General features: G+C 35.3%; 3 protein-coding genes across 6 annotated transcripts; 1 reads left to right on the forward strand and 2 right to left on the reverse strand.

The window, feature by feature from the left end:
• The first annotated feature begins 15421 nt into the window (after window positions 1–15421).
• Window positions 15422–20253, forward strand: LOC114295195 (selenoprotein family protein). The gene is made up of 4 exons (XM_028239390.2): window positions 15422–15800; window positions 16455–16513; window positions 17696–17877; window positions 20016–20253. The coding sequence occupies exons 1-4, from the start codon at window positions 15641–15643 to the stop codon at window positions 20089–20091; spliced, it is 477 nt and encodes a 158-aa protein (XP_028095191.2). The 5' UTR covers window positions 15422–15640; the 3' UTR covers window positions 20092–20253.
• An 18462-nt stretch (window positions 20254–38715) lies between these two features.
• Window positions 38716–45855, reverse strand: LOC114258314 (transcription factor bHLH153-like). The gene is made up of 6 exons (XM_082874940.1): window positions 45264–45855; window positions 41657–41782; window positions 41013–41078; window positions 40618–40683; window positions 39448–39495; window positions 38716–39211 (listed from the first exon to the last, which is right to left on the reverse strand). Exons 2-6 carry the CDS (start codon window positions 41753–41755, stop codon window positions 38969–38971), a joined length of 522 nt encoding a protein of 173 aa, XP_082731066.1. The 5' UTR covers window positions 41756–41782; window positions 45264–45855; the 3' UTR covers window positions 38716–38968.
• Window positions 45856–51935: 6080 nt separating this feature from the next.
• LOC114258311 (uncharacterized) lies at window positions 51936–57448 on the reverse strand. 4 transcript variants are annotated; one of them, XR_014333179.1, is made up of 7 exons: window positions 56941–57310; window positions 54806–54877; window positions 54641–54705; window positions 53496–53640; window positions 53238–53364; window positions 52541–52630; window positions 51936–52212 (listed from the first exon to the last, which is right to left on the reverse strand). XR_014333179.1 is itself a non-coding variant. In XM_082874931.1 (7 exons), exons 1-7 carry the CDS (start codon window positions 57232–57234, stop codon window positions 52198–52200), a joined length of 771 nt encoding a protein of 256 aa, XP_082731057.1. In that variant the 5' UTR covers window positions 57235–57448; the 3' UTR covers window positions 51936–52197. The 4 variants fall into 4 exon arrangements, 2 of the variants coding, with proteins under 2 accessions (XP_082731057.1, XP_082731058.1); XR_014333178.1 differs by having other exon boundaries at window positions 52541–52636; XM_082874931.1 differs by having other exon boundaries at window positions 52541–52636; window positions 53238–53321; window positions 56941–57448.
• Between the last annotated feature and the right edge of the window lie 14641 nt (window positions 57449–72089).

Consider the following 72089-nt stretch of genomic DNA (forward strand, 5'->3'; position numbering starts at 1 on the left):
CGCTTCCAACACCGTTGTCCGATCACTAAGCCCACTGAAGTACCTGCACAAAAGCCCAATAGGGAATGAGAGTCCCTCAGCGGATCCTCCGATGATTAAGTTAGAAGAGAGAAGGGTTAATGGTGTGTAGAGAGAGAATAATGATAGGGAACTTAACCTTTTGTCTATCTTAGAAGCCTCCTTATATCATGTATCCATCATTTTCTTGTTCACTCCGACCTGTCACGTTGTCCGAAAGTCTATGCTCTAGCTTGCCTTGTTCACAGTGAGGTTGTCCGTTCCGTCGTGAAGGGGTTATTGCATTTAATGCTGCAAGAGCCTCATTAATGGCTGATGTGTGGTTTAATAACTCTGCAGGATCTTTGTCTGCTTACGTGGCTGGCTCTCCTCTTAACAAGTGTTTAAACGCCATTGGTTCTTGGTGCAGCGTTGGGTTTTCAATGGTGTTGGGTTTGGTGCTTAAATCGTGAATTGGGCTCTAAGTGGTGGGCTAAAAGCCTCTATGGGCCCACCGATGTTAGTAGTCCCCCATTCCCAAGTCCAACTTCAGTCCAACGAAGGGAATAAGAAGGAAGACGGGGATTGTGTGTGGTTGAGTGAGAGAAGGGCCGACCGCATAAATAAATGGGGGAACCGGGCGAGAAGACCGACTGAGAAGAGGGCCGACCGCGAAAGGGGGACTGAGCAAGAAGACCGACCACGAGGAGGGCTAACAGCGAAAGGGGGACCGAGCAAGAAGACCAACCAAGATGAGGGCCAACCGCGAAAAGGGGACCCAGCGAGAAGCGGTAGCAGCGCGCGGGGCTTGAGGAGCGGCGGGGCACGTGGTGATGTGAAGTGGAATAGACAATGAAGGAGAAAAGGGTAGTGAATCGTAGTTGTACACGTAACATGATCCAGTGATAAAGTAGGTGATGCGTTAGCAGGAAGTGAAGGGTTAGGACTAATATAGGACGTGGAAAAGGCGGGGGCAGAAACTTTCGAAATTTTCAAACTGGCGAAATTTAATCTCGATCCTTGGAATATAGGCAAACTGTGGGCATTTGGAGTAATTCGTTTTGCATACCTCTTTGAGAAAAACCAACACATCCCAGAGTTGTACTCATTTGTTTCGTATGACACGCTTCTCCAACACTTTGAGAACTTCATTATGCCAGCGTCCAAAGCAATACGCGGAAACGTGGAAGAGATAGCTCAAGATGAAGTGCTAGCCAAGAGGCTAGAGGCATTGGATAAAGACAATGCAGTGGAGTTGGCGGAGCAATATAGAGGAGAGAGGTGAGAGGAAAGAGAGTTAGAGCAAACAACGAGAGCTCATCCATCTACCATGATCGTGGCCACAAGGTTGATTAGCCAAGTGGAACCTGACCACTGGCACACCAAGGCCGATAAGTCGACGTTTACAGCCGAGGAGTTGGAGGAGGTACGTAGAAAGTACCAGATTTCGGCGGAGATAGAGTTGAAGTTGCCCACGTCTAAGGAGAGGGCATCGGATGCATGTCCGATGGAGTTTACGCTGTATGAAGAGGCATTGTGGGAAGGTATGAGGCTGCCGCTCCCATAAATAGTGGTGGAAGTACTGAATCGATTGGAGGTGGTGCCAGGGCTGCCGATGCCCAACGCATGGAAAATACTACTGGCCTGCGCGATCGTATGGCCATAGGCGACCAGGGGAGCGACGATGACAGTGGAGGAGTTCTTTTCATGCTACAAGGCCTCCGGTCAGCAAGAAATGTGGATGACTTTACAGGCAGTGGCGGGCAAAGGGTTAGTGGCAGGTTTGCCATCGTCAGTGAAAGGGTGGAGACCGAGGTGGTTCTACGTATCAACGAATGACGGAAGGGGTGTGCACACCTCGTGGAAAGTTCCCACTAAGTTGGTGGAGCTAAGGCTAGAGGCAGAGGTTGAAAATAGGGTGAAGCGGGTGAAGGAGTAGAAGAAGAAGGAGGGTGTGAAGTGGGATGATCTGATCCGACCCTCGGCCTTGTTCTCCTTGAGTCTAGGGCCGCAGCCGACCGAAGAAGACCTTGCATTGGAAGAGTTGGAGGGAAGGAGAAAGGCGTAAGAGGCAGAGGAGTGGAAGACATTTGACAGGGCTGACAAGTATAAGGAATCACAGTTAGGTCCTGCACCTAAGTTGGTGATGATGGAGCGAGTCAGACCACGTCCCAAGCCTTTATGAGATAAAGACCTGACTGACTTTGCGCTGCTGCCGCCCCTAGTGGATCCGCTGAAGGAGAGGAGCAAACAAGAGGTGGATACGGTGTTAAAGAAGAAGAAGAAAAAGAGGGCCGCGACGGAAGAGAGTAAGGGGGGTCCAATTTTGAAGAAGAAGAAGGAGGAGAGGGCGGAGGAAGCCCCAGAAATGGAGATGGGGGAGACAAGGGTGGTAGGGGAAGAAGCTATGGGCCCAAATGCCCAAGTGGTGATGAACGCGACGAAGCCCAAGCAGCTGGTAGTTGGCGAGAGATTAGGACCTCAATCACCCAAGATGGTGCCTATGCCAGAAGCGTCCCCAAGTCCTGGCAAAGGGAAAGGCGGGGTGAGCAAATCAAAGATGAGTGCCACGTTGAAGACCGCTATGTACCATGTACGCGCGGTGGCCGGTCGATCGGCAGAAGAAGGGGGCGATGCCAAAGTCGCCACCGACCGTCTCGTTAGGGTAGTGGAGGACGCAGTCGTGCGGCCGATGGCACGATTCACAGAGGCTGACCTCCTGAGGGGGTTTTGCTCAGCGTAGATGGAGGTGATGACCTTGGCGGTTGCCCTGCTGAATAAGGCAGCGCAAACAAAGGTAGAGGCGGAGCCGCTAAAGGCCCAGCTGGGAGGGGTGAAAGCGCAGTTGCAAAGCCTAAGGGTTGAGGTAGCGGGCTGGAGGAAAGCCGCACGGAGTGCCTGCACGAAGAGGCTGGAATACGTGCAGAGGGCAAAAAAGATGGAAGTCCTGGCGGTAGTATAGAGTTACTTGGCAGAGCGTGCTGCTGTTAAGCTCGCTGTGACCAAGTCAGAGCTGGAAGCGGTGTGCCACAAGGCGGTGTCGTTAGAGTTCAAGTTGGCAGACGAGCAGAGGAAGTTAGACATAGTCCAAGAAGCTTGCACCACCGCCAAGGAAAGGTTGGAAGAGGCCCTTGCCAATAACGAAGATCTGCGTGACCAGGGGATTAAAAACAAAGAAAAAGTAGATGGGCGGATCGCAGAGTTGGAGAACGCACTGGCAAAAGAGAGGGCCAAATTGGCATCTGAGAGGGCGGCGTACCCCGATTTATGCATGGTGGCTGTGGAGCAATTTAAAGGCTCCGTCGAATTCCAAATGGCCATTGACGCCGCGGTCGCTAGGAGCTTGGCAAAGGAGGGGGAAGTGGGTGTTGAGTCGTCGGGAGTGGCTGTTGAAGGTAGGAGCGAAGAAGAAGTGATCCAAAGCTTTCAACAGTCAGACTTCTACAAGCACGAGATGAGCCAGTACTGGGACAACGGCTGGATGAGCTTCAAGTATAAGGCGCAAGAGCTGTTCCCAGACGTGAACTTCAATCTCGTGAAAGTAGGAGAAGACGATGTTGCCCAGACCCCCTTGGATGAGGGGGTTGAAGAGGAAGATCTCGCGTCCAGCGAGGGAGATTAATGGCTGGGCGTTCTTCCTGCTGAAATGTAATCTCTATAAAGAAATGTAGAAAATAAATTTTTGTTGTTGGTTGTTATTTTTTTGTTTTTGTTTTTGAAATAGAGGTAATTTCTGTAATGAATTGTATAAAAGTGCAAGTTTGTTAATAAAACGACGAGTGCTGTTACTATTTGTTGTTATTGTTATTATATATAGTTTTTTGAATGGTAAAGTTCAAGTGATAAAAATGGATAAGTAAAATGGACAAGTAAAGTTTGCGAATGCGAAATGGTAGAGTTCAAAATATAAAAATGGACAAGCAAGTTGACTTGCATAAATGGTAAAAACTGGGCAAGCATGAATTGAGATTAAAACTAGTTGTAGACACCTTATTTTTGACCGACCTTAAGACTCAGACGTCATCGATTGAGCGCTCGGTGATTGCGCATGTTGTGTTCGTTTTGAGGTTACGGAGTCCCAGCTGAGAGTCTTGCCTCCGGACTTCGGGACTCTTTTGTGCTTTGCCTCGGTTTATGAACCAGGTTCTTTTTTCTCTTCCTGAAGGAAGGGAGAGGTCTCGTAGACCATCTCTCAGTGGCCGTAGGCTACTTTTCGTGGTCGTTGGCCACTTTTCCCGTTTGGAGACCAGTTTCCGATTTTCGGAGTCGTCGACTGCGCGCCTCGGTTCGGGACCGCTTAACTTTCTCCGTTTGGCACGGTTTTTGGCACACACCTTGTTTCCTCTCTCTAAAGGGATTGTGGCCCGGTAGACCACCTTTGTGGTCGCACGCCACTTTCGGTGCTTAACAGTCAGTTTTCAGGGCACCCAGCTGCGTGTTTTGGCTCCCGAACCCTCGTTTTGCATCCGTCTTGGTTCATTTTTGGCATGGACCCTATTTTCATTGTTTGGAAGGTGGTACTAGGGTGGGAGATCACCTTTTCTCCTTGGAGACCACTTTTCTACCGCCGACCGATTTTCTTGACAGGTAACTGGTCTCCTTCATTTTTGGGCCACAATTGCTGGTCTCCCACCACACCACTAGCTTGCATTCAATGTGGAGACCACCAAATGGGATGGCCAACCACTTTTTGGTGACTTGAACCTTTTGAACTGGTCGGCTGACCACCTGAACTGGTCGGTCTGCCTCCCTCAGTTCTGTCTCTGTGAGTTGTTGCCAGCTGTGCCAGCTGGAAGGCACAGAATGGATCCTCCATACACGTGTATGGAGGATCTTCAAACTTGTTTTTTAGCTTCTTTGGGAAGCTTTGGACCCCTTTGGCTATAAGAGAGACCCTCTCCCTCATTGGTAAAGGTTCAGAATTTCCCTAAGGCATACACATATACCTCCTTCTCTATATCTCTATTTTGGCTCCAAAAGTGCATAGTTCTTGGCCCTTTTACACTACACCTCCTAGCCTAACACTTCCACCATCAACCTAAGCTCCTTGGAGGTCATTCTCAGAGGTTAAAGGTTGAGTTTTGGTCCAGAGGTGTGCTGTTTTGGTGAAGCTACAAGGGTAACACACTATTCCCTCTTTTAAGCTTTATTTTGCTTCATCTTTTAGTTATACTTGCAAGCATATTTGAGCTTTGGTGTAAACTAAAAAAAGTCTTATTTTGAGGCCCTTAACATGTTTGTTTAAGGTCACTTTGTTGTTGGGGGTCATCTACCCCCTTGCATGCTTCATTTTACCTTGTTTTGAGCCATGCCTTAGAGCATTTGTGTTGGCTTTTGTTTGGCCTTTTAGCCACTGAAATCCAGTGGATTTTCAGTGGCTAGCATGCGATTTTGAGTGCCAAAATCAGAGAGGGGTGACCCATTCTCTCATTGTCTTGTTTTCTAGCATATTTGGCCTAACAAAGGAGCTTATACTTGCATGCCTCCAAGCCTTGTTTCAGGCCTTTTTTGGTGGTTTTTAGGACCTGCATAAGCTCTTTCCAGAGCTGATTTTGTCATATTGGATATCCATCTTGCATGTGTAGAATAACTCTTTTCATAGCATATCAAAGGAGCACCTCATTCTTGCATGCATTAACCATGTTTCAGTAGGTTTTTGGGCTTTATTTGGCATGTCATACCTCTGAATTTTGCTGGTTTAGTGGCCTCTTGATTGCCTCACATGCTTGTAGTGCAAATCCTCTTTACTAGCTTACATTGCATGCTATTTTGGCCTTTGATTCTAGCACTTTCTGGCCATGCCTTAAACTGATTTTGTGCATGTTTTGGACTGCCTTAACTCTGTTTTTGGGCCTTATGGTCGAATGATGTTTGCTATGCATGGTTGTAGTTCAATACCCTTGCCTAGCTTTGAGTTTTGAAGCCTATTGCATGCGTATTTTGAGGTGTTTCCATGTTTTGGCATCATTGTGAATCATGTTTCAGAGCTTATATGTATGCCATATTCCCATGTATTCCCCTCTTTAAATGTGTTTGAGAGTTATGCATGAATACCTCATTTTTAGACCATTGCATGAGCTTCATTTCCATGCTTTGCGAGCCATCATTTTAGTCCATATTTGCTACTATTTTGGCCTGCATAGAGACTGTTTGGGGCTGGTTTGGCCATTTGAGTATTGTTTTGCATGCCTATAGTGTAATCCACTTCACTAGTTTCGGTATTTGGGTCATCTAGCATGCATTGTGTGAGGTGTTTGCGTGATTCGGGACCATCTTGCATGTCATTTCAGAGCTGGAAAATATGTGATTATATGCCATATTTCATGCTTACCATGCTTTGGTGGAGTTGCACTTTGTGCCTTAGGTTTGGTTCCTTGCATTTGTACATGTTTGCATGTGTGTTGTTGCTTCATTTTCATCATGTATGGCCACTGATTTGGGTGTGGCCGAGGCCCATCCATCTTGGTTTAAGTCCATCTTGCATTGTGTATGCCATATAATCCATGTTATTGCATGTTCGATCATTGCATTGAGTATGCCTCATTCATAACATCGCGTATGTTAGTGCATTGTGTATGCATGCCATATAATCCATGTGCATTGAGTATGCCATTGATTAGTTCATAGCATTGTGTATGCCATTTGCATGCTTGCATGTCATCCTTTGCATGTTTACATCACTTAGTCGCATTACATGTAGGATTACATACTAGAGTTGCATTTTGTACATGCCATGCCATTCTATTTGTTGCATTGTGTTTAGAGTAGGGTTTAGTCCAAACACGGGAAACGAGGAATGTTTCATACTTCAAGTGATCAAACGTGCCTCGATTTCTGCTCACCGATACTCTTGACCATCCATGATAGAGTTGTTGGTTTTAGTTGTTTATATGTGCATTCATGTCTCATTGAGTCGTGCAATCCGACTCCTCGGCCATCATGCATCGAGATGCGTGATTGGTGGCATGGGGATCGAGGACTATACTCTTTGGAGCTTGTGCAATGATCGTGAGAGTGGTCATGCACACATATGTTGAAAATACTTTGTCATGCCCCTTTCTCGCTCTCTGTTGCAGCAAACCGGAAACCAGCAGCAAAAACTGGTCAGCAGCCTTTTGGAGCTTTGTACAGTGTTCTGGGACCAGTTGCAAACAGAGGCAAATCGGGGCATCGTGATGGATTTCCCGACAAGGCGACTTGAGCATGCATGCATCCCTATCATTCGGAATAGAGCTAAGACAGTCCATTTTGTTTAAATTTGCATGCTAGTTTCCTTACTTAGTTAATTCGTTAATTAATTAATGTTGTGTAATAATTAGTTTAATTAGCTTAGATTAGCTAGTTTATTCTGTACTATTCATTCGGACCCTCTGAGGAGGGCAATGTTGTAATAAGTGTGCATGCGTGTGTGATGCATGTCTTCCAACCCCACATCTTTCTTCCTTTTATTTACAAGCTTATGATGGTTAGTCTTAGGACATGTTTCAATTAGCATCCTTATGCTCGTATGTTTGCATCCATTCATCTGTTTCGCATGCACTGGGCTTGGCGCATCATATTAACTGCATCGTATTTCAATTCCAAGTTGAATACATGTTACATGTAGCATCTCATACGCCATCTTAGAATAGCCAAGCCTATATTAGTTGCATTCTTGCATGTGTTACATTAGGCATCTCAGCATAGTTAAGATTCATACATGTTTTCTATTTAGCTTCTTTCTTTGGCTCGGAGTACTCGGTAAGTGTTTATGCTTTAGCATCCTTTCATGCGTGTGAGTGACTACCATAATAGCATACTTACCATGAGGCTATGTGCTTATGTGATATACCTGCCTGAATGCCTGTGGGTGAAGGTTGGATTACTTGAATTGGAACAATACATCGATTGCGAGTTTTAAGCCCACTTGAGAGTGGCAAAACACCATGTTTTCTAAGCCCACTTAAGGGTGGCAAAATCTGCATTTTAGCCTACTTGCGAGTAGCAAACCGCTTTAAAAAACAAACATGAAATGTTTTGTTCCAACTCAGGCGATCTAGTCTATACTTGTATACTGTGTGCATCGCATAGTAATCCTAGGCTAATAAACCGGAATAAGAACGCATGTGTTTTCAAAAACTAGATATCATGTTTAGTAGTGGCCGATCTTTGATCGGGCGAGCGAGGGTGCTCATGAAATGACCTTCCCCAATCGTACCCAAGTTCTCGAGCCGAGGTAACTTTGGTGATGACGGACACGTGGCCTTAGGCACGAGTCAGGGTTTCCTAAATTTTCCCAAAACACAATATTTATGTGGCGACTCTGTATCGGCAAAGCAGTCCATGTTTGGCACTTCTTTCTAAAAATCTATTTTTCAAAACGATTTGCCAGATTTGGACTCTTTGGTGATTTATCGGTCTCGCATTGCACTTTGTGGGATTAGATTCAGAACCGTGACATTTTAGTCCGAACTGTAGTAAGCCCAATGAACAAAACGGGATTTTTCCCGGGACGTTTGGGGACATCTATACTAGTCTGGCTAAGACTAATTATGGCTAATTGTAACTGCACGCTTTGTCTGGATGAAACTAGTGTTGACTCAGTTTGGCCGAATCCTTCGATCTCAATCTGACTGAGCTCTTCATACTCAGTCTGGCTGAGGTTGGGAGGGCTCAGTTACGCTGAGGCTTTAGTTAACTCAGTTTAGCTAAGCTCTTCATGTTCAGTCTGGCTGAGGCTTGGAGGGCTCAGTCGGGCTGAGGCTTTAGTTAACTCAGTCTAGCTGAGCTCTTCGTGCTCAGTCTGGCTGAGGCTTGGAGGACTCAGTCGGGTAGAGGCTTTAGTTAACTCAGTCTGGCTGAGCTCTTCATGCTCAGTCTAGCTAAGGCTTGGAGGGCTCAGTTGGGCTGAGGCTATTGTTAACTCCAACTGGATGAGTTCTTCATGCTTAGTCTGGCTGAGACTTGGAGGGCTCAGTCGGGCTGAGGCTTTAGTTAACTCAGTCTGGCTGAGGCTTTGGTCGAAAAGTTGTCATTGAAACGCAACACAGATAATGGAGATATCAGATTGTTGTCATTTGAGGCACAGCTTGTTGATCACAAGTTTACATCATATATGGAAAGGACAAAAATGAACAAGTACGTAGATCGGCAAAAGAGAACATTCAACAATTGATCAATACAAAAACAGGAGATGTCATTTTACTGGAAATAACGCTTCAACTGCTTGGCATTCCATGGATGGGGGAGGTCTCTACCTTTCATATCTTGGAAACGGTAAGTCCCAGGCAAGGTCTGTCCTTGACAATATAAGGTCCTTCTCATTTGGCTACCAGCTTGCCCTCGGTCGAATTTTTAGTGGCAAGGGTTGCTTCGCGCAAGACTAGGTCCCCCACTGCGAACTCTCAACGTTGAACTTTGCAGTTATAATGTGTTCTCATTTTCTGCTGATATGACGCCCGTCTGATAACAATTGTCTCTCGGAGCTCTTCAATCAGGTCCAAGTCAGCCCGACACAACTCTTCGTTTAGTTCTGGATTCGGGTGTAAAACCCAAGGGGTCGGTAGGCTAATTTCCACTGGGATGACTGTCTCAGCACCGTATATTAGGCAAAAAGGAGTCTCCCTAGTAGGGGTTCGAGTGGTCGTCCGATAATCCCAGAGTACGTTCGGTAATTCCTCAGCCCAGAGGCCTTTAGCGGTTTCCAACTTAGTCTTGATGATCTTCAGGAGGGAGCGATTGGTGACTTCGACTTGCCCATTAGCTTGGGAATGACCTGGGAAGGAGAAACATGGTCTAATGTGGAGTTCTGCACATAATTTCCTAAACTTGGCATTGTCGAATTGTTTGCCGTTGTCCGAAATGATGGCTTGAGGGATTTCAAATCGGTACACGATTGACTGCCAGATGAACCTGGTGGTGTTTCGCTCAGTGATTATAGCAATGGGTTCTGCTTCCACCCATTTGGTGAAGTAGTCAATGACAACCACGACGAATTTGGTTTGGCCTGTACTAGTGGGCAAGGGACCGACTAAGTCGATGCCCCACTTGGCGAAGGGGTAAGGACTACTGAGCGTAATCAATTCCGTTGGTGGGGTATGGGGGATGTTGGCAAAGCGCTGGCATTTATCATATTTAAGCACAAATTCAGTGGCATCTTGGTTGAGAGTAGGCCAAAAGTAGCTGGTGCGGGGGATTTTATAGGCCAGAGACCTTGCACCCGAATGATTTCCATAGATGCCCTCGTGGACTTCTCTCATCACACAGGTCGCTTGAGCAAGACTGAGACACCTGAGGTATGGGCGTGAGAATCCTCGCTTGTACAATAGGCCGCTGATGAGGATGTAATTGGATGACCGGGCTTTGACTTTGGCGGCCCGCTGTTTATCGTCTGGCAACTCCCCTCATGTCAAAAATAGAAGGATGTCTGCAGCCCATGGGATAAGTTCGTTTTGGAGGAAGTAAACCTCCTGCTGGTTTGGCGAAGTAGCCGGATAGGTCAGGTATTCAATGCAGATGCCATGGCTGAGGTTTGACTGGTCAACCGAGGCTAATTGGGCCATTTCGTCTGCCTTGGAGTTTTCTGACCTAGGGATGTGTCTGATCTAGAAAGTATTGAAAAGGCGAACAAGAGGGAGTGCAATGTCCTTGTAGGCTTGCATCGTGTTTTCTTTTGCGTCGAATTCTCTAGTAATTTGTCTGACGATCAATTGGGAATCACTGAACACTTGGATATGGCTTACACCAATGTCTCTGCCCAATCGAAGATTTGTTATTAAGGGCTCATATTTGGCTTCATTATTGCTCGCGTCGAATAAGAAACGGAGGGCACACTTGAAATACCCACCCTCGAGGGTGGTGAAGATGAGATCGACCCCACTGCCTTCCTTGCAGGATGATCCATCAACACTAAAGTTCCAAGAATGGAGGTCTTCTACCTTAATGTTGAATTGCGTTGGCGGAGGAGGCACGTTCAGAGTGAGATTGGTGAATTCCAAGATAAAATCAGTGGCGGCCTGTCCTTTGATCGCTGTTTGAGGTCGGTAAGAGATTTCAAATTGACTGAGCTTGACGGACCATTACATGAGTCTGCTCGACAATTCTAGCTGTTGCATGACCTTCTTCAAAGACTGGTCAGTGAGAACCATTATGGAGTGAGCTTGGAAATAAGGTCGGAGTCGCCTTGAGGCTATGACCAAGGCGAGGGCCATTTTTTCCAACAGAGGATAGTTTTGTTCTGCCCCCCTAAGAGCGCGGCTAATGTAGTAGACTGGACGCTGTACTAAGCTGTCTTCCCTGATGAGAGCAGCACTGGCTGCAGTGTTTGATACAGCTAAGTAGAGGAAGAGCGTTTCGTCTGAGAGCGCTTGAGAGAGGAGGGGGGGTTGGCCATGCACTGCTTCAGTTGTTGAAAGGCCTCCTCAGATTTAGTGTTCCACTCAAAAGCCTGTCGGTGGACTTTAAAAAATGAAAGACATTTGTCTGTTGCCTGGGAAATAAAACAGTTGAGGGCAACAACTCTGTTGGTGAGCCGTTGAACCTCATTGACCGTTCTGGGAGACTGCATTTCTATCAAGGCCTTAATCTTTTCGGGGTTAGCCTCGATGCCCCGTTGGCTGACCATGAAGCCCAAGAACTTCTCAGATCCTATGCCGAAGGAGCACTTCTCCAGATTCAGCTTTATCTGATATTTGCGTAAGGTTTCGAAGGTTTGTCGTAGGTCTGCCAAATGATCAGATGAGAGTTTACTCTTGACTAGCATGTCATCGACGTAGACTTCCATGTTTCGGCCTATCTGGTGGTGAAAGATGGCATTGACCAGACGTTGGTAAGTTGCTCCGGCATTTTCAAGGCGAACGACATAAGACGATGGTGATAAGTTCCTCTATCTGTGATGAAGGAGGTGTGTTCCTGGTCAGCCGGGTGCATAAGAATTTGATTGTAACTGGAGAAGACATCCATGAAACTAAGCATCTGATGTCCGACAGTGGCAACGACCAGCAAATCTATCCGGGGAAGGGGATAACTATCTTTGGGGCAAGCTCGATTAAGGTCGGAATAGTCGACGTAGAGTCGCCATTTTCTATTATTTTTGCGGACCAAGACTACATTGGATAGCCACTTGGGGTAGTCCACGTTTTTTATAAACTGCCCCTTCAGTAGTTTGTCTACCTCAAAGGCGATAAGGGCATTGCGTTCTGGGTGAAAGATACGCTGCCTCTAGTAGAAAGGTCGGAAGTGAGGCTCGATACTGAGATAATGAGTGATGTAAGAGGGATCGATGCCCGACATGTCGGAATGGGTCCAGGCAAACACATCATTGTACTAAGTTAAGAGAGCTGTGAGGTCGGCCTTAGCTTGGGAGGATAGTTGGCTGCCGATCCTGGCTATTTTGGTTGAGTTGGTAGGATCGATGGGGACTTCGACAAGTTCTTCCACTGGTTCCCCTCTGACTAACTCTTCTTCGTCTCTGACATCGAGTCCTTCGATGATCATAGTCTCCTTCAGCTTGATCTCTTTTAGTGAGACGACGTAGCATTCTCTGGCCATCATTTGCTCGCCCCTCACGGTGCCTACCCCAAGATTAGTGGGAAATTTCATGGCTAGATGGTATGTGGAGGTGACAGCTTGGAAAGCGTTAAGAGCTGTACGTCCGAGGATTATGTTATAAGCGGAAGAACAGTCGACGACAATGAAAGTGAGTAGCTTGGTGGTCTGCTATGGATACTCTTCGATGGTGATGAGAAGATTGATGAAGCCTATGAAGGTCTTCCGATCAGCCATGAAGCCGACTAGCGGGGTCTGGAGAGGGGACAAATTTTCTTCTCCGACCTTGAACTGGCGATAGGCGTTCAGGAAGATGATGTCTGAAGAACTGTCGTTGTCAACAAGCACCTGTCTGACTTTGTAATTGGATAGGAGAGCAGAGATAACAAGAGGGTCGTCGTGGAGGTAACGAATGCTTGTGCAGTTGACCTCCGTAAAGGTGATGGATTTAGTCCATTGCTTGGGGTGTTTGAAAGGGCGATCCAATGTCGCGACTTCCTTATCGGAGCCTTGTCTGATTTTTCTGAGTTCGGCTTGTTGGGCCGAATGGGATGGACCTCCGCATGCGAGCCCGCCAGTGATGACTCTGATCTCTCCGACCGGGGAGGTAGGGTTGCCTTGTGCTCGGGGTTATGGTGGGGGCCGATCATTGTCCTGCTTGGGTTTTGCGGGCTGTCGGGGAAGGGTATGTCAGCGGTGCCCCTTAGAGGGGTCGGTCCTTGGTCGCTGCTGGGAACGAGCTGTCGTGAACCGACTGAGGCGACCCTGTCGTTTCAAATCCTCTACGTAGTTTTTAAGGTTAACACATTCCTCGGTGTTGTGGTCGTGGTCCTGATGGAAACGACAGTACTTGGATTAATCTTGCCGGTTAGAAGGAGACCGCCTTGGTTGGGGCCATTTCAGGTTATAATCTCATTAGATCTGGTTCAAGACTTGTTCTATGGGGGAATTGAGGGGAGTGTACTGCTCAAACCGATCGGGAGGTCGGATAAGTGCCGGTCGGTCGGCTTGAGCGAGTAGGTCAATATACTGAGGGGTTTGCTGTGTATATTGGGAGGGTTTGGTTTCAAATTCCTTTCTTTTCTCCCTGGGGGTTGGATTTTTAGTTATAGTATCTTGGTAAGCTGCCAAAAAATCTTCGGTGTTCATATATTTTTGGGCTTTGGAAAGAAGGGTGGCCATGGAGGTTGGAGGGTTTTTGGAAAGGGAGAAAAAGAAATCGAATGGTCGTAAACCGGCCATAAAAGCTGTGAGGATGACCTTGCCGTCATTTTTCGCCACCTGTAGGGCTTCGGTGTTGAAACGGGTGACAAAGCTATGTAGAGACTCCTCTTCCGTTTGACGGATATTAAGGAGCTGAGTTACCGGGCGCTGCTGGCGCTGAGCGCCAATGAAATGGCTCAGAAAGGAATCACTTAAGTGCTGGAAAGTAAAGACAGAGTCCGGCGGCAGCTGACTAAACCATAGTCGAGCCGACCTTTTAAGCGTCACGGGAAAAGCTCCATGCATTATCTCATCAGAAAAAGCATGGGGGATCATGAGGGTCCTGTAAGTCTCCAAATGGTCAACCGTGTCCGTTGTGCTGTCGAAAGAGTCGATCGAGGGCATTTTGAACTTAGGGGGTAGGGGTTTGTCCCTGATAGAGGCAACAAACGAAGAGTTGGCTGTTGTGGAGGGTTCATTCTGTATGTTCTGCATGACTCCTTGAAGCTGGAGTTTCATGGCTGGAAGTTCTGCAACCCAAATAGGAACATTGTCACCTCCAAAGTGCAGTGAAGGTTGAACATTACTAGCCTCACCTTCAGAGGCAGATGTTTGAACGGACGGATATAAACCTCGAGGTGGCGGGTTCATGTCTTGGGGTGGGGCTTGCCGACCTTTTAAGTTGGAGAGGTTAGCTTGTTGGAAAGGATGACTCAGGGTTTGTTCTCGATTGAAAGAGATATCTTGTGGTGATAGAGGAGGTATAGAGAGGTTTCGCTAGAGCAAAACGTTGATCAAGGTCTGGTTTTACTCGGCCAAGCGGTTGATACTGTTGGTGAGTTTTATGAAGTACTGAGGTGGGTTGTTAGGGTCGGCTTAGGGGTCGACGGCATTGTGTTGAGAAACCATGGATCTCGTTATGACCATCCACCTTGAGGGCTGGCGAGGAAGAATTATCGGGAATGGGTTTCCGGCAACAATGAGCACAACTGTTACCCGGAGTGGTATTTCCCACAGACGGCGCCAACTGATGATACTGTTGATCCCTAAAGGACGAGTCGGACTGACCCACGTTTCCAACACCATTGTCCGATCACGAAGCCTACTGAAGTACCTGCATAAAAGCCCAACGGGGAACGGGAGTCCCCCAACGGACCCTCTGACGATCAAGTTAGAAGAGAGAGTGGTTAATGGTGTGTAGAGAGAGAATAATGATAGAGAACTTAACCTTCTGTCTGTCTTAGAAGCCTCCTTATATCCTTTGTCCATCATTTTCTTATCCACTCCGACCTGTCACGTTGGCTGAAAGTCTATGCTCTAGCTTGCCTTGTTCACGGTGAGGCTGCCCGTTTCGTCGTAAAAGGGTTATCACATTAAATGCTGCAGAAGCTTCATTAATGGCTGATGTGTAGTGTAATAACTCTGCAGCATCTTTGTCTGCTTACGTGGCTGGCTCTCATCTTGATAAGTGTTTAGACGCCATTGGTTCCTGGTGCAACGTTGGGTTTTTAATGATATTGGACTTTAGTGCTTAAACCGTGAATTGGGCTCTAATAGTGGGCCAAAAGCCTCTATGGGGCCACTGATGTCAACAATCATAGTTGATGAGGATGACAACAGCGATTGATAAGGGTTGCACCATTGTTCGGTTGGTCATTCAGCTTACAAAATACAGACGAATTCAAAATTGGTGAATGGATCATTTTTTATTTTATGAGAGCATGGTATAATTATGTTAAAAATTTGATGCTGTGTAATGTATCTAATTTATTAAAACTTGAGGGTGGTTAGTGTAATTTACGAAAAAAAATTACAATCTTTAGTTATCATCACCGTGTTTGTTCTTCCGTTGATTCCTCTATCCTGATCACATTGTCGCTAGTCAGAGGGAGAGAGAGGAGAGAGAGAGAGAGAGATGGGTATGATGTTGTTGATCTACGCGGCGCTAGTGCTTGCGATACCTTTTGGTTCAAGATCAGAGCGCCTGAGCACCAAAGAGTGTGAGGATTTAGGGTTTACAGGCCTCGCTCTCTGCTCCGACTGCAACACCTTCGCCGAGTATGTCAAAAATCAAGGTATTACTATTCTTCTCTCTCTCCACTCTCTCCCTAGGTGTTAATTTTATTTTATTTTTTTGTGGTAAAATTGATGTGAGAATTTGGGATTTGGCTTGTGTTTGTTGACTCGATCGGGCTTGAAATTGGTCAGACCCAAAATAATTTTGACTTAACACATGAATGTTGAAAAAGAAAGATTGAATTTTGAATGTTAAAACTTGCATTGATTTAAATGTAGGTTCATTTGCTTGACTCTCATTGTGAATTCAAAAACTCATAGTATTGCAGATTGATTAACCTCTTTTCCCTGTACCAACTCCTTTCTATGAGGATATCATGTCAGAATCTGTATTTAGGGTTTGCATTCATAGAACACAGCCGGTATTTATAAGATGGTAGTTGGTGTTTAACCTTTTGATGTTTATTATGCTAGAGTTAACTTTAAACGACAAGGGTATTCATCTATGTATATATATTTGTATATTTTTCTGAAAGCTTCGAAATACACCCACCAAAATTCTATTTACACTTACATGTACAATTGTTCTCCACAGGGTACAAGGTTTACAATGTATGTGGTGGGTGTGGAGAAAAATTAAATAGGTGTATTTAGAACTTCCCTATTTTTCCTGGTTATATTATACTAAATATAATCCATTCAATTGGTTGCAGACTTGGTATCTGATTGTTTGAAGTGTTGCACAGAGGATTCTGATGATTCCATGAGCAAGGTATGAGTAGTATTGGATGCTTTCTTGTATCTAAAAGCCGACAATTATTCTTTAAATTCATTACTTTATCTTGGTTTTTGAGACTGATATGTTCACAAATAGCCTATCATGCTGCTTTCTTTCCACTGATAATCTGTATCTGGTCTCCAATGTCCTTGATTTATTGTATAGGCATGGGTAAGGGTAAATATTATCACAGTTATTGATTAACAAGCATCACTATTTATGCTTCTGCCTCTTAATTCTCATGCTCCACCTTTAGAAATATATGTACATAAAAGGATAATACCAAATATTGGTCCCCATTAATTGAGGGTGCTGGGATGGGTAAAATATATAATTGAAAAGGGAAATAACGCAAAAAATTATATAGAGATAGAATTAAAATATGAGTATAAGATTCACCTCCCAAAGTGTAAAAAGGGATATGGTACGCAATGTTGACCCCTGACCCCATGTTTCCTATAAATAAAAAAAGTCAAAACATCACTAATTTTTTTGGTCCTGCAAGACAATTCTCCCAGCTTCATCGCTACATACTAGAGCCAGGGTGTCTCTTCTGGGACTGCACCTTTAAGTACACTGCTAGTGTTGCTATTCAAATGAAAGTATAATCGAGTAGAAGTTCCATCTTTGTTGGCGTCTTCAGCATCTATCAACAAAAAATAGGGCACATTGTACAAGTATTTGATCTGGATTTGGAGTAGGATACAAGCCTCTATTGCTATATCTATGTTTAGGTTGAGAATTGTACACCTAAGACTAAGTGATATAATCCACCTAAGCAAAATCGGTGACTTTTTGATTTTTTTTGGGCTTCATTTTGGATAGTTTTCATGGGAAGACCAATTTGACCTGTAGACTGTAGTCAAGAATTTGAACCAATTTTAGAATCCAAATTGGGATGAATTGAGATTTTCACATCACACATCAGTAACTGCAAGGGCTGGTATATTTACTTCACTTTACTGTGTGGTATTACCAGCATATATCCTTGCTGATGGTCTGGTACAATTTTTGTAAATGATGAAACAGAATATTTAAGGGCACTGTTAACATACTAAAAAATATGACCATTCACAATTTCCTCTGAAACTTTCTTTTTTATTATTTCTCGTAGTTGTGACTCTTTTCTATTGTAAATAAAAATCTCCTGCATCTAACTCCCCCGTGCAATTGCAGATTACCTATTCTGGCGCAGTTCTGGAGGTCTGCATGAGGAAACTAGTATTCTATCCAGAAATTGTTGGTTTCATCGAAGAAGAGAAGGAAAAGTTCCCTTCTGTCAAAGTTCAATATGTATTCAATTCCCCGCCAAAGTTGATCATGTTAGATGATGATGGGCAACATAAGGAAACCATAAGGTAAGGTCTATTTAATTTAAGGTTTTGTGATGCTTTTGGAAACATTGATCCACTTGATTAATGGAGTTTGGAGGCAAAGATTGCAGCCCGGCTAGTAATAGGTGTGTGATCATGCTGAAAACTTAGCTACCAGGGTAGCAAATCCTGCAGCTTAATACATTGCCCCAATAACCCTTACAGGACCAAGCTTTGGGCTTGATCTGGACCTGGATTTGAACCCATCTTTCTTCTGTGCTTTTACCGCTGCACATCTTGAACCATAATAATCTCCTTTTTACCCAATAATTTGGACGGAAAAAAAAAAAAAAAAAGACGCCAGACTGCAATGGATGTTGATAATAATATTAGTCAAGTAATATGTCCATTCATTTATGTCAAGCACAAAATTATAATGTGTAAATTACAAATTCACCCCTTGATGTTTGCGTAAAATACAAATGGAAAATTTAACCAAAATCTCTCTATTGGACCCTTGTTTGGTGAAAAGGATAGCCCATTTATTTTGCTTGATAAACCTCCTAAGGAGGATGTGCATAATTGAGTAGGATAAAGTAAAATATCTTTCAGTGTGTTTGGTTTGAGTTTTTTGAAAACTAAATTTTTTAGTTTTCGTGTTTTTTTGTTTTTAGTGAATATTTTTAAAATTTTAAATATATTTTTTTTATTTTTTTAGATGCACTTTACTTAGATGTATCTAAAAAGTAAAAAAATAGTGAAAACATATTTTTAAAAATTAATAAATACATAAAAATACAAAAAATATATTGAATTCTCGTTTTTTTTTTTTTTTTTTTTTTTTTTGTAGTTTTGGTATTTAGTGAATTTTTAAAATATATTTTTTCACAATTTTTTTACTTTTTAGGTATATTTATGTTAGGTATGTCTAAAAAGTAAAAAAAATTGCTTAAAATATTAAAAAAAATCAGTAAAAATAAGAAAATACGGAAAACAAGAAAGTAAAATTTTTTGATAAGTGTTTTTGGAAAAGTGTAACTAAGCAAAGTTTTTTTTATTTTGTCTTGGACAATAGAGTAATATGTTACTATCAAACAGAGTAACATGTTACTATCTACATCAATTTCGATGATAATAAATTATTATTATTTTTTAAATTTCATAGTCAACTTATTTGATAGATCTTGAAGAGATGATTCTAAAAATACTAATTTTATTAAAAATAAGAAAATAAGAAAATACGGAAAACAAGAAAGTAAAATTTTTTGAAAAGTGTTTTTGGAAAAGTGTAACTAAGCAAAGTTTTTTTTATTTTGTCTTGGATAATAGAGTAATATGTTACTATCAAACAGAGTAACATGTTACTATCTACATCAATTTCGATGATAATAAATTATTATTATTTTTTAAATTTCATAGTCAACTTATTTGATAGATCTTGAAGAGATGATTCTAAAAATACTAATTTTATTAAAAATCGATATTTAGATCTAAAGTTATTTTATTTTAAAGTTTAATATTTTAGTAATAGTAGTATGTGTTGAAGTTTTCAAGGAAAACTTTTTGTGCTTGTCCTTAATGCATTAAAATTTTATTATGAGAGGACTTTGACCAAATCTCCCGATACAAATTTTCCAATGCCTCATATGATTTGGAAAATTACAAATATTCTCTTATCAAAATTTTTAATTTAACAGAATTAACTGAAAAAATAAAATTTTGATTGCTCTCATACACAATGATAAAATTACTTGAGTTATTAATTTGAATAAATTTTTGACATCATTAAAGATTATTAATGAACTTGATGATTTATTAATAAAAGGAGGTTATTTGTTATGAAATTAGAAACTTCAAAGGATGGGATGTATTTTTAAAATCACAGTAGGCAAAACGTATTTTAAGCAAATCTTAAGGGATGTATTTGTAATTCACCCAAAGATATATTTATATATTTAATTAATCTTTGTGAATCTAATCTCTAAGCAGAGATGGGATTGTGCTCATAGTGTGCATGGGAGGGTTTGGTAGCATTTCATGAAATAGAGTATGAAAATGATGTTTCGAGCTCTCTTACCGATTGGAAGGGGAAAAACCTATATATTAGTTTGAATTGGATCTTTGATATGTGCCACTCATGGTATTTCAGATTTATTTATTTATTTATATTATTTCTATTGCAGAGTTGACAACTGGAAACGCGAACACATACTGCAGTTCATGAGAGAGAAGCTTAAGCCTTCTTCAGCAGCAATCTAACAGAGTAGTTAATTTGGGTTTTCTGTGTCACGGCTAAACCTGTATACTATGTTTGTGTTGTTTATTTTGCCTTAAAATTTGAAAATTTAATTTGCAGACTTATCAAATTACACTGATATGGAAAGAAGAATTTTGGAGCATAGGTGCTTTTTAATTGTCTAACATCATTGTGTCTATACCTGAGCTGCAGTTTTGCATTTGGTGTATGGTGTTAGGTTGCATTTGGATTTATGAATGTGAAATGAAGGGATTTTTAGGCACTGATTACTCATGGAGACTAATTTAAATTTATATATGATAGTTTAGATATGAATTTTAATATTGAATTTGAGAATCTTGTCATGATAGATTATGATGGATTTGAAATGAAAAAAACTTTTAATCCTTCTGTCATTGTAGTTTTTATAATTTCAATTGACTCGATTTCTACTTTGAATTTGTGATTGTATCTGAATTTAGTCTAATTGATTATAATTGTTAGTAATTTTTATAAAATAATTGACTAAAATGTCTTAAAAAATCACTAAAAAAAATATATGAATTCAAAAAACTGCTTTTCAAAAGCCAAACCAAAAGAATATTTTTGAATCGTTATTATAGTTTTTTGTTTACTTGTTATATATGATATATCACGTGTATTACATGGTTTGATCATATAACTTGTGTATCAGGTGTAAGCATCTGATATAAATACTGGATTTCGAGTCAAACAAAAACCTAAATAAACCTTACTAGTTTAGTGGAGAAAAAATAGCACAATGGAAGTTGCAGTGATAACAAGGCAGACATTCAAACCGTCTAGCCTGACTCCTCCCCGCCCCTGCCATGTCGGTCTCTCTTTTCTCGATCAATTAAACGCTCCAGTTTTGAGTTCATTAATCACTTTCTACTCATCGTGGTCATCAAATTCAGAAACCAACAAAAACAACAGCAAAAATAATAAGAACCCATTAGCAGAAAGACTTGATCTGCTAAAAAATTCACTTGCAGAGACACTGGTCGAGTTCTACCCATTAGCCGGACGGTTTGAAGACGATCTTCTCTCCATTATGCAACAATGAGGGTGTTCACTACTTTGAAGCCCAAGCCAGTTGCCAACTCTCCCAACTCCTTCAACAAGAAGTTGACTACGCTGAGCTCAACAAGTTGCTTCTGTATGTTTTAGCATTCTTATTATTCTCTATCATTTCATAACAAATATTATACAAATAGTTGTAACTTTTATCACAAAATATTGTATTTTTCTTACGCTGTGTGTTTTAGGAGTGCACGCCATAAATTTCTCCTTTTGTAAGTATTCTAATATTGTACTATCCTTCTTATATGATTGAAGAGTTTTTTTTATATTTTGTTTTTTGTTTTCTTTTTTTTTTTTTACCAATAATTTCATATCTGTGATTATATTTAAAATTCTACTATGGGGCACATTTTGAGTGAATATTGGCCATAAATGTTAAATTTTGAGTACCCACCAAGCTTTTTTGGGTGTGATCTGAAGCTAGATTTATTACTATTATTTTTTTAAAAATTTTTTTTATTGAGGAGAATTAATTCTTTTGTGGTTTTTGGACAATGTCACATATTATCATAGTAATAATCTCCTTATTTTTCCCTAACAACTTGGTCGATTTGAACGGCACTGGATAAAATACAACCTGGCCTGTGATTTCTTTATTAATTAATTTTGTACATAAAAATAGAGACTCAGAAAAAATATCAAGAAATTTATTTTAAATTGTGATGGGTAATTTAAATTCAATTCTTACATAATAGGATTCATATATAAAATTAATTTCAATCACACAATTCTTATTCTCCATATAGTTTTAAATAAAATTTATAAATTTTTAACATTACTAAATTTTGTATTAATAAAATTTAACAATGATACATATGATAGAGGGTTGTTAATTTTGATGTTGTAATTTGGTCGTTTACAAGGAGCCCTAGGCAAGGCCTCCCTTGATTTTGATGTTGCCAATTCCAGGTGTGTCACATTGTGTAAACTCATTCATAGATTGATGATGCTTGTCGTTGACAATTGTTTCCAAGGCAGAAGAAAATGATATATATATATATATATATATATATATATATATATATATATTTTAGTACTTATCACTCGTGTCAATCTAAAAAAAAAATACTTTCACTCCAATTTAAAAGATACTTATCATTAAATTTAATATTTTTTTTACAAATTTTAAAATATTTTTTTTACATCAAATAATAAAATAAAATGATAGAAATTAATGGTTATTTAATTTCATTAAAACTCTTTTAAGATTAATATGAGAGAATTTGAGGTGCTTATAGGGTCTATCATGAGTCCTGTTTCAATGATGCGAATCGTTTATTTTGTATAACTCTTAATGTATATTATCTATGAAAAAAATTAATTTGATATAATAATCGTAATTTTTTTATTTTATTGCATTTGTTTCCAAAAAAATGGACGACAAAAAAATTTAAAATAGACTATCATTTTTTTTATAGATAAGTGAAAATGAAAAGGTTATGATTATCGAATTGACCTAAATTTTTTCATATATGATATACATTAAGAGTCCTACAAAATGAACTGTTTAGATCATCGAATGAAACTTGCAATAGGCTCTACGGACCCCTCAAGTTCTCTTATATTGAAATCTTAACATGAGAAAAGCCCAACTCATTTACTTACATATCATATTGATCTTAAAAGAGTTTTTAATGAAATTTAATAATCATTAATTTCTATCATTTTATTTTATTATTTGATGTAAAAAAAATATTTTGAAATGTATAATAAAAAAAATATTAAATACAAAATGAACAGTTCGGATCATCGATCATCGAAACGGGACTCATGGTTGACCTTAAAGTCCCTCAAGTTTTCTTATATTGAGAACTCAACGTGAGAGAAAAGTCCAACCCTAAATGAATTAACTTTAAACACTTTTTTAAATCTCATTTGCTTGTTTTTTATTTTTCAAAAATACTTTTAAAAAAAATTTACTTTCTTGTTTTTCGTGTTTTTTTTTACTGAATTTTTTTTTAATATTTTAAGCAATATTTATAATTTTTAGACACATCTAACATAAATACACATAAAAAGTATAATTTTTGTGAAAAAAATCTTTCCAAAATTCACTAAATACCAAAAAGACAAAAAAAAAAATGAGAATTCAGTATATTTTTTGTATTTTTATGTATTTATTAATTTTTTAAAATATTTTTTCACAAATTTTTTAGATACATCTAAGTAAGGTGCATCTAAAAAAGTAAAAGAAAATACTTAAAATTTTAAAAATATTCACTAAAAACAAAAAAAACTCAATTTTCAAAAAATTTAATCCAAAAAACTCAAACCAAACATAGACATTAATTTTTTTGAACTCAACTCAAATTCAGATCAATAAGCGTAATTTAAAAGTGGGTAGCATATTTAGATTAAGACAAATCTCTTATAATTTTTTATTAGATCAATTAATCTATGTTCATAAATGATAATATTCTAATAATTATTTAATCTATTTAAGAGAAAATTAGTGAAAAATCTACTCTAGCAATTGTTCAAGGTATTAGGTCCAGTGATTTTTTATTTATTTTTGTTGGTGAGAGGTCCACACTTTGTAAAATAGTTTGGTGAGAAATCCTAGAAGACATTTTATTTTCAATTTTACCACTTGACTTTTTTTAATCTTTTTTATTTCTTGTTGGCAATCTGTTCAAATTATATTTATCCGTTCAAATTCTGTCTATCTGTTCAATTTTTTTACCCTATTTGTTTAATTTTTTAATCTTTTCAATTAAAATTTCTTTTGTCTGTTCAAATATTTATCCATATAAAATTTATCTGTTGAAATTTATCTATTCAAAAATTCTACATATTCAAATTATTTGTTGAAATTCTATAATGTTTTTTATCTGTTGAAAATGAACTTGAACCTTTGTAAACAACAAAATTTCACATTACACTCGTAAAATTGAATAGATAGAATCATTTATCTGTTCAATTTTTACTCTACATATCTAATTTCTCTCCCCTCTCCAAACCCACCAACCCTCTCCCCTCCCTCTTATTTGTTCCAATGCTTTGAATGTCCAGCCATAGGAGAAAATTTCAACCTATCTGTTCTCCACTCTGTTGAAAACCAAACTTCATCAACAACAACATCAACATCATCATCATCATCAACAACAACAACAATCTATCTGTTCAAAGTACTACAACAGATAACCACACACATATAGAAAGATAACCACAGATAATCACGCACACAAAAAAAAAAAGATTTCCAGAAATCGCAGAGGTGCTACCAGATCTGGTGACTCCGACCAGATCTCTACCATGTCCGACCAGCTGAGACAGATTTCTTTAGGCTTTTCTACAACCCTAGCAGCAATCTTCTTCAGATTGGCTTCGATGTAGGGCAAAACATCAGCAGCCCTTGCAATTTAGAACAAAAATGTTATAAAAAATGTCCTTATCCGAAACCTTGTTCGAAGACAACCTCTTCATCTTCCTCTTATGATCTTTTCCATCGTCGGAATCATCCAAATCCCTTAAAGTGCTCCGGCGACGCCAACTACGGTGGCTAAGACTCTGGAAGAAAGAGAGAGAGACAGATCGGAGATGGAGGTGGCGGCGAGATCAACAGAGATCGACGGAGGAGCACTGGCAGCGAGATCAACACAGATTGGTTGTCTTTTTCCAGGTCTGGAGGGAGGGTGATGTTACCCAAGCTGGTGGGGCCGTAGTGTTGGAGTGCCAGACGATGGCACCAGAGGAATAGACAAGGAGCAGGTTGCCATTGGTAAGGAACTGGAAAAAGGCGGAGGAATCAACAGCGCCGGAACAGGAGAGAGAGAAGGCAAAGCTGCCGGCCGGCCTTCCAGATGGGGACGCCGTTGTAGTTGACAACAGCGAAGTAGGCAAAGCCATCGGCGTTGAAACGCAGAGAGAAGCTGTTTGTCGTGGGAATTGAAAAATATTTATCTTAAATCAATTTTACACAATAATATTGAAAGCAAAACAGATTCTTTTTAAATAGGTTTTCACAATTCAATATAAACTATACATACAAATATACAACAGAATAAGTAAAAGATGAAAGAATTCAGAAAGTAACCTGTGTGATTGTGAGAGACACGTCAAAGACGCTGTCCTAAAGTCGTTATGCGCTCCCTCCGTGCAGGTTTTAACGATCACAAACGACTCCAAGATACCACCCAAGAATCCACAGGAATCTGATACAATGCACAGTTGTACCAGAAGAATTTGCCAAGAATGTATCAATTGCCCAGAAAATATGAAATATAAAATACTGTAAAGAGAAGAAGGAGAGAGAGAGATCAGAGTATGTTGTATATCTTTTCTCAATTAGAGTCCTATTTAAATAGGCTCTTTGGTATCTGTTTGGAACAGACACACCTTTTGATATAAAACCAAAACCAAAACCAAATCCAAATTTAAAATTCAAATAAATAAAGCTATAAAAGGAAATAAATAAATAATAAAATATAATAATAAATAATAAATAATTAAAGTTTTGAAGCTTTTCGGAAATCTCCAACAATTCCCCACAAAATTCAAAACTTTGTAAAATAGTCAAATAATAAAAATAAATAAATAAAAATAATATGGGCAACTTTAAAACCATACAATGGGTGTAGGTGTTTTTCAAACTTGAACCTCACTTAGTGTTAACAGTTTCATTCTGAAAAAATCTTAGTGAACTAGGTCTTGAACTAAATCCTTTTACCAGAATTCAACATGTCACACATATGGTATGATACATAACTGTGGCGCGGGTTAGCACTATTAGCAGCCATGTGCTCAATCTTGATTCTCATGAGAGTTTTAGGAAATAGTCCTATTTCCACGATCGCGGCTTCACGACGCTCTCACTTAGGTGAATCCTCCAAAGATAGAAGTGACGGATGTCTATCTTGCGAGAGTTTGCCCACCTCGGACTCATTTAGAGTAAAAACTCTTCCTTAACCATCACATTTACATCAGCACTAATATCTTAGGGATGAGCAGGAGAATATAATTTAATAAAGTCTCATTCTTTAAAGTGCTGGAATACAAGTCACACTATAAGGATTGTTCCTACCCATTGAACTTCCTTCATGGGATCTCCAATCACAGAAGTCGGGTTACTTCCTTAGTTGACTCCTTATGGGCTTAGACCCATCCCCCTCGATAGATCTAAGACTACACTCTTAGATAAACCTTTTGTTAATTGATCAGCAATATTCTTTTCAGATTTCACAAAATTCAAAGATACAATATTTTTATTCACCAAACTTTTAATAGATTTATACCTCACTTGCATATGCCTATTCATCTTTTTATTAGTATGTGCTTGTCTCACAAGTTCTATTACAGCTCTATTATCACAATGTATAGAAATAGCAGGTATAGGATTTTTCACAAGTGAAATATCAAGGAGTAAATTTTTAATCCACTCAGCTTCAATACACATAGTGTATAAGGCTATAAGTTCTGATTCTGTTGTACTTCTAGAGATAACGGTTTGTTTTTTAGAACCCCATGATATTGCTACTCCACCTAACATAAATATATACCCAGTAGTAGACTTAACATCTAAGTTATCTGTTATCCAATTAGCATCGCTATAACCTTCTACCACATTAGGAAAACCACTAAAGCAAAGTGAATAATCTACAGTTCCTTTTAGATATTTAAAAACTCTTTCCACAGCAATCCAATGATCTTTACTAGGATTATGAGTATGTCTACTTAATCTCCTAACAGCATAGGCAATATCAGGTCTAGTCTTATTAGCAATATAGAGGAGTAATCCAATAATTTGAGAATACCTAAGTTGAGATACAGGTACACCATTATTTTTCTTCAAATTCATGCTAGGATCAAAAGGAGTTGAAACAGGTTTGAGATTATAATAATCAAACTTTTTTAACATTTTCTCTAGGATTCTAGATTGATTCAATGTAATACCTTTGGTTGTTTTCTCTAATTTCATACCCAAAATTATATAAGCTTCTCCTAAATCTTTCATATCAAATTTTGAAGATAAATAGGATTTCACATTTTTAATTATCTCTAAATTTGTTCCAAATAATAAGATATCATCAACATATAAACACAAAATAATACATTCCCCACTATCTTCTTTATAGTATGAACATTTGTCATGTTCATTGATCTTAAAACCAAATTCTAGAATTATCTTATCAAACTTTTCACGCCACTGTTTAGGAGTTTGCTTAAGTCCATACAAAGATTTAACCAACTTGTAAACTTTATGTTCTTGTCCTTTAACCACAAAACCTTCAGGTTGCTCCATATAAATTTCTTCATCTAAATCTCCATTCAAAAAAACAGTTTTAACGTCCATTTGATGAATTTCTAAATTATAAATGGATGCTAGAGCAATTAAGATTCTAATGGTTGTGATCCTAGAAACAGGTGAATATGTATCGAAATAATCTATTCCTTTCTTTTGTGTAAATTCCTTAGCTACTAATCTTGCCTTATATTTTTCTATACTTCCATCAGGTTTTAATTTCTTTCTAAATACCCATTTGCAACCGATAGCTTTACTCCCAGGAGGTAGGTTAGTCAACTCCCAAGTATTATTTTGAAGAATATATTCAAACTCACTATTAATGGCTTCCTTCCAAAAAGGTGCATCTAAAGATGATATAGCTTCTATAAAAGTATTTGGTTCTCCCTCAATTAAAAAAGTATAAAAATCATCTCCAAAGGTTTTCTCTATTCTAGTTCTCTTACTTCTTCTAGGTTCTATATTTAGATGTTCAGAATCATCTCTCAAAGGAATAACACTAGTACTTGCAGTAGAAGTTCTATTTACAACCTGATTTGAGATCCGAGTTTTATATGGAAAAATATCTTCGAAAAATGTAGCTTCACGAGATTCAATTATTGTATTATTAGTAATTTCACTAATTTCAAAATTTATTACTAGAAATCTATTAGCACTACTATTTTGAGCATATCCTAAGAAAACAGTATCCGCAGTTTTAGGTCCTATTTTCTTACGTTTAGGTTCTGGAATTGCTACTTTTGCTAAACACCCCCACGCTCTTAACATTTTAAGATTAGGTACTCGTTTTTTCCAGATTTCATAAGGTGTTTTATCATTGTCATTTACAATTACTTTATTTAATATAACACAAGTAGTGAGTATTGCTTCCCCCCACAAGCTCTCCGGTAAACCAGAACTAATAAGCATTGCATTTATCATATCCATAAGAGTTCTATTTTTCCTTTCAGCTATCCCATTAGATTGTGGAGAATAAGGTGGGGTTACTTCACGAATAATTCCATGTTCTTCATAAAAAATACTAAGGGTACCTACATTATATTCACCTCCTCTATCAGATCTAAGTTTTTTAATCTTTCTTTCTAATTGATTTTCTACTTCAGCTTTATAAATTTTAAATTTACTAAACACTTCATCTTTGGTTTTAATTAAATATAAGTAACAAAACTTAGAACAATCATCTATAAAGGTTACAAAATACTTATTTCCTGCTCTAGTTAGTGGTCTATTAGAATCACAAACGTCACTATGTATAAGGTCTAAGAGTTGTGAATTTCTTTGTACAGATTTATAAGGTTTCTTAGGTTGTTTTGCTTGCACACATATTTCACATTTGCGTTTAACATCAATAGATGATTTAGGTACTAATTCTAAATTCATCATTTTCCTAATTTTCCTTAAATTCACATGTCCAAGTCTTTTATGCCATAAATCACAAACTTCAATATTGAAAATATTATGAGAGATATAATTAACTTCAAAAGATACATTCAATTTAAATAAACCATCACATACAAAACCTTTACCAATAAAAATATCATTTTTACCGATTACAATTTTATTCGATTCCATTACAATTTTGTAACGTAACTGTACTAAACACGATCCACTAATAAGATTTCTTCTAACTTCAGGAACATATCGCACATCTCTCAAAGTTAAGATTTTTCAGAAGTCATCTTCAAATCTATATCTCCAATGCTGTAACAAACCTCATACTGTTTACCGATTAATGACTGATTAACTGCTAATTACTGTTAACCGAGACTGATTATGACTGATGATTGAACTGAATAAACTACGGAACTGACTGACTGAAAACTGGAACTGAATTGACTGAGTATGTGTGTTAATCTGTATTCTATCTGTTTGATTGTTTACTTGATCTGTTGACGTTTTATGTTTAAACTGTTAATTGAAGGCCTTATCGGCGGTCGAACCGGGAATTGATTAATGTGTTATGACCCTCATAATTAATGTGATTTTATGGTGTAATTATCTGAAAACCGATTAGGTATGATTAGATTAGATTAAAATGAGTTAAATTGCAATGGTTGCCGTAATTACCATTTTGCCACACCTAGTGGCCACTATCTCAATATAACATGTGAGCCTTGTATACACTTGAAACAAACATTTCCTCAGCCTTGTTTGAGCTCTTGCCGACCTTAGAGAGAGTGGAAGGGAGAGTAGTGAATTCAACATAGAGATTTGGCTTGAATCTTGAGGAATTGAAAGCTTAAGTGCATAATTGAACCTCTAAACTCGCATTCAAGGAACTTAGGTATGAATTTCATCTTGTTGATTTGTCTTTAAGTTGATTCATGCATGGTTCATGTCTAATTGTAGAGCTAAGTCATGGATTGGTTCATTAATGGTGAATTGAAGCTCAATTCATGCATGCATGTTTGAATTGTTGAGTTGTAAGTTGATTTCATGGTAAAATGGTGCATGCATGTCCATAATTTTGTAATGGTCCATGATTTCATCATGTTTTGGAAACAATTGGCTCCTTAGAGCATCAAATTGAAGCTTCAAAATGATTTGAATTCATGCGTGGTTGCATGTTCTCCATGTTCATGAAAATGGTTTGAAATTTGGGTTTGAATTAAACACCCTTGGGCTTTGATTTCTCAAAATTGAGCTTTGAACCATGCTATTCTATGTGTTAACAAGTGTTTTCTGGAAATTCAGCCCAAGAGGTCGAGTTTTGAGTTGTTAAAACTTGGTTTTTGGCTTGGAGGTGCAATCTGGGTTTTCCAGATTTTGCACTTCCGCTCGAGCGGGGAAAGTGGAGCTCGAGCGTGGAATCCGAGCATCCAGCATTTCTCTACACTGTTTTACAGTCCGCTCGAGCGGAGGATTGGGCGCTTGAGCGGAGTCTTGCGTCTCAAGCTCGAGCGGGCGTCGAGCGGAGATTTCACCCATCCAGTACTTTTACAGTACACTCGAGCGGGGAAGTTGACGCTCGAGCGTGTACCTTTGTTGCACGTCCGCTCGAGCGGGGAAACCTGCGCTCGAGCGAGACTCTGTTTTTCTGAAAATTCTGAAAATGCTTTTAAAAGTGCATCTTTGCATCCTCATTTCATTCTAGGCATTCCTAGGCCTAGTTTAAGACATCTTATTGAGGATATAGATGTAGAACACACCGAGTCAAATTAGGGGTTAAGTTATTATCTTTCCCAGCTGTGTAGCTTAGTGTGTTCAATTTGTTAACTGTGTAGGATTGGCGACTGGGGAGACACGCTCTAGCATACTGTAGCCCAAACTCTGTGAGTAACAATTGTATAAAGATATGTTCAACTGAGAATGTTTTCTGACTGTTTAATGAAACTGTTTTCTGAAGTAATTATTGTTAATTGTTTGAATGTATGTCCTATATTCTGAAATGTATTGTGGCATCCTTAGCAACTGTTGTATACTGTTACTGCTACTGTTACAGAGATCTCTGTCGGTTCCCTTGTGGAACCACCACTGTTTACTGATTGATGGCCATCATTACTGTTCGGTCTTTAAGACCTACTGTTTACTGCTATGCTAATGGATGTACCACATATGACTGAATAACTGTTCTGACTGAAAGACTGAAGTATTGTTTAATGAACTGCTTTCATTACTGTGAGGACATTTCATTCTTAACCTCTTTACGCATTATGTTATTCACTGGGCTTTAGCTCACTGTTTATATATATATATGTAGGTGCTCAGCCACCAGATCGGAGCTAGGAGCGTGGGTTAGACTCCAGTTTTGTCAAGCCAGCCTATGTGCCTCACAGCGAGGTTCCGAGCCTATCATGTTAAGGCTTAGGGGTGTTTTAGAATTCCCCCCCTCTGTATTGTCTTACTGTTTGGATTACTGTATAGACTGTCAGCTACTAACTGTACTGTTATCAAGGGATTAGGTCCCTGTACTGTGTGACTATAAATTTTTTATAGATTGTACTGTTTGTATGTATGAATGCATGAAAAATCTTTTTGGCATACAGACTGTCACAGCTCAATGGACATTATTTATTTACTGTACTGGCTTCCGCCAGGCCCTGTACTCTGTATTACTGTATTACTGTTCTGCAAGCCTTCGGTAATCTCGGATTACTGGCTGGTTACGGTGCTAAACCCATAGTACTGGGTTTGGGTCGTGACAAATGCCAAGTATTAGTGCAATTGATCCATTTCCCAAAGTTACACTTCCTCCACTTGATTTCTGGAAAGTTTTAAAATAATCACAATCAACACACACATGTATATTAGCCCCAAAATCTAACCACCAATCTTGATATTCAAAAGTAGAATTAATTTTAGGATTATACCTAAAAGATGGTCCGGCAATTTCTTCTTTTCCCAAAACCATATTCACTTGAGCATTATGACCTTGATTTCTTTGCTTATTGTTGAACCTTGGTTTATACTCATCAGTCTTCTTAAAAAAATAATCCTTAGCATAATGATTGGTTCTTCCACATACATAGCACAACCTATTGCCACTCCCTTGTCCCTTAAAATTATTAGCATTGACTTGGTAGTTGTTATTATGGTGTTTGTCATTTTGACCTCTAGATTTAAACTTAAAATTGTTCTTGAAAATTTTACCTTTAGGTCGAAAATTATTGTTGGAACTATTCTTATTCGCATTCTCCACCACATTTACCTTAGGCGTTTTCTCTTTTCCAGTGTCTAGATTTGATCTATGTTTCTCTTCCACCCTAAGTATATTGATTAATTGAGTTATTGGCAGACCTCCTTGTTTGTGCCTAAGACGCTTAGCAAAGTCATTCCAAGATGGAGGTAATTTATCGACAAGGCAAGACACTTTAACCTCCTCACTAAAAGTTGTCCCTTTCTTTTCTACTTTTCTAAGTAGTTCTTGAAACTCATGAATTTGGTCTCCTACAAGTATGTCATCTTTCATTTTATACCCATTAAAATTAGAGACAACTAACCTATCAATACCAGCATCTACAGTTCCATATTCGGCCTCTAAGATTTTCCATAGTTCTTTTGCAGTCGAGGTGGTTAACTGATATACATCATATAAATGGTCAGATAACACACTAAGGATTCTATTATAACAATGAAATTCGATTTGTTCGGGTGACAATCAAGATCTAACAAAATCCTGATCTTCTATGGCAGACATAAGGCCCAACACGGTCAACCAATATCTTGTTTGGTTTTGCCATCTTTCAAAATTGTTACCAATAAATTTTTCAGGTTTCACACTAATAGTTTCTTCTAAATTAGCCATAAAAATAAATTAGTTAAGGTACAAGAGAGTAGACAATTATAAAATCTGTAAGAGACAACAATGAAACAATCACAAATATTATTAAATTTGAAATTGAAAAATTAATTGCCAACAATTTAGGTATAGAAAAAATGTGACAAATTTTTATACAGAACAAATCTATACATAATAATTTATAACATGAACAATGTTAATCAAATATCATGAATCTAAACAACATAATTTATCATGTAAAAATTTTTGATTTAAAAAAAAAGAAGCAAAGTTACTGTTTGAAAAGTAACTTTGAAAAACGCAAACTACACAATGTGATCAATGTTTGAATTTGAAAACAGTAACTTTGAAAAATTACACAACGTGATCAATGTTTGAATTTGAAAACAGTAACTTTGAAAACGCAAACTACACAACGTTTGAAAACAAAGTTACACCGTTTTCCCAAAAAAACAAAAACACAAGTGAATAAACAGATTTTAAACACAAAAAATTGCGTGAGTGAGTCCTGTTTAATTAAACACAAACAGATTTGAAATGCAATTAGCAAACAGTTTATTTATAAACACAAATAATTAAACAGATTTTTTTTTTTAAAAAAAAAAATTTGATTTGTTCAAGACCAACAAGTACAATTATGAAACACAAATAATCAAAAGATTAAATATGTTACAGACATAACGACTTTAGATTGTTGTGGGAATTGAAAAATATTTATCTTAAATCAATTTTATACAATAATATTGAAAGCAAAACAGATTCTTTTTAAATAGGTTTTCACAATTCAATATAAACTATACATACAAATATACAACAGAATAAGTAAAAGATGAAAGAATTCAGAAAGTAGCCTGTGTGATTGTGAGAGGCACGTCAAAGACGTTGTCCTAAAGTCGTTATGCGCTCCTTCCGTGCAGGTTCTAACGATCACAAACGACTCCAAGATACAACCCAAGAATCCACAGGAATCTGATACAATGCACAGTTGTACCAGAAGAATTTGCCAAGAATGTATCAATTGCCCAGAAAATATGAAATATAAAATACTGTAAAGAGAAGAAGGAGAGAGAGAGAGAGAGAGAGAGATCAGAGTACGTTGTATATCTTTTCTCAATTAGAGTCCTATTTAAATAGGCTCTTTGGTATCTGTTTGGAACAGACACACCTTTTGATATAAAACCAAAACCAAAACCAAATTTAAAATTCAAATAAATAAAGCTCTAAAAGGAAATAAATAAATAATAAAATATAATAATAAATAAAAATAATTAAAGTTTTGAAACTTTTAGGAAATCTCCAACAGAACAGGTGAGAGAGAACACGCGAAAGAGAGAACTGATAGAGAGAGAGATAGAAAACAATGAGGGGAGAGAGAGAGAAATGGATTTGATGGTAACAGACGCGATTTTAAATATTTGAGGGGTAATTTAGTCATTGCGTAGAAATATATCCTTATAGATATAATAATTTCGTACCTTGACCTTTAGCTAAAAACAATTTGAATTTGGACTTTTGAACCGAATGCGCTTTATTTAAACTTGATGAATCTACCAATGCCTTCCGACTAGTGAAATATAGTGGAGAAGGTTGGATGCACCCTTGCCTCCCATCCCATCTCTATATATAATGGTTTTCATTCCCCTCAATTCTTCCTCCCACAGACACACTTAGCAAGACGATCAATCTATATAGAGAGAGAGATATATGGTTTCCATGGCTAAGAAAGTGATTGTTGCTATCATCGCTTTGAACCTTATAGTGATGATGACAATGGCAGAGGCTCCAGCTCCATTCATCCCTTGCTGCAACTCAAAAATCACTGACTGCTGCCCTGCTGCAACTACTACTACTACTACTACTGCCCATGAAGAACCTCTTTCCATCAAATCCGATAAGCCCAATGCCCACGACTCCTATCCATTGTTGAAGGCTCGCCCGGCTGCCTCTATGGCCTTTCCATTATTTACGGCGCGCCCAACTTCATGCTGCGACCAATATATCCAGACATGCTGCAAGCCTTGACAGTACTAGCTTCTTCAATGAAAACTCAATATTATATGAATACTAGTCCTGGAGGGTATATTGGAAATGTTTGTTTCTTTTTATGTTGTTTTTGCAAGGTGTTTGATCTTCTATTAGCACGTCTTTTTCAAGTGTGTTAAAGATTATGTAATAATTCAGTCTAAAGCATGACTGAATAATTTGTATGTGTCTCCTCCATGACTTCAACATTTATTTAAATAATTGTTATAAAATTGTCTGTTAGAGCATGTGTGAATGAGTGAAAAAACCTTCTTGTCATTTGGGTATTAATCGGATCGTGCAGCATAATCTGAATTAAATTCGTAACATTATCAATGTACATGTTTTTACCACATGTTAGCTTCAGTTTCAACTTCTAATTTGTTCGCAAAAGCATATCTTGTGGAAGAGAAATCAAAAGCACTCCCCATAAAAAAAAAAATAATAATAATTCAGGTTTTCATGTCAATGTTGAAAGTGAAAAGCACTCAAAATTTGTTTGTGAAATGTCTCATAGCATGTCAAACAATGAAGGATTGTGATTCCCAATTTTATTTTATTTTTTTACATGCTTTTTTGTATTTTTTTTATTATACTAATATTAATTATTAATTATTCAAACTAATGCAGCTGGAAAACGTGAAGAACACAGTATGAAGCATCAAGAAAATCACAACTCTTCTACAAATCTATTGAATTTTAAAATTACCAGAATTATAGGAATAAGAAGAAAATTCTCTCATCGGAACTATATATTATGAATATGGGGAAATTATACTTCAGTGCATATTTTTGAAATAAATTACAAATGAACGATAAAACTTATCAATTTTAATAATTGAATTTATAAACTTTTTCATGATTTTGTAATTTATTTTGGAAAAATTAGTGAAACATCCCTCTCTAACTTTATGTAGTAGGAGAGTTCCAAGATTTTTTTTTTTTTATTAACTAAAGTCCCTCGATAAAATTTTTTTGTAATCATATTAGAAAAATTTCGAGATTTCTTTGTGTTGGGGCCGAAATTTCTCTGAGTTTGGCTAAATTTTTGTGAGTTTTCTGTCAAAATGTTGAGGAACCTTAACTATTATTAAAACATTACATATCCTTTATCTTATAAAATCTTAATATCAGAGATCTTAAAAAAAATTCCCCATTTATTTTTGATCTTTCCACTAAATCACAATTTTCCCTATGAATTATTTTATGGACACAAATAAATAGAAAACTAAATGATCTAGTCTTAAATAATAATCCTAATCAAATATTAAAATAAAAAATATAATTTTGAAATTCAGTCTACATCACAAACTATATAGCCTCGACCCTCTAATTTTTTTCAGTAAAATTTTAACATTATCTCCAACCTTTCACTCTCTATGTCTATGCACGCTACACTATAATTTATGAATCTAACTTATTACAATTTTTGTTAAAGAAAGAGTAAGATTAAAATTTCTCAATTTTTTGTATTCCTACGCTGGTAAAAATTGATATTATAATTAATAGTACCTTGTTTTCAAAATATTTATACCTTTGCTGCTTCTAAGTTAGAATTTTGTGCCATTTTGGGAACATGGTAAAAAGCCATGTCCAAAAACGTGGCTTCCAAAAACGCCGGAAAAGTCATTTGGCAAGTGTCGCAGCTGTAAAATTACAAATTAGGACCTATGAAAAAAAAATAAAAAAATAAATCTCTTATGTTGGGTAAGGGTATTTTGGTCATTTTAATTTGATTTGACACTATAAATAAATATTAAACTAAAAAGCAAAAAACTAATTTTTTACCAACTTCTCAAATCACTTCCAAAAAAGTCAAAAAGCTTGATAAAAAGTCAAAAAACTTTATGTCCTTTGTTCTTCTACATATACAAGAAGGAAAAATTACTAGATAATCATCTTGTGACTTTATTTATATAGCACTTTCGATAAATGAAAAGTTATAAAATATATTAGTGGTGGCCTACCGACGACAACAAGAGAACCTATCCCTTTCTTCAGTAGTGCATTTAAAAAAAAAAAAATCTGACCAAAGTTGCCCTTTTCCTTTTTTTAAAACAACGTCGTTTTAGAGCACTAATACACTATCGAGAATTTACATTCTCGAATAATACCTAGCTCGCTTAAAGATAGGGCGGACATGTCAACTCTTATTTATCAACTACCAAATAAAACTCGATTACATCATTAAAAGGGAATACGTTGCATTTTTTTTTATTTTTTATTATTATCACTAATTGCATTTGTTTTCTTTTATTTAGGACTTAATAACTAACGAAACAAAGGCCATAGAAGATCAAACATGGACATTGTGCAATTGATTTTTCAGATATATGGTTCCTCTGTTATGTAACAGACTATCCAATTGAAAAAAACAGTGGCAACGATATGAACAAATAAACATCGATGTTTTCAACTCACTGTTTTAATATGCTTTCGGCTGCAGACTTCGTGTGCATTGCAATGTCAAAAAGATAAAAGACGGCCACAAACACATCATTACCTTAAATTTATCAAATACATATATATATATATATAATATTCATCTTCAGAGCAGCTGTTTACTATGCTTTGGGCTGCAGTTTTGTGTTATTGCAATGTAATAACAAAAATAAAATATAATATAATAAGATTTTGATATGGTCGAGAATTGATCTATCTATATATGTATAATTTTTTGATTAGCAAAGCAAAGAGAGAAAATCTTATTAAACCAAAACAGAGAAGGTTTCCATGGCTAAGAAAGTGATTCTTGCTATGATCATCGCTTTGAGCCTCATAGTGATGACTATGGCAAGGGGCGGTCCATCTCATTTCATCCCTGCCATTGCTGTTGATGCCCATGAAGAAGAAGCTCTTCCAATTCCTACAAACACCATTGATGCTACTGCCGAAAAAAACGAAGATATTTCCCTCCAAGAGAAGATGCCCACAGTTGCCATGGTTGCCTATCCATTTTTTAAGGCGCGCCCAACTTCTGATTGCTGCAGCAAACATTTCTCATAATGCTGCATGCCTTGACACACACCACCACATACTAGCTTGTTAAAATAATAATAAGCCATGCCTAGTCCTGGATTGAGTAAGCATGTTTGTTTTATGGTTTTTTTTTTGGGAGGTGGTGGTGTTTGATCCTCTGTTATATATAGTACCTCTTTTTAAGTTTCAAATATTATGTAATAATAAGGGGTTGTTTGGAGTGTCTTAAATAAGTGTACTTTTTATCTTTTTGGAATAAAAAATTGAGAAAAAAAATATGGATGCTTAGGTTAACTTTTTGACTTTTTATGGAAAAATGTGTATTAAAAATTGTATAAATTAGTGTGTAGGGGAAAATTAGGATTGGGAGTTGTGGAGCCGTAATTTTTGACTTTTGGTGAATAGTAATAACTTTTTAACTTTTTGAGTAACTTTTTAACTTTTTGACTTTTTTTCAACTTGTCAAACTTAACCTAAGTCAATAACTTGACTGAATAACAAGGTCTGTTGTGCACAAAATTATGTAATAATAGCTTTACTAAATTATATATTATGTAATAATTCAGTCTAGATGCAAGTTTTCTTCTTTCTTATATTTTGGGATGCATGTTGTGCTTATGGTCTGTTGTGCACAAAATTGACTTGTGAATTGGTTACTTTTTCTGTTTCAAAACTTAAAATTTCGTAACTTTCATTCTATAAGCAGAGATATATCAAATAAGTATTCAATATAGAATTTTGAAGAAAAAAGATTTAAGAAATTTCTCAATAAAAACTACGCAATTTCATAACATCTTTTAAAAAATTAAAAAATTTCTTAGCTGTCATAAATTCTCACAATTAATGTGCAAAAGTTCAAAATCTCTCAAACAAAGAAACTGTTAAATTTTAAGTTTTAAAAAAATATATATATTATAAATACTTCACAAAAACTGTGAAAAACTAAGAAGTTTCAATTTTTCACACAATGTCATATTCTATATTAATCTTGTTTGATAAATCTTGACAAGTAGATTCCATAAATATAAAATTTAGTAGATTCCATATATATGTAAAAGAACAAGCTTTTTGAGTAGAAGATAACTCAATTATAGTAACATTAATTCATATACTTGGCAGCCAATATTGTTAGTCATGAAGTTCCCCTTCCTGTATTTACTCACTACTAAGATTACTACACTACTACATATCCATCATATACATTTTTGGAAGATTAGAATAAGAACATGCACTATACTCATACCATTGTCAACTTGAAACCAGATTAGTTTTTGAACTGTAACTAGATGAGCAGCATGACCGTTCAAGGATCCTACTTTCAGAGAAGTGGAGAGCCGTATGTTCCACCACCATATCTACTTGCTGGTCCACCTCCGAAGCTCTTTTGATGCTCAACAATGGACTGTACCAATGATTCAGGTAAGGCAACCCTCTGAAATTTAGGGGAACTGGTCTTGATGGGGGCCCACATGTCTGCACCGTTGCTGCTATCAACTCCAATAGTATATGATATCGGCACAAGACATAGACCTTTGCTTCTCAGGCTGTACTGTTCTAGTTCCTTGAAAAGGCATATAACAAAATTCAGGTACAATTCAGGCATAAACTTGGCTAATTACTCTAACAAAATTAGTTCCCATGCCATGAATAAATGTAATGTCAACATTCCATCAAAATCAAACCAGCCACAGTTACATCCAAAATGTAAATCCTATTTTCCTTCTGTTTAAAGAAGAAAAAAGAAAAATTCTCAAACTTGACAATAAAATCCAAGCAGTCTGACCAACTAATGCTCACCTGCATTTGAGCTGTGGGGGTATTCTGGAGGTACGGAGCACTCAATACCTGCAAACCACCAACAAAACCATGACCAAATGAGTTCAAAGTCCAAACATTGTCAAAACATCCCTTACACTTGTGAAGTTACAGTTCAGAATAGCAATTTTGAACTTTGAATACTAGCCAAGCAAATGGTCATGGCCTAAACATGCCAACCAGTCAACAATTTAACAGTCTGTAATTAAGATTCCTAGTATATGAAGCCCAATAGAAGTTAAAGAGGAACTCAAACTGGTTAAGAGTTACCAATCACGAGCTTTGATTAATCCCAAGAAGAAAACACTTAGGCCCATTTTGGTGGCTCAAATAGAACCATTCCTTTTAGAGTTTACTAATCAAATTCCGTCAATTTGTAAATGAGTTTAATTAAAATCTGTGTAGGCATTGAACAAAGCAGATTGCAAATCAGCCAATTTTAGATTAGGTAATTTTATATTCTTAAAGAACTCCAAACTTTTAAAAGAAAAAAATAACTTCGAATTCTCACCCAAAGGAAAAGTAAACTCTATAGATATTTAAGATGTTTCAATTCCACAACCAAACACGTCAAATTTCAAATAAGCTTCATTCTAAAAGCCCAATGTGAGTAGTAGATACAGGCTCTACATGCTTTACATATTTAAGAAAAAGAATTATGTTTTCCAAAAATAAAAATAATTAGTGGGAGTGAGCACAGTTCTGCACATTATTCAAAACAAAGCATAAAATCTGCAGTTTAAATCTCCATATTATCTTAACCAATGACGGGATACATCTCCATATGTTGTATAGAATAGTAAAGGCATTGACCCATAAGGAAGAAGACTCAGTCACAAGTGTGAAAATTTTTGCAACAAAAAATAATATTGCAACGTATAGCTGTAAATGCTGTTGCAAGTCTCTCGTGCTCAAATTTGAACCGAACAACTAATAATAAGCATTCCGACAGGCTCTCATTTAGATGTTAAAATAAAATTTGGACGATTTTGGAAAGGTAAAGCAACATATAAGGATTAGCCACTGGATATCCTTTATGCCAGCATAATTTAGAGCTAGATTGTCGACGGCTGCATGTACCTTTAAAGACATCCAATGAAAATGAAATTAAACAGTAAAGTAATTTTAAAGCAAAGAAAGGGAAGGCCAAACCTTGACTTGTTCGTGCAAAAAGCTAATATATTCCATTGTCTCCAGAAGAACGGAAGCTGTATCCGTCTGCAATGAATCCAGAATGCTTTATAATGACACAGGAAAATACTAACATCAAAAACTTTTTAGACAAAGCTATGAGATAAAGTGAATCAATATGATAAGTCTCAACATAATTCACTTTTACATCTCTGAAGTTTAAAGTGTATCTACATATTATCTTTAACTGTAAACCCACCTCAAAAGCCTTTGATATAGCATTGGCAAAATCATTTTTCTTTTTTTCCTTTTTTTGTGAGATGCAGCAATGAATTAACAGATAAATGTTGATTCTTCCCTTTTCTCATGCAATAAATATCTCTTATGCTTTGAGTAGAAAGATTAAATTGTCATACCTTCCCATATGGCGAAACAAGCTGTTGCAGAGCTGCAATTTTTTCACCAAGCTTCTCTTTACTCTCCTATCACCCAAAAGTACGTATTATAGATGGAAAAGCAAGCACTACATGAAGAAGGATGCGCCAAACAAACGAGTAGACCTCAAATTACGTTTCATAAGTTCCGTATCCCAATTATTGGCTAGCAAAAGAAAAGATCCACAACTTCATTAAGTAGACAACTTAAACTTATTGGTCAGTATAGATATCAAGCCCCCTAAGAGAGAACGATTTGAGAATCTAATAATTGCTGTGGGGTGTATGTGGGAACAGCTCCGAGGAAGAATTTTTTTAAATGGAAATCGAAATGAACTAGAAATCTCCAATATTTGAGGTGCTTATATTCTAGATTCCTGTAGTTAATTATATGCTGCTGAAGGGCTGCTTTAGTAATTTTTATATAAAATGGAATAACAGTTTAAGTCATAGAAGTGCTCTGGTTTGTAATACGATCGCAAACAATATTAGCATATGATAATTTCACTGTTTCCAATTTCCATTGATCATTGTAGATTACCAATCAAGGTAATCTTAGCACCATCCAACGTAATTTAGAGGTGTAATACGAGAAGATTGCAGAAATATAGGAGACTATAAGAAACCTTGGAGGAGATAGACAGATTGGCCTTATGTCGTTTTGATGCAAAAGACGTTAGACTGCCTTGATCAACAGAGACACAGCTCCTTTTGTGTTCCATCATTTTTTCCTCCTTTATTGCTGCTTCTCACGAGACAAAAGCCAAAGAAGAATTCAGTACAAATCAACAAAAGAAAAAAAAAGCATGCAAGCAAGTACAGTCCGCAAGGGAGTTTCAAATTTCCCACAAAAATAACTCCAAAGGTGCTAATTAAATTAACCCAATTGGCTGATCATATACATCAAGCTCCATCCAGTTTTCCTGGACAACAAGACAACAATGAAGCAGACAATTGTAAAACAGAAAATTGTTTGAGATTATCTTGCCAGAATCATTAAAAAGTCCAAATGATTCTATAACATATGACATCTTAACCAAAGGTGAAACAACCTCAACACAATATAATAAACATACATACAAATTTAAATTGGATTTACTAGTATGTTATAAGAGAAACAATAAATCAATGCCTGTAATACTCGCTGAATATCTATCTACTACGGCGTCAAACCACGCCTCTCAATTTTATCAGCCTAATTGATGTCCTCATAAATTTGATTGGGGTTTTAGGATCTTTTGTGTTCCAAATATTTTAGTAGAGCCAGTAATACTTGCTAGTTTTAGAAAGAAGAATGATCCTTGGCAGGAGGCCAGGGAATACAATCAAGTGAAAAAATATGATAGTACCAGCTAATTATTATGATACCATAAAAAAATAGTTCTTGACCCTACCCCCTTTTCTTTTTCTTTTTTTGGTTTTTTCTTAGATAAGTAGGTTCCTTGATCACTTTGAGAATAACAAAATGCAGAAGCAACAGACATTTTGGCAGTTATATAACTTATATCAAGTGGTCCTCCATTTGAAAGGTACAAAGAATCTTATTTACATGAACAAAAGACAGATAACTGAAATCCCACAGAAAGTATTCATTTAGGTGTATATATTTTGAAGCCCCCTTTGGTATTCCTGAGGTCGGTCACCACTGCTTAAAGGCTCCAAGTCCAATCTAGTTGAACATAAAGAGTGAAACATTTTCATGTAGAGCAGCAACATTAAGCCCTCGTTTGGCATAAGCTAAACGGGGTTTTTTGGCTAAAATAATCACAAAAAGACAAAATAGGCGTTTTAGCTCAACAGGACAAAATGTTACATTCAAACCATAATCATTTTATTTTTTCTCTCACAAAAATCAAAAATGACAAAAAAAACCTATTCCAAACGAGACTTTTTAGTTCAAGGTTAAAATGGCCAAAAAAATCAACCCACATTCCAAACAAACCCAAGCCACCCAAATCCCAAAAAACAATTAAGTGGTTGACATTTTGTTGGGATGATTATATTTAAGAAACATCCTAGGTAGGTTGTTGCTTGCTACCATTCTATGCCTAATATTTGTTTATTGGCATTCTCATTGCAAATTATAATAATAACTACAATATAAAACGTATACAACAAACCCAATTATATATGAATGATAATGATAATATTATAAACTACAAAAATTGCACTGTTTTTGGTCAAAGAAGAACCCTTAGGTGGCACCTGAGTATTTCAGAAAAATATAGGTTATGTTTGGTAGAGCTTTGAAACCTTAGTTCCATCATTTGGTTTGCACATGACGTTTGTTTACAGTTTTCAAAAGTTAATTCTACACTCACTTTTGAAGTCTCTGTCCAAGGCGGGAAAATTTGGGCTAACCGATTGTCCTTCCGGACATCCAGCCAATCGTCCTCGTGGACATCCGGCCGGTTGACTGGAACCGTGTATTTTTTTTTTTTTTTTTTTTTTTTTTAACAATTACCACTTGTTTATATTTTAAATAAAAAAAAAATTGAAATTTTTTAAAATTTTTTATGAGTTTTGAATAAAATTTTGAGTTGTATGATTGGTTATAAGTTGTAAATTTTTATATCAACTATCAGATGTCACATCAAAAAATTTTCACTCTTTTCAAAACTCATTTACCAAACAAATTTTCCATACTAAATTCATAATTCCAAAACTCACAAACTCAAAATACAACTATTATTCTCAAATCATATTTAAAAAATTCTACCAAACTTGATCATAATAATTATGGGAGTATTCAGCGCTGTCACATATAACATCCATAAAATTCATTAATGTGGGATTCACATATATTAGTGAGTGACCCGTATGGGTTTATAAATTCAAAAAAAATAAATAAATAAAAATAACAAAAGATCATTTCATATATCAACCAATTCTTTAACTTTGTTTTTTTTTTTTTAAATATCCAGGCCAGTGTTTTTTTTAGAATGCGCACTTCGAGTAATCTTGGGATTCTGAGTCGATCGATCTAACAAAAACGCAATAGTCCACCAATAAACCAGCTGAGAGTGGAAATCGAACTCAAGACGTCCAGAGTTTATGAGTTGTTTCGGAATTTTCCAATCTCAACTAACTGGACTACCTTTATTGGTTAATTCTTTAACTTCATTAAAATTCAGAAAACATCACTCTATTTTTTTCGAATCATGCCAAACGATCAGATTAATTACCAAGTACATATAAACTAACCCATCGATAGAATTGCATTGAAATCTGGCTAATAGCACATTAAACAGGAAATATAAACAATCATGTTTTGAGATTTTTGTGGCATAATCGACGGCCATAATACATATATAATAATGTAATCTATAATTACCCACATTTATGAAACAGAGTTATCATCTTATGTCATATTATATCTATTTATCGACAACACGCTTACACATGAAATAATAAACGGAAGTGATTGAGGGCCCTAAATTTCGGGGCTCGAATGCCCCGAAATTCCACTTTAGGTACCAAAAAAAAAAAAAAAAAAAAAGGAAAAAAGAAAGAAAAAAAGAAAACAGTTTCTAAAATTAGAAATTAGGGACATTAGGGACAAATTTTTTAGGACCACCAATCATTTTCCAATAATAAAATATAATAAAACATACCATCATATTATTATTGTTATGTGAATCTGATTGAGACAATTGAGACAAAAAAAGTCAACATCAGTGGGCCCAGATTTCGACTTTATAGAATTCACGAGGCGTTATTAATGCAGCCGTTTGCGTACAAAACCTTCTCATGTACTCCTAGTCCTAATGGAAAATTATACACTAATTTCAGAATATTTCATACCCTCTTACAAATTAATATTTATTATAATTTTATATTTTTAAATCACTCAATATAAATAATTAATATTTTATTGTCTCTATCCATCACATATTACATGAAACACAAGATGACTATAGTCTGAAATTATTAAATAATCACTTGATGACCGGACTCCGAAACTATCGAATAATCATTCCATATTAATACGGTACAGTGACTAATTAACATTATTAATATCTCAATCAACCCCATTCATCAATCAAATCTACCGTACCCAGCTGCACAGGCATGTCCAAAAAACTCTTTCATCCAAAAAGACAAAAAAAGCCCAAATCAGCAAAGCATCAAATGGAAATTTAAACTGAACAATTTAAACACCCCAATCTTCACAAAAGAACAACCCAGATAATCAAAACTTTCAATTCAAACAAAAAAAAAAGAGGAACATACCGCATTCCACCACACAATCTGAAGCTCCAATGGAAGCCTCTACAGACCCACCTCCAGAACTTTGATTCAAAGCGAGAAACTTCCCTTTTCTAACTCTTGACACTCTCTTTGTTGAAAAGGGTTTTAGGGTTTTGTCAAAGTAGCTGAGATGGTGTCAAGAACAATACCATACTACATCTTATTCTCTCTGTAAAAAGTCTCTAAATCCTAGTGTTTCGACACAAAACCAAAACCAAAACCTTCAACACGAACAAAGAACAAAGAAAAACTTGAAACGATTTGTCAGTCCAAAAAACCAGACCCAGAAACTCGCCGGGATGCGTCAAAATCGCAGGCGAGTCCCGGGAGAAGTAAAACAACACGAAAATGGTTTGGTTCTGAACAATGGGTTTTGCTATCAACAGAGAGTTGAGTGAAACATCACTAAAATTGATACTGTGTTCCACTATGCAATGGCTTGAAACGTGAGCTGAAATGAAAGAATGGCCGGAGAGGTTAACCGGCGAGGATGAAACTCCGGCGGGAGAGAAATGAGGTGGTGAAGGAGGAAGGGTTTTTGAAAGTGTTATATTTATATATATTTATATATTTATACAAATGAAAAAACAATTTTATATAATAAAGAAGTAAACACTATGTGCACATTCTTCAAATGTGTGCACCATATATCAGGCTCGTTTGGGAACCGCCTTTTTTAATTAAAGAGTTGAAAAATTAATAATTTATATTAAAAAGTTTTAAAAAAAAAAATTATTTTTTTACATTTTTTTGTAAAAAATTAAAAAATCATCCCAAACATACTAATTTTTTTAGCTCATATTTTAGCAAAATAGTCAAAAAATTACTAAATTAGCCTATTCCCAAACGAGACCTTATAATTAGGAAAAAAAATGATATAATTTTAATTTTTTAAATTATAATTATAAAAAAAATATTATAATTAAATATAATATGAGACATAATTAAAAATTTATTAGTTATATAATTAAAATAACGTTATATTAAAAACGGATATTTACCAATAAATCCTATTTGATAAATAGTTTGACCGATTGGTCCTAAGGTTATTTCTATTGTTCTGATTAGTCTTATTAGTGGGGGAATATCTTACCAGTTGATCCTATTTCCTTTGTTTGGTAATATTGAGTGGTCAAATATACCCTTCCTTGTGTGTGTCACGTGACATATATCATTCCAAGGCAAAAAGCATAAAGAGCCTTAGCCTCCGTTTGGGAAGTGGGTTGACTTTTTGGGTTTTTAGCTTTTTTGGCTATTTTAGCCTGGGTTAAAAAGTTTGGTTTGGGAAGGGCTTTTTGACTTTTTGGACTTTTTTTGTGAGAGAAGAATGTAATGATTATGGATTGGATGTGATATTTTGTTTTTTGTGACTAAAATAGCTTATTTTGTCTTTTGTGGCTAAAATAGCCAAAAAAGCCTCGTTTAGCTCTTGCCAAACGGAGCCTTAGTGTATTTTGTTGATGTGTGGCACCCACCGATCACCCTCATAAAGACACGTGCCAAACGCTGTGTGTCACGTGATATACATTATTTCAAAGCAAAAAGTATAAAGAACCTTAGTGCACTTTGTTTATGTGTGACACCCACCGATCACCCTCAATGTTGAGTGTTTGATTTGGGACATATGGGGTTGCATTGTGAGCATTTTTCCCGTCAGCGGTGTGTGGGGGAGTTGTGTGTCAGGGTGTTGCATGTCAGTTGTGATTTGTGTTTATAATGTCAAATGTGTTAACAATGGATATGGGTTTTCTTCTTTGGATTGTGTGCCACGTGGCACTCACCTCACTTACTTTTAGTTACCAGAAACCCTTAGTTTGATTCAGTGTTGTATGGCACCCATTGATGTGACATGTACCAGTCCTTATGTGTAAAACATAAAATGCCCTTAGTGCGCTTTTTTGGAATGTGACACCCAATTACATGGCACATGAAAAGCGACACCCAATTACATGGCACGTGACTTCCCTCACGCGACTTTTCTCAAATTGAAAACAGCACAATCAAGCTGCGCGGCTCACGCGCATTAAAAACAATTCTCGTGTCCAGCTGTAATGCTAACACAAACAACCAAATTAAATGGCAAATGCGTCATTTCACAAACAGAAGGACCAAACGGAACATTAGAAAACATTTGGGACCAAATGGATCATAAGTTCAACATTTAGGATTTATTGGTAACTTTTCCTATAAAAAAAGTATTTTTTTTTTCATTTTTTTTATCAAATTAATTTTTAGTATGTGTTTAGTGTAATAGATGGCTATTTTTGTTGATATTTTTTTATGGTTATCATGTAAGAGATAGTCGTACTTGTTGTTAGGACTTTTCTTAAGTATGCCTTGTATATGGTATGCAAGGCATTTACGACCTTGCATTTACACCTTCTTAAGTGTGCATTTACGACATTTTTTTGCATTTACACCTTGCATATGGTGTGCAACCTTAAGGGGGTTGCACACTTAAACATTACCCTTGTTGTTAACAGATATTTTTGGATAATAATGATGATTATTAGGCTTTTAATGTGTAATCAATATGTTTAATATATGAAATGTTTTTAGTTTTAAATTTTTTGATTTAATGGATTAGTTTAATAATTATATCAAAATTGTTGCCATTTTTAATTTTTGAAAAAATAGAAACTAATTTAATGAAAAAAATTATATAAAAAAAAAACTATTTCTACCGTCCCAAAGATAAAATTATATTAAAATGATGTGTTTTTAAATTTTTTTCACCAATTTAATAAAAATTCTGAAAATAGATTCTGACAAACCAAACCAAACAAACTTTTATAACCAATAAAGTTCCAGTATTATTTATTAAAAAAAGGTCATTACATTTCAAACAACATATGAATTAACCCGCACAAAATAAGTTGTATGACAACTTTATTCTTGAAATAGACCGTTTACAAAGAAAATAATTTTTTGTTAGAAATAAGATTCAAAGTTAAATACATTACAATTAAAAAGTTTTGAATAAAAATTACACAAGACATAAATTACAGAAACTATTAATATAATTCGCTGATTTAAAAAATAAATTATATTAAAAATTATAAAAAAAAAGGATCCAGCTTGTCTCAAGTTGAGATCAAGACTAGACCCGTCCAGTTCGGCCCATGGGATCCATTTTTTGGGCCTGTTTTGATAATCCGAACCGTGCAATGTGTAAAACTCATCGAGTACTACATGCTTATAAAAAATCACGTTAATCGGATATAAATAGTTATGTGATTAAATCAGTTTTTTATAAAAAAAATAGACGGTGAAACAATTAACGATTGATAAAAAACTGTTTTGTTCACATAGCTATCGATATCTGATCAACGTGATTTTTTACAAGTATATAATACTCGACGAGTTCTACACATTGAACAGTTCAAATTATCAAAACGGGACCCGTAATGAACTCCCACAGACTCAACAGTACGATCCAGTCCGATCTTGAACTAGACCAAAGCCACTGCCTAAAAAAACAAATTACAATGGCCAGCTGGTGCCTTCTCTCATACAGCTGCTAGTGGGCTCACCGTATGCCGTTGCGTTAGCGCTTGACTCGAAAACTTTCACTGCCATTAGCTTATTCCTCAAAACAACAGGCACGCACTGCCATTAGCCTGCCCATTGTGACATTTAAAATGAGTTATAGAGGTATATTTTCGAAAGTTAGTAAAAGTTAGTTTTTTAAATTTTTTAATTTATTTTTTTTTTATAGGTAAAAAATTTGAGAAATAATGTGGCTCAAAATAGATAAAAAGTTAAAAATTGACTTTTTATTTTCTTCCCAAAAAGACCCCATAAGAGGAATAGCATCTTCAATACAGATACTCTTAACAAGATCGAATTGTACTTTTAAACATGTTAATATTTGCAAAGATCTTTACACATTTCAAAGCCCGCTCGATCATTGAAATTTTGTTTTTAATTATGTAAACTCAATATATGCAGTAGCACTTAAATCCTATATGTCTCTTTTGAAAATATGTTATTTTAACAACTTAACCTTCATTTTTTTTACTTTTTTGATGAAGTGATTAAAAAATAATAATATTAAAGTTGATTTTTTTTTTATAAATAAAATAATACTAAAACATTTAACTCCAGAAGAATAAAGAAGGTATGAATAATACTCCTTTCAAATACTTTTAACCATAAAATAGTCAAATTTAAACTATTCTCACTATTTTTCTAAGTAAAATTCTAAGCGCTTTTTCTGAGTACTTCAAACTCCACTGTTCTAAACATTTTTCTTAATCTTTCTTCGATAACATACCTTTACGCTGTATTTGATTAGGAGATTTGGTAATGAATTTGAAAAGAGAAAGAGAAAAAATGTGTAAAATTAGATGAAACGTAAGTATATTTTATTTATATTTCACCTACTTTTTTTAATTTCTTTTTCAAATATATTTTCAAATTCCCCAATAAAATACAGCATTAATAATGCACTGAATTAGTGATTGGTGAATGCTAATTATTAATAGCTTCTCTTGACAATGATTCTCTCTCTTGACAGATTAGTAACAAGATTTCCGTTGCTGCGTGACTTTGTTGGGAGATCATTTTGTTAAGAATAATATTATATATACCAATTGATATATTAATTAGTATACACATATAACACAATTTAAAAAATTTAATATTTATAATTTGTATAAGGATAAATTAAAAATACATTTTTTAAGATTTGATTAAAATACAAATCACCGCTGTGATTTTAAAAATTACATTCCACCCCCTAAAATTTTTAATTTCATAACAAATTATTCTTTTTATTAATAAATCATCAAGTCAATTAATAATTTTTAATGATATTAAAAGTATGTTTTAATTAATAATTTAGATAATTTTATTATTGTATAGAAGAGTAATCATACATTTCATTTTTTTGGTTAATTTTGCTAAATAAAAAATTATAATAAAGAGGTATTAATTTATAATTTTTGAAATCACAAGAAACAATCTGTATTTTAAATAAACCTCAAAAGGTGTATTTGTAATTTACCCATTGTTTAATTAATGAAATCAATAATAATATCATAACATATGTCAGTACACTTATTGATACATTTATTAGTACATATAGCACTACTATTTTCTTAATTAACCACGATTATCTTCTGTTGATGGTAGTGCATTAACTAATATAAACCATACAAAATTACGCAAATGACCATAGATTGGATTAAAAAAAAAAAAATGTACTGCGGGAACAAGTTCATAAAAATAACAGAATAATGTGTTAGCCCAGTGGCTGTGTAATTTTCTAAGACATCATAGATTCGACTCTTCCTCTCTCCTTTATATCAAATCTATGCACGTTATTAATCATATATTTATGAAAAATTAAGTGCGGGCTTGACACGACTATCAGGTTGCTTCACTAGAGATGGCAATTTGAACCCGGTCCGATGAGGACCCAACCCCCCGATCCCAAATTGAACGGATTTTCCCGGAAAAATATCCCCGACGGGACGGGAATGGTATTCAAAAACCAATCCCCGAACAGTTTCGGGCTGGGGACAGGGAAATTACGGTTTATCCCCGATGTGAAATTACAATTTTACCCCTATATATATATATATATATATATTAACCAAACCCATGTCTCTCATCTCACAGATCATCTCACTTTCACTTCTCTCTCTCGCAGAGCCGTGTCTCTCATCTCTCTCTACCTCACTCACTCACTGACTTCTCTCTCTCTCAGATCCACCACCACCGCCGTCCAACTCGCACCACCACCGCCACTGCGTCTCTCACCCAGATTTACCACCACCGCCGTCCAACTGGCACTGCCGCTTCACCTCCGTCGTTGACTCTCCACTTTCATCCACCTCGTCACTCTCGCACCTCTCCTCCACCTCTGTCTACCTCGCACCGCCGCTCCACCTCCTCCGTCGTCCATCGCGCCGATCTTCTAAGCCACGACAGAGAAGATGAATATATATATATACATCGCGCCGATCTTCTCCACATCTTCTCCATCGTGCCGATCTTCTGGGTAATATATATACATATACATATACATATATATATATATATATACATTTTGTTGTTGTTGATGTTGATGATACTATAGTTGTTGATGTTGATAATACTCTAATTGTTGATGATGATGATACTCCAGATCTTCTCCAACTGCTGTTGTGTTTTTTTTTTTTTTTTTTTTTTGGGTTGGGGAATATTCAAGGTCGGGGGTGAGGACACTGATAGGCTCCCCATCGGTGATCGGGGCCGGGGGAATTTTCACCATCGGAGATCGAGGACAGGGAGTGTGCCCCGTTGCCATTCCTATGCTTCCACTGTAACTTGAGCATCACAAGTTCAGTATACAAAACAAAAACCCCTACCGTTGCAGGAATAAAACTGCATTCATCTGAACCTTTCCAAACCCTGCAATGGCGGAAATCTCATGCATTGCAATGACTGCCCTTTATGTTGTGTTTAGTTGAGGGATTTAAGGAGAGATTTAAAAAAAATAAAATAAAAAAGGTAAGTGAAATATGAATAAAACATACCCTTATATTTCACCTAATTTCACACATTTTCCCTTTCCAAATCCCTTTCCAAATTCCCCAACCAAACACAGCTGGAAAAGTCATGAAACCAGTTTAACATCTCCAACTCAAACTTAAGTATGCAGAAATATGAGGGCAGCAAAAGGAAAATAGATTAAAGGGCCTGATGAACTCAATCTTGTTATTTACATTTTCTTTCAAGAGTTCACGGGTAGCTTTAAGGAAGAGCTACTAGGATTTACTGCAGTAAATTTCTCAGACATTCATGCCAACTTCTGATTTAAATACAACTCGGAGACAAAAGCAGTGTACAAAAAACAAGTGCTCCCATGGAGAGTATTAGGATGCTTTGGTCACCGGAAAGGGTCCCCCAACAATTGATACCTTCCTTCCTATCCTTGGAGAAACTAAGAATCACAAGGTAAAAATTAAATTATTAAAAACTCAAAACATCGTCTTTGTAGAAGTGAACAAATGAAAACTCAAAAATTGTCAAATCATGATCGATCAAAATGAAACCAACATAAAGTCACAGCCAAGATGCATACGAATTCATCTCCATCCATATTGCAGAAGGTATTACATACGTATTATCTTCTTTTTCTTTCTTTCTTATGGATAATCGGTATATGCATATATGTGTATTCTTATGTATATTTTGATTTATTTTCCCTAACGTCAAGACAAAAAATGAGAAGTACGTAGAGAGAGAGAGAGAGAGTAAAATTGACAAACCTGTCTTCTCCTTCGGCTTTGTATAATGTAGCACGAGCGGATCATCACATAACATGGCAGAAGAAAACCAGCAAATTGCAGAAGGGTAACCTGGAACTGAAATTAACCACGTTATACTACCCTTTATTTTATTTTATTTTTTGATCATCAACAAAAGAAAAATTATTAGGAAAGAAGAGTACCAGGCAATATGTGGACGAAGAATACTCAAATGAAGAGAATATGAAAGTATAAATTAACTAACTGAATACAAATCCCTGCTTTCACCTCTCATATAATATTCATAAAGTATTTGAGGCATTAATGAATGTAAATACATGTATATCTCTACACAAAATAGTCATTCATGATTAAAATAATTGTTAAAAAGATTCTGAAAGTCTTATTGAACATAAATGGGAGAGTAAAAGACAGACTTGCATCATTCAAGGATAGACCTAGGTTTACTGAATATTCAAGGCATAAGAATCATAGTAATCACTCGTTAACAGTAATTCAACGACAAGAAACAATCGAAAGATCCTAAACATGAATTTTAAATATTCAAGAGTGATGATAATGCAACATTGCAATCTCTCCTCTCTCACCACCAAACACAGAGGCAGGAAGATAGAAGTAAACATTGATGCATTTATGTATATTTTAATGTATGCATATAAATACACACAAATTTTAAGCATCATCATCTTGGACTTACATTGAAGAATGTTGACGGCTCTTGCACCATCCCAAAATCTCTGGTGACCATCAGAACTTGGCGTATAAGCAGGATTAACATCAGCTGTATGGCAAACTTTTGATTAATCTTCCACTACTCTAAATTTCTGCTTTGCCCTCAAGACAAAAAGTTCATAAAATAGCTTTTTTAGAATACTTAAAACTCTAATTTCCTAATATTAGGAAGGCATAACTAATAATAGTTGTCAAATTTTCAGTAGGGATTTCGGTTACTTACAATGATAGCCACAGAGCGGATGCAAGCAAGGCTACTGTTTGCAACACCATAGTCATCATACTCTGACTGCAAGAACTGACGCTCAGCAGCAGTTAAAGCCAGGAAATGAGAATCCCGCAGATCAATATGTGGCCCCCATGGTTGCCTGAAGAAAACGGGGAAAAGAAAGAAAAGAGATGACTACAAATATTAAAAGCTAATAAATTAACCTGTGGTAAACTGACAAGCACATCTAATTGGGGAGGAAAAGTATGGTGCGCTTGGAGAATGTATTTTGACCATTAAAATATACGAGGGGGCAAATATCCACAGATTCTAGTTGATGTATTGTTAAACCTCATTTAGCATAAGGAGCGAGGAGCAGGCTCCTAGTCTAATCTACAGTTATGAATGACCCATGCATCTACTTATCAATTTGATACACTGCACCTCAATCTCCAACTACATGGAAGCAATGTCCATAGGGACACAATGACATACTACGGTCAACACCAATCTTCATCTCTTTCATGCCCCCACCGTCTAAAAATATGCAAACTGGAGAGAGAGACACGAGAGCAAGAGATAACTTTTAAGGATACTTTACATCCAATTGAAAGTAGCATTCCCCTTTGAGTGGCCAATTCATTGACTCATCAATTAGAAATACAATATCTAATTTCAGATTTTTGTGGCAATAAAGCCCAACATCTAAATATAACAGTTATAAATGAAGAGGCCACATAAAAACATGTCTAAATCTCAATCATGACATTCTCAAGTGATAGAGTAACTTAATCTGCAGGTGTTACAAATTTTTACTTTCTCCATAACCCATTTCATGCTCCATTTGCTTGCTTGCAAAGAAGACCGCGCAGGGAAGGGGGGGGGGGGGGGGGGGATAAAATATGCAATCTCACAACTATATGGGTTGGAATCATTATGATAGCTTTCAGTATTTTCTTTCCACAATCTGTACATCAACCTACTAGAGCATCATTTATAAACAAATGAAAATGAATCTCCGAAGCAAATTTTCCTAAAAGACCTTGAAGTGCAGATAACTTTCAAAGAAATTGGAGGATATATCCCATTAAAGAACCACAAATTTAAAAATTGAGTTCAGAACAGAAAGTTATAGGTGTGACGTAGCCTTCTTCAATTACCTAATATCAATGGCCATAACCTCAGGATTGCTCTTTGGTGGAAGAATGTAATTTGGAGAATAGACCTATTAAGAAATGGAAATACAACATCACTCTTCAAGTTGTTGCATATACTCAACATTCATGTAAACCTTTAGAAAAATAAGGAAGCTACAAAGTTCCAACCTGACTGCAAATTTCACAGGTGATATCACCTTTCTTGTTGCACCATCTTTGAATGCACTTCCTATGAGCAAACTACATGGCAGAGACGAAAACCTCAGAAGACATTCATAAATCTCAAACCTAACAACTAACTACAGAACGCCCATATATCTCTTGATAATGCAGATCAGTAAATTATGTGACTCATCCAAATGTTGAAATAAAAAATGCAAGATAAAAGCTCACGAACCGAATTACAAGAATATATTAATACACACACATATATTGAAACATGTAAACAAGGAAAATACCAAGAGAAGCACCCTTGATAACTATATAATCAGCATGAATTGAAAGAAATATCTCAAATGACAGCACAGAAGGTGCAAGGAACATATACCGGTAATGAAGAAAATCCAAAATACAGAAGTCTATTGTTGCACATTGATGGTAAATAAAATATGAAATTTAAATGGATAAAAGTAAATATATTAGTCACTGTATACATTACACAACATGGAATTGACAATTAGAAAAGGAACTCCCACACAATTACCACAAGCACAAAACAGCAATGTTGATCCAAATGATTTAATAGAGGTATCCCAGGCACAGTGATTTAAACACAAAATGTGAATACCAAAACCAACTACTTAGGCAAATTAAATCACAATGGGTATTAGATTTAATTAAAAAAAAAAAAAAGTATGATTAAAGTAATTCAATAGAAATCCTAAAAAATATATCCATAAAATTAAATTGGGATGTCAAAGAACCACAAAATGTAAATGCAATGGTTAGGAAGAGAAATATGATCACCACAAATAGAAGTAAGTTAAAATATTAGGGAATGGGAAAGACCTAAATTACCGGTTGATGCGATAGTAAAAAGGAAATGAGTTTATTTAATTTATCTATTCATGTAGCCTTTTTTGACAAAACATAATGGCGAAAATAATTCAAGTAATCGACCCCACTTGATTGACTGGGTTTGGAATGAATCATAAAACAAACACAAGATAAGTATTAACCATGTGGTACAAAATAGAGACAGGGAAGGAGGAGAGAGAGAGAGATGAAACAATAGGCACAGTAACTCAAAATTATGCTTAATCCTTTACAAAGAACAAGAGACAATTTCCAAGCAAACCAATGAATACCAACAAACCAAGGGAAAACGAAAGCAGAAAGGAACCTTAATCACAATTAATAAACTAATTAATAATTTCTGATACTAGCTCAAATTTTCAAACAGCAACAAGCAGCAAGGAAACAATTAATAAAGGTATTCATCATAATTAATAAACCACTTGCTAATATTAATATGGAGAATCTACCAAAAACCTAAGTGCATTAAAAAACAACAATACATGGAAATATTGCATATTGTTTGAATAAAATACCAACAGTGCAAACAATTAATAAAGGTATTCATCAAATCACATTCAAAGCAGCATGGAAAATAGAACTTCATACAGTGAGAGTTCATATCTAATAACCCACACCACACTATGTAATAGATTCAACAAAGGAAAAATTCAAGGCCAAACCCATCTATCAAGCAAAGACACTGAAAATTAGAATAGAAAAGTAGGCATCTTTGGAAGCAATTTCATGGACTCCAAACTCCAATTACCTGAAGCCCAACAACACGACCTAGAAGAATTAGGATGAGGTGGAAATGTACCAAAAAATATGCACACACCCAAAAAACAAAATATTGAAATAAATGTAAGGATAGAGGGATAGAACACAAAACCCTAAAAATTTAAAAATAAATAAAACAAATAAAAAAGATGGCTAGAAAATTTTACTTGAAAGAAGTCCCTCAACCCCAAGTATATTCATTATATGTTTCCAAAAAACAACAAAACTACGGAAAAAGGTGACACACAGATGCGCAGAGAGAGAGAGAGAGAGAGAGAGAGAGAGAGCACGCATAGTTTCAACAAAAACAAATTCAAAGAGCACATAACTGCACAAAGAAGCACCCACATGGCAAAACCAACAAAAATAAATAAAGAAAAATCAGTCCTTCAAAGGGAAAAAGCACATTTTCCAAGCAAACCCAGGACAGATATGTGAAGCAAAAAAGTGAAATTTAAGAAAAGAGGAGAGAAAAAAAAGAAGAGAAAACCCAGAAAAAGTGAATGAACCTTGAGAGTGCCATTGCAGGCACAAGGAGCCTCCATCTGATGCTCTTCATCTTCCTCCTGACAAATCCTACACTCTCTCACAACCTTTTCTGAACAACCCACACCTCCACCATTGCTGTTCTTAACAAAGACCACTCCGCTATTATTAACAGAGGACAACAGATCATTATCAATCACTACTTCACCACCACTAGCACCACTAGCACCTCTCAAGAGTCTTTCTCTCTCATTGACAGACTCAAAGCAAGCTGATGCTATTAGCCTATCAACACACACCATGAATTCATCCACCATCTCTCTGCTCTTTCTCTCTCTAGAATTAAAGAAGAATTGGGGGAAAAAACAGAACAGAGTGGGAGAGAGAGTGAGACCTGTGTTTTAAAAAGGTGTTGAGAGCTGTAGCCTGTGGGGGCGGAATTTACGAAATAGGACTGTTTTTATGCGTGTGGACTAAAATGCCCCTGTTGGGTTGGTGTATTTGCAATTAGGCCAGAAATATCCACTGCCCCAAGTACAGGAGGGTCAGGGAAAATTTATTTCTATTTTATTGTCAGATGATGCTACTGATACGCGTCAATCTGTCAGTGTCGAGCGCCATTTACTTCTAGATTCTTACTTTAAAAAAATGTTAGAAATTTTAAAATTTTTAACGGCAGTGATAGAGAGCCCGAAAGGGGGTGGTCCGAATGCCCCGAAATTTTTTTTTTTTTTTTTTTTTTCAGCAGACGAAGAAGAGAAGGAGGGGAGGGGAGGGGAGGGGAGGGGGAGGAGGAGGGGGAGGAAGGACTGGAGGGGGCCTAAAAAATGGAGGAAGAAGACGGAGGAAGAAGAGGTGGCGATCGGCGACGAGCAGAGGCGGAGGCGGCGAGCAGAGGCGGCGAAGGCGACGAGCAGAGGCGGCGATCGGATCGGCGACGCGATCGGCGACCGGCGACGTCGACGATCAGAGCAGAGCAGCGAGGCGGCGAAGGCGGAGGCGCGGCGACCGGCGACGACGACGGCCTCTCCCTCTCCCTCTCTTTCTCTTTCTCTTTCTCTCCTTCTCTTTCTCTTTCTCTCAGACTGAGGAAGAAGAAGAAAAAAAAAAAAAAAAAAAATCAAAACCCAAAACGACGTCGTTTTGGGTTTTGAGCCAACTTCGAGCCACTAATTTCGGGCCCTCAAGCATTATTGAATTTTTAATTAGGAGTGATTTAGAATGTTTTAAATAAGTGTATTTTTAAATTTTTTTATAAAATATAATTTGAGTATAGATTAGGTTTAAAGTGATATGATAGACAGATAAGAGTATTTCCAACGGTGTACCAAATGTTTCACCAAATCTGAGTAAAAAATGGGTCATTTTCTTAATTTGATACTTCGCGCTCCAACGGTTCAACATCAAATCCGTTTCATCAAATTTGCGCTGGGCAACCGGCCGGTCAACCGGTAACGGCAAATTTTTTTTTTTTTTTACCGGTTTGAACTTTTTTTTTTTGAACTTTTTGAACTTTTGGTGGTCGACCGGGTGGTCAACCGGCCGGTCGACCACCTAGGCAAAAAATTTTTTTTTTTTTTTTGACTAGTTTGAACCTTTTTGTGAACGGTCTGAACTTTCTCCGGGGTGACCGGTTGGTCAACCGGATGGTCGACCCGTTCGTCTCATCCCAACGGTTAGGAACAGTGATTTGGTTAAACGCTTCGCCTGCACTCAGTTTGGTACCATTTTTGCTGAATTCTGGATTTGATATCGATCTGGTGAAACCGTTGGAGCTTAAAAAAGTGGCTTTTTCACCAAATTTTAAATTTGATGTCAGGTTTGGTTTACCGTTGGAGATGGTCTAATGTAACTTAAATTAGATGATATGACTTAAATAAAATAATGACTTTTTAATTTTTTTTTAGATTATGATAAACAAGGCCTAGATATCTTATACTAAATATCTTATATAATTGTGAATATTACATTTAAATGGGACTCACCTCATAAAACATCTTTAAGAGCATCTATAATAAATGTGTTAGTGTTGGTTTGGCAAGGGCTTATTGGGTTTTTTTGGCTCAATGAGTCATAAAAGACAGAATAGGCTCATGAGCCACAACAGACAAAACATCCCATCCAACCCCATAATCATTGCACTCTTCTCTCACAAAAAAATCAAAAAAGCCAAAAAGCCAAAAGCCTTTCCCAAACTAAGCTTTTGAGCCCAGGCTCATATAGTCAAAAAAGCCAAAAAGCTAAAAAGCCAACCCACTTCCTAAACGGAATCTGTTAGGGCTAGTTTGGCACGTTTTAAAAAAAAGTTAAAAAGTCACTATGCTATTTAAGTCATATCATCTTATTTAAGTTACATCACCTCTCTAGCACATTACTTTAAACACAACTCATATTTCATAAAAAAAATCAAAAAATACACTTATTTAGATCATCCCAAACAACCTCTTAGTATCAATTACTAATTTTTTACTAGCACAAAATACTATTAACTTGTGTGTTAGTGTTAGTCATTAGTTTTGTGTGTTAACTGTGACTAGCGTTTTAACCAGCGAGAGAGAGAGAGAAAGAGAGAGGCGAATACTGGAAAGAGAGAGTAGGATCGTACGGCCAGATGTCTGACAGATCGTCCGGCCAGACATCCGAAAAGTGATGTTATGGGCCTGTGTGAGGATTAAGAAGAAGAAAATGACACCAAAGCTACAACCCAGATCATCCAAGAAGATTATTTGTTTTTCAAATTTTTGTCAACCGTAAACTCTTGTTTCTTTTTCTTCTTCTTGAGAAATTTTATTATAGTGTATTTTTAGTAATTTTTTTGTTGTCCATTTTCAAGATCTGAAACTCAAAGATGGTGCTTGAGATCGAAATGAAGAACGAAGCAAAGGTCATATATATATATATATATATATATATATATATATATATATTCTTAATATACATTTTAACACATACCTTAACACGCAGACAAAATTAAAAATTTTATTTTATCTTTTTATAATTATTTTAATTAAAAAATTTCATTTTAATTCATGCTAACGAAGGCTAAGTAAAGTTGTAAGTTTTTTTTCTTTCACTCGTTGGCCAAGTTTGTTTGATAGATTAAGTTGGATGAGATTATTAGTGAGAGGATTGTGAATGAAGAGATTGTTAATGTGTAGATTGTTAGTGAGGGGATTAAGTAAAAATATGTTTGTTTTGATGATAGTATGGGAGATGATTAGTGATGGGATTATTAAATTATTTTTATATAAAATAAATAAATAAATTATTTCTATATTAAAAAAACTAAAACAAATATTAAAATAAGTAGGTACACTTGGTAAAAAAAAAATTATTATTTTTTATTTATATAAAATAGACTCAATCTCCTCACAATTTTTTTAATCCTACCTAAAATTCACCCAAATTAATCCTCCTATATAGAGAGATTACTATGCCCCATTCACTGCTAATTCTATGACATTCTGTTACACCCAAACAAGGGCTTGGTAGGTCCTACAACTTGATAATCTAATCAACATTTTCAAACCCCCAATCAAATTTGACCGTTTTGTCATCCTACTTGCTTTAAGCCTTATTTGTGATTCCCTAAATAAGTTTATTTTTTTATCACATCAATTAATATATTCTCTTTATTTTTTTACATATTATTTTATAAAAAATTAAAAAATATATTTATTTAGAACATTCCAAATAACTTCGGAAAAAGAAATTCACAAAGCGACAACGTCTAATTTGAGGGAGAAGATGATTGGCTGAACTAGCTCTATTTTTCATAGACGAGCAATTAATGAAAATACGACTAGAGTTGGTGTTCTCTACATATGTGATTGAAAAAGGCAAACACAGGTATGAATTTGATTGATGGAAAAATTCGGTAGCGTTTGATTTAATTTTATAATAATAATTTAAGAATTTGGTTATATTTTGAATTTTTGAATTGTTAAATCATAATTTGAGAAGAAAAAAATTATTTGATTATATTTTTTGAAAACAGTTTTAAATTTTTTTTAAAAAAAAAAAATTTGTTTGGTTATAAATTTTAAAAATAATTTTTAAAATTTAATTTAAAAACATACAACTCATAAACAAACACACAACTTTCATAATCAAATTCTTTTTAAAATTCAATTCAAAAAGTCACCCTTTTTAAAAAAATAAAAAAAATAAATTACTGTGACAAATTAATTTTTATTTTTATTTATTTTTTGTTAATTTTAAATAAATAGCCAAATAATTTGTCATTTTGGTTTTAAAAAATAATTCATATATTTAAAAAATATCAAAAATAAATATAATTTTTTTTTGTTACAAATAACAGGGGCAATTTCAAAAAAATTAAAATTAAAATTAAAATTAAAAAAATAAAAATATGCACTGTTCCGGTTAACCAGGTGGACGACCGAGTAGATTCAAAAATTCAAAAACTCTCTGGTTACCAAACATGTTGTCAAATGTGTTTTGAAATGTGAGGTTATAATCAATTTTTGAAAACTATATACAAACAGAGAATTCTCATATTAGGATGGAATTATGATTCCAGCCCTAAACAAAACACAGCCACAATTATTCTTTGTTAGATTGGAGAAAGCATAAAAGGGCATTTGCCTATTCATGTCATGTTCTTGCACATTCATATCATAAGTTCCTCAATATTAATACTTATTTTTTTGTATTATCATTTTATATCATTTTGAGTTCATATCTAGTTTGTGTCATGCTAGTATGAAAATCCAAAAAATTCACCTTTAATCATACCAATTATATGGACAAGTTAATGTAACGCTAATGTAATTTATATATTTTACATGTTCGTTGGTTTCTTTTGAGTTTGTACCGACAACTAACATTTACCCACTAATTTTGTGTGTTCCCATCATATGGTGTAAAAAATTTATAACCTCAATCACACTGCCCAGTGCTTATAAAAAAAAAAAAAATAGAGCAGGTATCACTTGCCTAACAAAACTGTTTGAAATATTTAATTTATCACTTCTAAAAATTATTCATAATAGTATGTTTGACGTGTATCAAATTTAATTTATCAAACATTTTATCATATGAGATTTAATCTCAATATCACATTATTACGAGCAATTTAGGAATGATAAATTAAGAGATATATTATTGTTGTAAATCCAGTGGAATCTCCTTTTTATCTCTGAGGTGAATTTTCCACTGTCTTTGCAGTGTTGAGCCAGAGCCACTTTCATAGTTTTGCTTTGCTAGACCATATCATGACTCTCAATCAAATAAACTTATTACCAAAGCAAACTTTCCAAAATTTCAATCTCCAAAGAAAGTGACAAACACAAAAGAACAAAAATAAAAGAAAAAGAGAAGTTGGATTTAAGTTCAATGCAAGTACCTTCCAATCTTTTTTCCCAATAAAAGGAGAATAGAAGGAAGGCAGAGTGTGGAAGACTAGAGAATGAGAGAGTCTTGGCTGGTAGCACAAGGACGATATATGTTTTTGGATTTGCATTTGATTGTATGAAAGATATGATAATGTTTCACGAGGGTGTCTTTATGGTACATTACAATACAACATCAAATTAGGTATATCGAACTTCATCAAAATATACCTAACATAATTAATGGTTTATTATTGGCCAATTATCTTTGGTTATTGTGGAAGGAAGGTATTCTTGAATTGGCTGGTATTGGATTATTTTTGTCCATTAGGCTGATCTTAAATTATCAAGATTCTACCTTTTGTTTTTATCTTTCCCTTTTTTTGTTTTATTTTATTTATTTTTTTACATTTGTTTTTTTATTATTATTATTATACTGCTGGTGATAATGGAATGGCGGAGTAAATGAGTGTTGGTGGAGGAGTTAATATCAGTTTAAACGTACGTTTAGGGGTCGTCTGGTAATGATTTTTTTAGTTAATTTTTTTATTTTTAAAATTTTTTTAGCTCGGGATATTTTTGATTGTTTGGTTTTTTTGTTTGGCTTTTTTGACTTTTTGATTTTTTTGACTTTTTTTTGGGTGCCTTTTTGTGATTATTTAGCCCACAATAAAAACCAAACGAGGGCTTAAATGATTTAACACATTTCAATTTGATTTTAAATGAATTTGTAAGTTACAATCCATTTAGATGGGTTTTTAAATGGGGGTAAGTTCTTCTTCATATTTTCATATCTTTTTATATCCATCTTGTAGGTTCAATTCAGACCCATTGATAATTCAAACCGTTTATCTCGTAAGTTTTGTAATAAAAGTCATACATGTAAAAAATGAGTTTCATCGAAAACTTATAAACACAAAAATAAAAAATATTTTATTTTATAAAATGGATGGCTTAAGTTTAAAATAAGATTTGTCGTTCATTTTATAAAACAAAGTGTTATTTTTTTCTAAGTTTATAATTTTTTGATGAAACTCATTTTTTGTATGGATGACTTTTATTACGAAACTTACAAAATAGATTGTTCAGATCATCGATATGGGTCCAAATTGAAGCTTACAAGAAGGGTATAGAGAGATAAAAGTATGGACGAGAGTTTATCCCTTTTAAATGAGTGAAATTAGGTAGGTTCATTGTTTTGGATTATTATTATTTATTGTTTATTTTGTCAATATGGAATAATTTCAAAGATAAAAAATCTTACATTAAATAGATCACTAACTTAATAATAATTAAAAAAATAGAAAGAAATAAACAATTACAGAGGATATCAAACTCATTTCTGTAAAAGTTGACCTTACAGTCACACACCATAATTTGGTGCTACACAACCACTAGTTTTGAATTGAGTTTAACACCTCAACATTTGGCTGAGTTTTGAAAATCAATGGGTTATTTAGAGATCTTGAAAGAATGATTCACACCGTCCAGGAGTGTTTTGAAGAAATGGTTAAAATTTAATTTTTTGGTTTTTTTAAAAAAAATATATAAAAAATATAAGAGATGATGTGACTTAAAATTGGTTAAAAACTAAGAAATAACTTTTAACCCACTTTTCAAAAGAGGCCTCAATCGTTGTTTGGCACAAAAAAAAATTTAGTTGCCTTTTTAGAGTTATTTTGAGAAGATGGTTATAATCAGTTTTTTTGTGAAAAACTACTTATAAAAAAGTTGCTTATAAGCAGCTTTTTTGTGAGAGATGAAGTGGGTTATAATCTGGGAAGTGGATTATAACTCACTTCCCAAAATAGGCCTTAGAGTTGAAACTTTTTTAACTTAGGATTAAAAAGTTCGTTTGGCAAATTTTTTTTAGCTTTTTTGACTTTTATAAGGAAAAAAATAAAATAATTATGGTTTGAATGTGATATTTGTCTTATTGACTTTTTAACTTATTTTGTCTTTTAAGCCTCGTTTGTTTTCAGATGTAGAATAAAGAAAATTGATAGTAAAAGAATTAATAGTGAGGGGATTGTTTGTGAGGAGATTAGTAAAATTGTGTTTGTCTTGATGATAGTTGGTAATATAGAGATTGTTAAATTATTTTTATATAAAATAATAAAACAAATAAAATTATGATTTTTACTTAACAAAAAATATAAAATAATTAAATATTAATGTTAAAAAAAAATGTCCAACATGTAAAAAAAAAAAATTGTTGTTGACTGATTGACTGGTCGGACGACTGGTAACTCACTAACAATCTACTCGCCCAAGGCCTATCCTAATCCGAATGGACTATCAATCTGGAGGGCCACAAACAAAACAAAACAAAACAAACGTGAGCTAAGTTTACTGTTCATCCATCACAGTCCAGAGTGGATTGTTACTCTGGAAAATAAACGGAGCCTTAGTGACTAATTTATATCTCGTTTGAGGACTAAACATTTTAATCAAAAAATCACTATAAGTTATCATATCACTCTTGATATTTTTTTATATATTTTTTTATAAAAAATTAAAAAATTACTAAAATAATTTATTTACAAACGAGACTTTAGTCCTAACCCAACCCACACCAATATGTAACACTTGTCTTCTTATCTCTTGAAATTCAATTAAAAGTAATAAATTTTGCTATTTTAACCAACAAAATGCAAATTAAGGCACCATATATGACCATGTTTGCGAAGGACAATATATGTTAAAATAGTCAATAAAAATAAAATAAGTTAAAATTATTAATAAGACAAAATATCATATTCAATTCATAATTATTTTACTTTTTTTCTTACAATCATCAAATCAATTATAAAAATAAAAAATAAATAACTAAAAAAAACTATCTTTTCAAATATAATTTTTTTAACTGGAGCAAAATAATTAAAAGATCAAAAAACTAACTAAAAAAACTAACTTTTCAAACCAGAATTATTTATATATATACATCCAGGACCACTGAATAACTTTCTCCAATAACCTTTTGCCGTAAGTTTTGCAATCATTCTTTATTAATCCCATTATTAGCAATTATATCTAGTGAAATCAATGAGATAGAGACAATTTATACCAATAATATACGGTGAAATTTTTGTTATCGATCATATTAGTACCCATATGTTTTATGTTATGAAATTAAAGAAAAGGATCAGCTCTAAACTTAACGGTACATCAATTAATGAAAAGGTTCAGCTCTAAATTTAACGATACATCAATAATTTTGACGTTGGTACAATTGAGGGCTTTGGATAGGGTTGTAATTTTCGTCCGGCCCGGTCTATTCGGGCTCGGGTTGGGCCAGGCTCATGTCGGACTTTGCGGGTTCTCGCTAAAAAATCGAGCCGGGCCACGGGTCAGAAAATTAGGCCCAAGCCCAAGCTCAAGGGTATTCGGGGTTTGGGCGGGTCAGTGGGCCGAGGCCCTGGACTTGGGCCTAGGCTCGGGCTTTGGGCGGGCCTAAACAAATTTTTTAATTTTTTCTACTAAAATTTTATTATTTTCCATTAAAAATAATACTGGGCCTCGGGCCAGGCTTTTGAGCGGGCTAATGGGCCAAGCCACGGGCTGGGCCAAGCAGGCGGGGCCCATGGGCCAGGCCGGGTTTCAAAACGATGGCCCAGGCCTTGGGCTGGGCTTGGGCTCAACGGACCTAAACGGTTCGGGACCACCTCGGGTTGCCCACGGGCCAAAATTACACCCCCAGCTTTGGACCTTTTAATTAAATATACTCAATTTCTCTCTACGCTGACCATATAGTTTTATAAAATTGTGCACTTCAAAAAGAAATATTTATTGTAGAAAGGCTTATGAAAAACTTTAAGAGTAATATTACATACAAATTCTAAAAGTTCTATCAAAATTTTTATCAAATGCCTCACATAAGTGTAGATCCCATACCATGTGGCTCTGTATAAGATCCATATCCATATGAAATATTTAATAAAAATTTTAATAAATTTTGAAATTTCTAACATTTTTAAAACTTTAATATTATCTAATCACAATTAGACTCAAACAAACAATGGAACCCATTGGTTGCCCCTCCTGAATGGCTTCACACTAATAAAGCGCTATTGCAAAAGGACATCTACGATACCAAACCCTAAGGAATCAAGTTGGTATATGTTTAGGTTAAAGGGCGCTCTGGCAATTGCAAAAAAATAAAGTAAAAATTGCACTAAAGAGTAGCAATTTAGTCCAAGGAAATATTATCGTTATCTTAGAGCATCCCAACCAATTCTCTTAAACAGAAATGCTTCGGACCCCACTGAAATCCACCCCTATGACCCCCAGCTGAGCTAGAAAGTCACGTGAGAGGTCACGTGACTTTGAGAGCCACGCACCTCCTCTTTCTCTCTCCTCATTCAAAAGAGATACAGATACCTCATCTCTATCACATAAACAGAGATAGAAATCTCTCCCCCAATAGCTACTCCTCTTCAAAGACAATCTCTCTCTCCAAATCAAACAAAGTTCTCTCAAACTTTGTCTCCGCCGAGACCGAAGGCTCCCAAGCAGTGTCCTCATACCTAACTCGCGCTTCGGCTTCGTTCAACGCTTTGGTTCAGTTCCACAAAGAGCTTAAGAACTCCAAGTTCGATCACATAGAGAGTACAAACAATGAAAACCTAGTGACATATGAGCATAAATTTGAAGAAAATGAAGCGGGTTTGACCATTGAAGACAATGTGAGAAGTCATAGTGCGAGAAAGAGGCATAAACAGAGTAGGAAAAAGAATGATAGTTTTGTAATGGATGAACTGCAAAATTTTGTAGATAAACTGCAATTTTTTTTTCTCACAGGTGCGTGTATGACACCCATCACAGTGCAAGTATTCTTCACATTGCTAAAGCAGTTGCCACGTCAATGGGGTTGCTGGGGGTGGTAAAATGTAGGGGTCTGAATCGGAACTGTCTCTTAAATCCCCTCTTTACCTATTTTAAGGGGTAAATAGTCCCTATACACCTGCATTAGCTCCCCTTAATAATCTCTTAAATTAGTTTTTCTACAGTGGCTCCTTGTTTATAGAGAGTTACTATAGCTCTTATATATATATATATATATATATATATATATATTTTGCTTTGCTTTGTTTTGTTTAAGAATTGCAGTACACATTTATGATTTTTATTTTTTTAAAATTTATAATTAAAAATTATATTTTAATAAAAAAAATAGGGAGTTTGTTAATAGAATAGAGAAAGAATAGGGAGTCTGTTGGGAGAAGTAAATGAAAAAGTGATTCTTAAAATAAGGAATGAATTTTTTAATAATATTGTAGGGTAAAATTTAAATAAATTGGTGGGAATGCTCTTATGAGCAAAGTAATTAAACTAAGGATTAATCACACTGAGCATCTTTACATTTTTGTTGAAATTTTATTTCTATATTCAACCCTTTATAGTTTCGGTCAATTTACTATGCGACCTATGTTCATTTGTTGTTAATGAGCCTAACATGAATTGGCTTGTGTGTTATTTATTTATTTATTTTGAGTGTACAATTAAAAATAGAGATTGAGATTTTGATAAAAATACAAAGGATTAAAATGTGATTTTAATAAAGGTAGGATCATGTTAACAAGGAAAGAAAATTTTCATAGGTAAGATATGTTAATTTCAATCAACATAAAAATATAACAAGTTGATTATCATAATTAAAAATAAAGGCCAAAGAAATTTTTTGATAAAAATGTGTAAGGCATATTTGGGCAATACGGTTAAAAGTTAGTTTTTTTATTTTTTTGAGTCATATCACTTCTTTACTTTTTTGGATGTTTTTAAAAAAAAATTCAAAAAAATTAAAAAATCAACTTTTAACCTATTTTCCAAAACAACAGTGATTTAGACCTCCTCAAACTTCAACCCCCACCACCCCCATACACACGTGACGGGTGGCAATTGGAGGGAGAGAAAAAAAAGAAAAAAAAAAAGAAAAAGAAAAAGAAAAAGTGACCAATCAAAAAAGAAAGAGAATTAAAAGGGAATGGAAAAAAGGGGGTCCTAATCTTTATTCTTTCCAAAATAAATCTAAATATTAAGGACAAGGCTTGTCTTTGCCAACCGGAGGTACTCTAAGACTTTCGTGAGCTCACCCTAGAGCTCATTTTGATAATTTGATTTTTTCATATTACAAGACATCTCGTTCAAATTATTTATAAAAAAAAATTAAATTAATCGAATAATTATAGATGTAATTAGATTATGGGGTGATTTGAGAAATTAATTAAAAGTTGACTTTTTGATTTTTTTGTCCTTTAGTGTGTAAAAAATGTGAGAGATAATATGACCCAAAATGGGTTAACAACTAAAAGCTAACTTTTTATTGGCTTCCCAAATTGCCCCTATATATTTATCTTAAAAATAATGAATTATCTATTAGCAAAATTACACTTCTTATCATTTTATTTTGAGTAAATTACACCCATACCCCTCTATCTCTGAAATAACACTGACACCTATTTTATTCTTTTGAAGTATCACTGCCCTCCCCTGTCAATTAACAGAGTTAAGTGATGGGTTGAATTTACTATAACATCCTTCACACTCATCTATTTCTGTTTCATACTTTCTCTGTCTAAATCAACAACCCACCATTAGCACCTCATCGATCCACTAGTAGCTACCTACCTCCTAGGGGTGAGCAGCGGATATACCGATTCGCCAAAATCGACCGAACCGAACCAATCTGTCGCATTTTGGATGGATGCGTGATGACGAGCGGACGGTTGCGGATTGATTTTCTCCAATCTGCCAATCTGGCAGACAGATGGCGGATTTGTGATTCCTTTGGCCGCAACCAAACCGCCAAACCGCGAACACTCATAGTAATTTATAAGACTTTGTGTTTTCAGTTTGTTTAAATATTCTGTTTGTGTTTTCAATTTAAAAAGAGTTTAAATATTCTGTTGAAAAAAAGTTTTCAACTTGAATATTTTTTTTGAATTGAAAAAAATAAACGTATTATTTATCTATATTTTTTTATTTTTAAATCTATCTCTAAAAATAATAAATAGAAAATATGATATATACTGGTTAGTTTTTATTTTCAAAAATAGATATAGATGTAACAATACAAAGACATACAATCTCTACTACTACTTTGTTCATGGTTTTGGTGATTTGAATTGTTTTTATATTTTAAGAACCACAGATTGTAATACTTAATGTAGATGAGACATGCTGTGATTGTAGTATGTGGATGAAGCATGCAATGATTGTGATATTCTAAAGTTTCAAACTTTTTTGCTTTGGATGAGGCATGCAGTGATTGTAATATTTTTTTAAGTCATTAATTGTAATACTTTTTTTTTTTTTTTTTTTAGGAAGTGCACAAGTTGAATTATGTTGAAAATTTATAAAATTTTAAACCGCTAAACTGATTCGCATTCATCCGCCAAATCGCCAATCCGCTCAATCCACATCCGCCGGATTGGCGAACGAATGCGGATTGATTTTCTCCAATCCGCCAATCTGGAGGATGGATGGCGGATTGAAAGTTCTGTGGCCGCAACCGACCCGCGCCCACCCCTACCTCTATCCATTCTCTTTGCGTCATGAAGTCCCAAACCCATCACCAATTAACTGAAACCTATGTGGAGACGAAAGATGAGACACGAAGGGTTAATTTGGAAACATGGTAAAAAGTGAGTTTTTTGAAAAAAAAAAATTTACACACAAAAAATCATAAAAAGTCAGTTTTTTTTAGTAAAAAAGCTAAAAAAGTCAACTTTTTACCAACTTTCCAAAACACTGGAAAATCTTCAGGCGAAATTTTCGTATTCGTCCAAAATCTTGGATTTTCCTGATGATTTTTTTCAATGGATAGTTTGCTTTGTATTAAACTATATTTGATCGGGGCTATTTGTGGGTTGTGATCAGTGGTGGAGCCACAACTGCTCCAGGGGGTCACGTGCCTCCCCTAGTTTTGGAATTTTTTTGTTTGGTGCAAATATGAAGAAACAATTTTAAATAAAAAAAAATATAAAATATTATTTAGATTGAAATATCAATGACATTTTTAAAATAATGAGAATAATAATGGTTGTTTTTTTTATTGAAAATAAAAATATTATGATAAGTTATATTATTATTTATGAAAATTTCAATACAATGGTGATGTCCATCATTATTTACATGCAATTATAATTAAACTCAATGAAGATATGAAATTTATTGAATTGTTAGTTATATTTGACATGTGAGATTCATCCTCTATGTGTTTCTTTACTATTGGTTGGTGATAACATAAGTCAATGATGACGTAGTATGACTATTATATTGAATTTTTACTGAAATTTTGTATAAAAATACTTTATCATTATATAATTTATTTTAAAACTTATATCCATGATTTTTTTTATATTGTTCATGATATACTAGTTACAAATAATATATATATATATATATATATATATCTTTCTTGAAGTAAATCGTAAAAATTTATGTGAAATATTTTTATAAAAATTTTTAATGTTGTGATTAATAAATGCCCCCTCTAATTTAATTTCTTCACTCCGCCACTGGTTACGATGCTTTGTTCGGTGCAGTAGAGAATTTATTGTTGGTTTGTATTTATGGCTGCTGTAAGAGTGCATTGATGAATGGATTTGTTTTCCAGATTATACATGTATATATATAAAGAGTTTTCCTTTGTTTTAACCATATTGGATCTTCAATTCTAGCCTAGTAGCCATGGGTATGTAGAAAATTGAACCAATCCCTGGTTTGATCATCCACCAATGGTGGGTCACTTTGTTATTGCACAATGGTAGATATATTTGGTAAAATAAAATATGGGTCCTGCAATGGGGGTTGAGTGGTGGTTGTGCTTAAAGGGTAAAATAGGTACTTCCACTTAGAAAAAATATTATTTGATGACATTAACAATTTCTGTTAGTCAACAAACAGTTGACTAACAAATGGGTGAGGTTGATAGCTAAGAATCCATAGTGGGTGAGTGCAGTGGTATTTCAAAAAATAAAAGGGGTGTTAATGTTATTTCAGAGATATAGAGGGGTTGTGGGTGTAATTCACCCTTTTCTTTATAACAAATGTGATTAAAAAATGCTTAGATATCTCAAAAAATTTATCAAAAATTCTACCAAAAGCCTCACTTGAGTGTGAGACTCATATTGTGTAGGTCCCTACATCCATGTGAGATATTTGGTAAATTTTTTAGAATCTCTAACATTACTCAATGTGATTTGATTATGTAACTATGATGATCCAATCAATTTAATTTTTTGTGAACGGTGAGTTTAATGAGTTTTGTAAAATGAATAATTTGAATAATTGAAATAGAGCATGTGGTGAGTTTAGGAAACTCAACAAAGCCAACTAGATATAAGCCAACTAAATTAGCCAATAAATGATTCGTTTGGGATGTGGGTTGGTTTTTTAATTTTTTCTGAGGCTAAAAAGTCTCGTTTATAATGATTTTTTAGACTTTTTTGATTTTTGTGAGAGAAAAAATATAATGATTATAGGTTGCGTTTTGTCTTATTGAGCTAAAAAATTTAATTTTTTTTCCTGTGACTATTTTAGCCAAAAAGCCTGGGGCTTTTTCTTCCCAAACGAGCTTAAAGATAAAACATATTAATTTAGTTAATAAGATAAAGTATCATATCTAAACTATAATCATTTCACTTTTTCTTCCACGATTATCAAATTAATTAAAAAAAAAATCAAAATTTATCCCAAACATAATTTTTTTAGTCAAATTAAAATAATTAAAAAATAAAACTAAATTAGCTCATCTAAAATGTGGGCTAAATATAAGTAACCTTAAACTAACTAGTTTACATGAAAGGACATGAAGG

This window comes from Camellia sinensis, chromosome 6, assembly GCF_055761805.1.
Source record: "Camellia sinensis isolate YWXY chromosome 6, ASM5576180v1, whole genome shotgun sequence".
NCBI lineage: Eukaryota > Viridiplantae > Streptophyta > Magnoliopsida > Ericales > Theaceae > Camellia > Camellia sinensis.

What these genes read in the sequence shown, in the direction of transcription:
- LOC114295195 (XM_028239390.2), top strand. Translation starts at nt 15,641, where the DNA reads ATGGGTATGATGTTGTTGATCTACGCGGCGCTAGTGCTTGCGATACCT. An exon ending in CTGATGATTCCATGAGCAAG is followed by an intron (nt 16,514 to 17,695) that starts GTATGAGTAGTA and finishes GTGCAATTGCAG; the next exon opens with ATTACCTATTCTGGCGCAGT. An exon ending in CAACATAAGGAAACCATAAG is followed by an intron (nt 17,878 to 20,015) that starts GTAAGGTCTATT and finishes TTTCTATTGCAG; the next exon opens with AGTTGACAACTGGAAACGCG.
- LOC114258314 (XM_082874940.1), bottom strand. Translation starts at nt 41,755, where the DNA reads ATGATGGAACACAAAAGGAGCTGTGTCTCTGTTGATCAAGGCAGTCTA. An exon ending in ATCTGTCTATCTCCTCCAAG is followed by an intron (nt 41,079 to 41,656) that starts GTTTCTTATAGT and finishes TTTGGGTGATAG; the next exon opens with GAGAGTAAAGAGAAGCTTGG. An exon ending in TTGTTTCGCCATATGGGAAG is followed by an intron (nt 40,684 to 41,012) that starts GTATGACAATTT and finishes GATTCATTGCAG; the next exon opens with ACGGATACAGCTTCCGTTCT.
- LOC114258311 (XM_082874931.1), bottom strand. Translation starts at nt 57,234, where the DNA reads ATGGTGGATGAATTCATGGTGTGTGTTGATAGGCTAATAGCATCAGCT. An exon ending in CCTGCAATGGCACTCTCAAG is followed by an intron (nt 54,878 to 56,940) that starts GTTCATTCACTT and finishes TCTGCCATGTAG; the next exon opens with TTTGCTCATAGGAAGTGCAT. An exon ending in CCTGTGAAATTTGCAGTCAG is followed by an intron (nt 54,706 to 54,805) that starts GTTGGAACTTTG and finishes ATTTCTTAATAG; the next exon opens with GTCTATTCTCCAAATTACAT.